General features: G+C 32.0%; 2 protein-coding genes across 2 annotated transcripts; one reads left to right on the forward strand and one right to left on the reverse strand.

Moving 5' to 3' along the window:
* Positions 1–3856: 3856 nt before the first annotated feature.
* On the reverse strand, positions 3857–4150 carry Smp_091070 (hypothetical protein; the record flags this gene model as incomplete). The annotated part of the gene is made up of 1 exon (XM_018788756.1): positions 3857–4150. The coding sequence occupies one exon, from the start codon at positions 4148–4150 to the stop codon at positions 3857–3859; it is 294 nt and encodes a 97-aa protein (XP_018654267.1).
* Positions 4151–6911: 2761 nt separating this feature from the next.
* Positions 6912–42386, forward strand: Smp_171860 (kh-domain rna binding protein-related; the record flags this gene model as incomplete). The annotated part of the gene is made up of 8 exons (XM_018788757.1): positions 6912–7089; positions 7735–7871; positions 7913–8029; positions 9413–9565; positions 26679–26736; positions 39268–39801; positions 40611–40841; positions 42313–42386. The coding sequence occupies 8 exons, from the start codon at positions 6912–6914 to the stop codon at positions 42384–42386; spliced, it is 1482 nt and encodes a 493-aa protein (XP_018654268.1).
* Positions 42387–69349: the final 26963 nt, after the last annotated feature.

Raw genomic sequence — 69349 nt, forward strand, 5'->3', positions numbered from 1 at the left:
CCGTAGCATAATATTCAGACTACTACTTTTTTTGGTAAAATTTTAACAAAGTAAAATTGGTGAATCGGCACAAAAACTTTTTGGCGAGACTACAAATTATGGAGGCACCAATAGGATTTAGGATAAACGGTCTTGGATTTTGGCGCGAGATTCACTCACCCATTTGGCCAACTTGCGCCATGGCATTTTAGCTGACGCCAGCTGGTGATGAAAAACCGCAAATCCAATTTCGAACTATAACCATCAGCTGTGAATCATAAACGTCATTCTTCAAACTACTCTATAACACTCATTTTACCCTAGAAAGTAGGTAAACACTTTCGAAATCACTGTCGTCGCTCAAAAGTCGTCTCATCAACGTATTTTTAATAATAATAAAAATAATAATAATATATTTCTGCAAGGGCAGGTACACGCCATTTTTACAGGCATTTTCTACAAGTTACAACATATACTGGTTCACAGTATGCATCCCAAGCATGGTTGTTTAGTAAACGTAATCTATAAAAGTTGATAGCAGTTCACTCGTTCAGATACAATGTTTTTTCATCAAAATATTTTTCAAAGGGGCATCGCGTCCATGTTACACACCAGATCCAATCTCGTCAAAATTGTGTTAGAATTTTGGTCATGCTAAGTATTAATGCAATGCAAATTTTAAGTTTATAGTTGTTATAAAGTAGACTTGTGGAGCGCCTGGTGTGTACTATGACCTTGAGGAAGCGCGTTCGTCGAGCTTGCTCCAGATGCCAGAAGTTACATAGCTTCACCCTCAGAGCAAGATTCTGAAGAGAGCAGAAAAAGAAAAAAACCGAGGAGCAGCAAGGCATTTGGATATGAACGATAACCAATGCCTACCGTCTAGCAGTGGAACAGACGGAGGTATGATAAATTATTAGATCAAATTGATACTAGCTCATGTTGCTAGAGTGAAATGTGATCAGGGGCTCCAGATGAGAGAATGCAGTAATAAAGAACAATGAGTTGTGTCATTTATCAAGGTGAAGTAGGTTCGAATGAAGGAAAGGAAGTTAATATTGGAATGAGAAAGACTGTTTATTAGAACAGAGAGTGCAAGTAGAGAGTAGAGTGTTAAGCAAAATAGCAACCATATCCTTTACAGTCTGTTTTTCATCATCCGATGCCTGCCACGTAGTTTTCATGTAAAAGTCCGAGTTAGCTTATTATGGGTTGTCTTAGTAGAATAGTTAATCCAGCATAGAAATTAGAAAAATGAGTCTGAATGGTGAGTGAAGGAGAACAACCTCAATATCACAGATTGATTGACTTGTTCTCATTCATAAAGAGCCTGATACAGACAAAATGTTCTGCCCCACAAACAAGGGAGGATTGAAGTCATCGCCCTCACCGTCAATGTTTGCTGGTCAGTAACTCCACAAGATTTTAGTAGATAAATGGTTACACTTCAGACTGCAGCCGAAACTGTGGATATTCTTTACTGAATAATCGGTTGTGTTCATTTAACCTTTTCAGTCACTTCTACAAAATCCTTGTCCCAACTTTTCGATTCCGAGATTATTTTGTCAGGCGAACGGTGTAACAACAGGTATGGTTGTTTATGATATAGATAAAACAGTTTCAGCCTATCAATACCTACGGAGTCGATGTTTTCTTCTTTTTGTATCACGAAATATTTGAATTACCTTGAGGCCACTTTCAAAGGACCCTCGAATGAAGGGCTAAACGGTGCTTTTATTTTTTCACACCCTATCCAGACGTGTGTGCAATTGCTTAGATCCTCAGGCACATATGTCATTCGTGATTGTTCATGTGTTGATTGGCTAACGTTTGCATATATGGTCTGGTAGTTGCTCTACGCAACTTTCTAAATCAAGCTTCTGGCTTTCAGTATGAGGGTTACTGAAGTCAGTCGGCAGTCTCAGAGTTGTTCTGAAAACTAGTTCCGCTGCTGAATACTGTGAGTCAGTTTTGACAGATCTTCGTATTCCCAATATAACTAATGGCAGGAATTCTGTCCACTGATTGAGGTTTAAGTGTGATAGAAGGATAGCCTTTAGTTGACGGTGAAAACGTTCTAACATCCCATTAGCCTGAGGATGATATGCAGTGCAACGTGTCCTATTGGAACCTAGAAGTTAAACTGAGTTGTCAAATAGCTCAGATTAAAATTGTGCTCCTCCAGCCGTCGTTATTGTAATAGGTGTACCCAAAATGGTCATCTGGTTCCGAATAAAAGCTTTGCCCACTGTTAGCGGTTAGCGGTTTATGATTTGTACAAACTATGAAGTCCCCGCCTTCCAAGATGTGTCGGAAATGTTTAATAGTTAGTTAGACTGCCAGAATTTTTCGTCCGAAAGTAGAATTTCTCACCTCTGCTGTAGCGAGTCTTTTTGAGAAAAATGTAAACGGTTTTCATGCGTTTATAATCAATTGATTCGGGATACTGCCAACTGCTTTGTCCGAAGTATCCACCACCAAAGCGAATGGGAAAAGGGGATTCGGATGTGTCAACGTAGATACTTCAGCTAGTTTGTCTTTTAGCTGTTTAATTACCTCAACAACCTCAGAAGTCAAACTAAAATCTTTTAGTCTTCTTTCAAGCGAACGTGTCAAAGGTTGCATCAATTGTGCATAACCGGGTATGGATCCTCGAGAAAAGTTAATTAGACCTATAACACTTCTAAGTTACGTTAGAGAACTTGGTATGGGGTATTGTCTGATGGCGTTCACTTATTCTTTGATCGGTGTAATCATCTCTGAGCTTATTGTGTGTTCGGAAAATTATGGAGTTTGAACACCGAAAACAAACTTACTTTGATGTATGTTAATTCTATTTTCATTTAACCGTTTTAGTACCTCTCTTAGATGCTGTTCGCGTGATTTTAAATCCAGACTAGCAATTAACAAATCGTTCATATAGCCCTGTGCAAATGGAATATCCCGAAATAGGTTGCTTAAGGATCTTCAAAATGTTTATCCCGCATTCCCCAAGCCGAATGGCATGCGTATAAACTCGAACAGTTCAAAATGTGTTGTAAAAGTTGTCTTAAGTATACCTCCCTCAGCTATTGGGATGTTACGATATCCGCTGACCAAGTCAATCTTAGTAAATATGTTTGTAGTCTGCAAGCCGTGTGTAAAATCTTGGATCTGAGGTATTGAGTACTCGTCTGACACGGTTTGACGGTTGAAGGATCTGTTATCCCCACACGGTCTCCAATCGCCTTCATTTTTCTTCGGGACCATATGCAAACGGGTTTCCCATTGACTATGAGATGGACGGATGATGCCCAGCTGAAGAATGTGGTCCAATTCGGCTCCAACGATTTGAAGCTAACCTGCAGTCAGTCTCCTGGGTCTAGCAAACAGGTGCACATTCGGTTTTGATCATATGACTTACATTTAGTTTACTTTTGGGAGGCTGAGGGTTCGGTTTGTTTAGGTTTTAAAATTCTGCCAGTATATTGTGAAGTTTTTTAATTATTACTGATGAGGTTTGTATCAAATTTATAGAAGTGGTGTGGCCTTCTTTGCCACTGAATATCATATCTTTCTAAGAAGTTCATTCCCAGCACTTCCATATCTAAATAGGCCACAGTGAACACTCAAAGGAATAGCCTCCTAAACCCCAAATCTAGAGTCAAACTTTTCTACCCGAACGTCTCGATTTTAGTTTTGTTATTAGCTTGAAGTGTGACTGTGAAAGTTTTTCGACCCACCTAGTTTGTTCTGAGGAGTGATACTAAGAGCAGCACTAGTATCCTCCGAAACATTTAATCCTGAATTTCTGTTCTGAACATAAAACAAGCTGCTTTTTAGACACTCCTCATAAGTCGTCGCGACCTGTGGAGGAATTATTCGTTTCTCATATTCTTCAGAGCCTGTTTATGCCGGCTGCATGGTTGCCTGCACTTAGTTGATCTGACATCAAACTTCTAGCGGTACCAACAAAATTCCCAGATTGTCTGAACATTTGTGACCTGTTTCGTGTCTTCGATCTTGGTCTTTGTGGTAACCTGCTCCTGTTTCTGTGACCCATTTGCATCTTGGTGACAGCCTCAATGAGACTATTACCGCTGGCGATGGGTCCTTCTATGACCGGGTATTTTGATGGTTCTTTTTGTCCACGATTTATCGTGAGTGATCTAGTTAAGGGACCTCTTTCCATACGCGCTAAATGAGATAAGGAGGTGCCAGGGTGTTGTGCATCCAAAAAGTGTTGGACGTAGTATGAGATAGCATGTATTCATCTTTGTTTTAGTACTGCATCAACCACTGTGTTGTCGCCCACTAAGACTTAGAGGGGGCTCAAAAACAGTGATGACGACTTTTCAACCAAATGTTTTTCTTTGGAAAAGCCTTTGGATTTTTTGGCCATCTGATAACGGTGGACAGTTCATTATCTGTCGTCTTACGATGGTGTATGGTTGTGATGATGTTGGACTTAAAATCAAGTCACGAATTTTTTTGGCGACTGAAGGAGGTAGGACAGAACATAAGTCTCTATGGCGAATTCCTTACACATTAATATTGTCTCGTGAAGTAATGCATAATAGTTGAGCAAACCACAACTCGAAGTAACTATAATCAAATTCTGGGAGTCGGACATTCGTAATCATAAGCGTCTGTCTCTACTGGTGACGAACCCTCCAGGCTTTTGGTTTGTATTGAGTCCGACATGTATAAGACCACTATAACAATATAGTGAGAAAGGGGTAAAATAATGACCACAGCACGATTACACTGCGACAAAAGCTGTGTGTAAATATATATACCAAACTTTAGTTAAGGATAATAAAGTTTACTTTTAAGACTGAGTAAAAAAATAGTAGTAGTGAAAACAGAAATTAAGTTTGTGTTCAATGTGGGGCTCAACACTTCCGTGCCTGTATATATCCCTCATTCTCATGATAGAAGAAACCAGATTAATAGCGTTTAAGTCCTTATTTAGCTCGTGGGTGGAACACAATCGAGTGCCTTTCAACATTTACCATTAGATAACCGGAAATATAATCCCTATACAAAATTGAGAAAAGAATGAATACTTGAGCTCTATTGTTTGGGCATATATTTGGGTGTTTGAGATCAACTCTCAACTAATAGACTTACGTTGTCACAGTCTTACAACGACAGGTAAACAGCATCTGGTAATCTTTAACACACTTATTGAGATGATAGCAAGACATGGAATCGAGGTATAGCACTTTCGATGGGGAACTCCTAATCATGTATTGTGCTGTACGGCTGTACTTCATTTTCTTCAATTACTATGGATGTAAACTCTCTCGTGAGCAGGCTCAGAAACGCGATGCGTTCAGTTAAACCTGCTTCTAGTCGACCTCATTCAACTGATGTTTTCGTTCAGACTGCCTTACGACATAGTTCATACGTTTTTGTACGTCGCGATTCATTACGGCGACCTCTGTAAATGGTATACGAAGGACTCTTCAAAATTCATCATCATAAACCTAAATACTGTATCGACGCCAAGAAACTTCGCTGGTGTCTGTCAACCCGCTTAAAACAATGTGCTCTGAAAGAAGGGTAACGTTTCCTGAACACTTATAAGACCACTGCACATAGGACACAACATGACATTTTGTTTTACCCCGATTTTTCCAGTATTATTGTGTCAGGAAATGGTAAAAGACAAACATCAATTTTCCTAATATGCCTATATATATGTGCAGATATTTTTTTGCCTGAAAAATTCGAAACGATCACTGAAAGTTGTTACGCTAACCCACGTCTGTAATACACATGTATACCAGTTTATTTTTCTTTTTACGCACGTTTTGTGCCCTTACGCTCGTACGAGTGTATATTGACAGATAACTACAAGACTGACAAAAAAATACGATGAATCGAAATTTTCATTCGTGCTACGCATTCCTTTTAACTTTTAGCCAGCCTATATCAAGTGCTTAAATATGCCACGGATATTCGGAGTTTGATAACGCCTTCACACATAGCACTTTTATATTGGAGGTATGCCAACTCAGGCAAGTCAAAAGTCATTAATGAGTGGGTTCGAAGATATATTTGAAAGGGTGTTGATATGTTGAGAAGGGTTTTGTCTAAGCTGGTTAACAGTTGGAAGGGATGTGTAGCACGGCGTACCTACTCGTGATCTGGTGTGAATGGATGGCCGGGCGCCTTCAGCTACTGATGTCCATTAAATCCAACGGGGTCAGCTAATAATTTCGGCGATTTATTTACCCTTACATGCGCCTCATTTCAGTCTTTTATATAGACCACGACGTTCATCCCCTTTGTTTCGGTCTTCCAAAGTTTCGTACATGTTTCAATAGGTCAGTGGTTGTTAGTAATACTACATGTCGTAGGTCAGATCCCCAACTCCTATCTATCTTCAATGACAAGCACTGTTCAAGAACCGATTCCCAAATATGAGTTGTTCTGTACTCTTTACAAGCACTTACTTGCCAGAAGACTCTAAACAAAAGCATAGAATCCATAAGTTTCTGGCAATGTCAAATGTTTACACCAATATTTAAATACTGCACGCTCAGTGAATCGAACTTCAGATACGTAGATCTCCGAAAGCTTGTATATGGTACAGTATCTGATTTTTCAGAAGGATATGTAGCGCCATTATTCGCAGTATTTTAAGGAAAACAATTTATTGAAGTTCTGTGTCAGATGTACCCAAGTATATAATTAGGCGACTTATCTAAGCTATTGTCAATGTTTAGTTCAAATAGTAAATGCAAATATGATATTCATTTTGTACTAGTAAAATAACGAAATGATCTTCTGACATATCAAACAAGATCACTGAATATTTTAAAATTTGTTTTTATATACCAATATTTCATTTCGTTTTATAGCAAAATCTTGAATATTATTTTTCAGTATGTATTAGCGCTGTTAATATCTGCATCACTAGCGTCCACTGAAAAATTTCGCAAATGGGAGAAAATTTACATTCAAAGTCTGACTTAGAAGTTGAAAATGAAAACGTCGTCGTTGACTCCGTATTGATGCATAAAGCTACACCAGATTATCTCCAAGAATTGCTAAAAGATAAGAGGCAGCTCCAGAATTTTCCAAACATCTTCTTGCACTTAGAATTCATTTTGGAGAAAGGTAAATATTTTGTTAATATATTTCTTATGTTTATCTTGAAGTTATCAGATTGTATCTTGTTTTAGGTGGTGCAGAGGTAATGTCAGACCTAACAGACTTACAGTATAGATTATAAAGCCGTATCTGCATCCTAACGTTTATGAATTTATATTTCTTTCCAGCCCCTCTGTATATGAAACGCTCATTCAACTGGCCTTATCTTCACACTTTGTTAATAAAACCACATGTTTCTTTAGCTTTGTCGTTAATGTTTAGTGAATTGTACTAATTTTGTTAAAATCTTAAAATTGACATGTAAAATGTGTTGCTCAAATCAACAATAATACATCATTTGTGCTTCTAATTGGGATCTAATGTGGTCTTTAACGTTACATTGTGTATGTCTAAACTTTTGTTCAGTACCATTTGTTTAAGACTATTGAAATACTAATCTAAAACCAAGCTTGATTTATGATAATGCACTTATTCTAATACATTTTGAGAGTATCACAGTAACATAATTATTATAGTTTTGATTTTCTTCAATCGGTAGTGAGGGTTATCTCACCATAATAAAGATTTATTTGAGTGTTTATCCAATACCATCATATATTATAAATGACTTTATGTCACTTAAGATTATCGTTATGTATTTTTCTATTGCAGAAATTACCCGTGTAAGGCAAAAGCTATTTCATTTAAACGAATCAGTAAAGAAAACTGAGAACGAGCTTCCAGTACCTTCCGGAAATATTGTGTCATTGCAAGAGAAGGTTTTTGTTCCTGTGAAGGAAAATCCCAATGTTGGTTAATTTAATTTACCTAGTTAATCCTAATGTTCTAGTATAACTTTGTTGGACGCCTTCTTGGTCCAAGAGGATTGACTGCAAAACAGCTTGAACAAGATTTGGAGTGTAAAATCATGGTGAGAGGTAAAGGATCACTTAGAGACAAAAGAAAGGTAAAACCTGACGGAATAAAAATAATATATCGAGATTTCGTTGTCAGTTATACATCGTATAATATAAATTGTGCAGGCTTGATAGATTTTCATTTTAAACACTCGAAGCATTTTATCATACTGATTATAATTTCCTCTTTTGGTAAAATGGATGGTTTTATATGATTCTTTTTAACTAATAATTGACCAACCTAGAGGTGCATTTTTAAACATGTTGCTGTAGTCAATAATTGCTAGATATTTTAGTAATAAACTAAGTTTCTATGGATAGGTAAATAATATTTTGGCATCCTGACCTAATGTATTTTTGTCGTTTGTACGTTCATGTACATGGTAAAACTACTGATGTTTATGTGTACGTAAAATGTCTCTGTGGAAGAAATGTTACCGGAACGTAGTGATCACTTCATAGTAGAACCTAAATAAAATGCCACGGTAAGTAATATCACCCAGGTCGATAGGATACAAATAAATCACTCGGCTAATCGAACAGAGGTCAGATAAAAAACGTTGCTTCTTTTTGCAAGCGACGTTGCAATGTGTTTTGATGACTGAAACCAGTTATCTGTGGTTGAAATTTAAAACGTTTAAAAAATGTCAGGAGGTTTGGCGTTTTGCTCTTAACTGATGAAAAATTGTCGAGTAAATATCGACAATAACAAACTACACCAATATTCCTATAGATCAATTACATTTTTGATCTAAGTTCATTCTTTTTGATAATTCACCAATCACATGTCATGGCAGTTTAAATCATAAACCACGTGTACAGTTGTTGATTTCCGAGGAAACAAAAATGGCTCATGTCGGACTAAAATTTCCTTGAGGACTTAAAGTGCCATAATGAGGAGTTATATTACGTGCTTGACCATATGGTACATCTATTTGTTTTTATATTGCTGTGTCAACCTATAAAGTAGATCACAACAGAATTCTAGACATATTGTGTCAGAACTATTTGTTATGTTTGATGTATTTTCCGCGTTCGCTAAATTACCTTCATACATATCACCAACCATCACTTTATCAGTATGGTCTCTTTGAAAAACAAAGCTAATTCACAAGACTGTCCATTAATAGTCTTCAGTTTGACTGTAGACCTGTATTTTGTCCACACAGATTATTTTGCATACACAGCCATTTTAGCAGCGAAGTTTTTTTAGATTTCAATGTAATGGTATTGATGTTTACTTAATGAAGATATCGATTTCGTAATGAATCAGTTGTTTAACCAGATTTCAAAATTATCGACATTTTTATTTTACTTTTACTAAACAGAATCCTTTTAGAATTTATAACCTGAGTAGCATGTTCCAAATAACAATTCAATAGATGTTTTATATTCTCTACATGTAAATATATCAATACAAAATATTCCTATAGGAGGATTCAAACAAAGGAAAACCAAACTGGGAACACCTGGATGAAGAGTTGCATGTTCTGGTGAGCGTCGAAGATTTTGAAAGTCGTGCGGCTATTAAGCTGAGAAGAGCGTCCGAAACCATTCGTGCATTTCTTGAGCAAGGAGTGCGAACGGTAAGTGGAGCTTTTTGAAGTAATGCATAAAATCATACATGAATTGTTTTATTTAAGTTCCAGCTCTATAGAAACTAAAGCGTTCCGTAAAGAGTTGCTTTTAAAGATAACTTTGAATATGAAAACAATGGTATGTCGTAACCCTGTCAGAATTCAGTTGATGAAAATGATCTACTAGATTACAAACTAATACCTTTGTCACTATCATAACAATTTAATCTCCCTGAAAAACTAGGCAGAGACGTTTTTTCATCTTTGTGCATAATTACAATAAGTTTTGAAATGAAGATGGGTTTTGGAACACAAAAAGACCTTTGTTATAGCAAAAATAAGCATGCATAATTTGCAAACATCTGAACTTACTAATTTTTAGTATTCATACTGAGGGCAGGTTACACAATAGCTACTAGACGTTCTTAGTGAATTCACTTCACTCTTTTGAGGAACGGGAATGACGACAGTTGTGTAATGGAAAAATCTATTAGTCTTCTCGGTATTTTCTGATAATGTATTTCATATCAGATGCGTATAAAGTAACTATGAAGGTTTCAGTATTGCACTGTAATCTGTTGAATATAACCCTTAGTTATTACGTAATCGATTAAATAAAGTACTTAAGTGGAAAATACCACTTCAGTTTGCCTAGATGAAATCAATAAATGTACTGTGCTTCATAAATATCTCAAAAACAATCTATCATAAATAGTCAGTTAATACTACGGACAATTCTGTGTACTGTGCATGCATATTATTAAAAATAGTCAGACTGATTTTAAGCATATCTAGCTGCAAAAATTCTAATTCTAATAGTAACAGATGTTTATAATACATTACTATACTTGATTTCACAGTTTTCTTGCACTTTTTGAAAATGCAGCCGTAATAACTTGAAATTCTCGATAGTTTGTTAACTATGGAGAGTAAATTTAAAACCTCAACATGGGTTAGTATCTTTACCATAAAAAGGATATCAACAACATTTAATTGATTGATATTCTTTCATATGAAGTGTCCGGGATGGATTTTGAATGATAGAAATTAAACTTGGGCAAACCATGGTTTATTGAGGCGGTGGATTATTATTAGGAAAGCAATTTTAGATTTTTAATAAGATCGTTCTGTTTCGTACTTTTAGCTGCAATTAAGTAACTAACTGTATTTGACCTTATGATGTCACAAACCATACTTTTATTTACATCCTATCATTTAGAACCAAATTTGATTGTTTTTGAGTTAGCAATGAGCCATTAATCCTTATAAAGTTTTATTCGTATGAGTTTTAAGGTTTATTAACTGTCTGGTATAGAATGATACAATTTTATAAACTTAAAGTTGCTTTAATTCAAGTGATTTTTAGGAATAAATATGATATGATAGGTATCATTATCAAGGTTGTACTTGATAATTTCAAATAAAATTTAACATTGGGTAGAGAGCTAATAATAAACATTTTTTTATGTTCTAATAAGTAGAAAATTGTATTTCTGACGTTTTGGGACTTATTGTGAGCCACTTCTTGACAATAAATAACGTAAATTCATTCTGAAGAGGTGGCTTACATTGGGTATCTAAACGTCAGAAGCATAATTTTTGTTTAGTTTCTGAAGTATTTTATGTTGTCAGTTACTCATAAAGTTGGAAAGTATTGAGTCCCATCATTACATACTTATGGAATATAGAATAAAATTGGTTATGTTAGCGTGTTTTTGTTCATCGTCAATCTTCTTCTAGGTCCCCAGTTAAGTGTCATTCCGTAAAGTTCATACCTTGATCTTATTCATTCTTTCTGAAATACATTTCTTAGGCTTAGGTTTCCGATAAAAGTAAATTTATTATTTTTGTCGTATAAAACTATTTAAAAATGTCTTTGGTTCTTTTTCGAGATCTGAAAGATCCATTTCAGTAATAATTAGTAAGCGAAACAACTTTCAAGTGTTTTTTAGTTATTTACTAAAACACATTGTTTGAAATGCATACAATATAGTTTCGAGTTGAAAGAATAATGGGTTATATTAGGTATTGAATAAATGTTCTAATGTTAGGTATAGTATTGATGGTAGAGATAAACATCATTAGAAATGTATTATTTCTTTACATTATCTTGGTTAACATCTAAACGAAAGTTGTTTCCAGTTAAAAAAATAATCACATTCATAACCCATTTTCTATCTTTATCTTAACATGTTTAAACTGATTTCTCGGTATCCTTTTATTGTACTTGTTTTTGTGTACACGAAAGTTTTGTTTGGTGCGACAAGTTAGTGGTCTACTTGTTTTGGCTTTATTATCAAACCTGAAAGTTTAAAGAAGTTTAGATTCTTAGTGGTAAAGAAATAATAAATATAATGCATTAGGAATAAACCTAACTTGTTCGTAATTATTTCCAGTTAATTATGCTGTTTATATTCAAGTCAAGGAGTATTATGATAATGTCTTAAATTCCACGCTTTTGAGTTATATTTCTCTTCAAGGTTCTTCCTGTTAGGACCTAAAAATTCTAACTCTTTTCACCTGGACAATGTCTTCATTTATGATGACTGTCAGTTTATGAACTTTTTGTGTTCTGCTGAACATTGTACCGTTAGCTTCTTGTTTTATGTGAAACTAGAAGAATACTGGACTCTCCTAAGTCATGTCAACAACAAGTATTGTTTTAATGTGTGAGTTTTGTTTGTTACTATTTAACCAGCTACATTGTAGATAAATATCTATTAGAAGCTGTCTCGAGATTTAATAACAATAATATGCGGATAATGATCGGGATTTTCAAACGTACTAGCTTTCGTATCGTCCGGGGCTCAGATCAAGGTTTTCTGTTATTTGACAGTAATAATCATGGTTGATCTTCAACCGTGGTAGATATAATATGATAACGGGGATTCAGATCAGTGTTAATTGCTGCTTCACTTATTGAAATGAAACATATCCTTAAAATGTAAACATATACTTGGTTGGTCAACGCCTATGACTAAAATTACTCAGATCCACTTCATCTTAAGAATAACTGCCGACCATCAAAGAAATACCGCCATAATGATGAGTTAAGTAGCCAAGTGACCGCATTGTGAAAGATGATCAATAGAATTCGACCAACACCTATATAACATTGCCCAGAACTAAGCGTCAGATAGTATCTATATCCCGGCGCTAATCTACTAGAATAGCTTTACAATATACTGATTACCTTCATTGACCCTTAAAACTAACATATTAAAAAAATTTCACCTGTTTCCAACGACTGATTTATAAATACCGTGAATGGATTCATTGCCAGGGTAACTCATTTTTGTAACTGATTAGTTTTGTTCCATCTCTTTTTTTTAAGAAACTGATTACTTCCAGTTATTTCATGTCATTCACTCATAAATGTTGTCTGCTAATTTAAGTCAACACTGGTTTTCTTCATTGTTGCTACCGCTAATGCTGCCGTCGTTTTTTGAAGTTTTGTAAAGTATCACCATGAATAAGCTATTCACTAGATTTTCTTAATAACAACTCATTGTACACAATGGATTAATATAAGTTGTAACTATAATTGAAGTTAATTATTGTTTGTTGGATAATAATTCACCATCAATTAATAAATCTAAGTTAATTTTTCATAATGAGACAAACTTTCTCATTAAACCCAATTGTTAATCATCAAATTTAAAGGGTTTTTCAAAACTTGTTATTTATTAATCTATTAAAAAAAAAACAACAACAGTTAACTGACACTAGAAACAAAACATTTACTGCTATTACGATTAATAGCATATAATCAGTCAGTATAATAATACATTGTACATCGATTTTCATAATTTCTTCTTAAACACAATACTCATATTTCTCAGTGTGTTTTTTTTCTTTTTTTTTGAGTTCACTATTTCTATATTTCTCATTTGTTTATTATTATTCATTAATTTATACACTAACAATCGATAAATCAACAACTGTGAAATGAAGAAGATACAGTGTGTATATATATGTGTATAAATATATATATCAATAAATTATTGATTTAAATCTAGTTTATTCAATAAAAGTGGCATTGATTTTGAGCGTGATAAGCTTATTGTTGGTATTTTGTTTTATTAATAAGCTAATAATAATGACAATAAAAATTAATTATTTCTTAAACTAATAATCACTAAGTAGGGAACTTTAAAAATATAAACTAAAAAAGGACTTTTCTTTTTCAATTGATTATCTGGTGTACATAAGTTCATAATTGAACTAAGATTGTGATAGATATGCCAAATCTATTGAAATTAGAAGAGTAACCCTTGGATGATATAAGTTAAGAATATGAATATTAGCTGTTTTAAAGATCACCAAAAAAAACGGGGATTTATCTGTATAATTTTATTTTGTTAGATGTGATGGATTCCTGGAATAATTAATTGCTTATTGTTATCAACTTCTTTCCATACATTCTAGTAGATGTATTGATTTCTCATATCAAATGAGTACTAAGGATTATTATGTGAACTTTCTTAGAAATAAAAAAGTATTTGTCCTATCAAAAGGTATATTTTATTTATGTGTGGATTAAAGTTGATACATATTTCGTCCACACAGAAGATTTTTGAAGTATCCTTAAGCAAGTTAAACTGTGACGTTCAAGCTATTCCATTGATTTCTTTGCAATTTCTCGGTAACAAGTTATCTGCTCATCTAAGTTTACATGTCTAAAGTATAAGATTTCACTTTCATGTAAACAAAAGCAATGAAATAATGAAACTATAACAGAACAAAACATGACACTGGAAATTCATTTGAACTTTACCAATACTTTCTGACACTCATACCGTTTAGACTAAATTAATACTATACACCTGAAATATTTAGAATTAGCTTCTGTAATAACTTATTAGTTGTACACTTTCAACAATTCATACATGTTTAAAAAACAAGATTTACAATTTTAGTCGATGTATGTTTAATTACTGTGTTCAGATTATAAGCTTTGTTGTCAGGCAATAAACCTAAATTAATTGGTTTGTACAAGAATTTTCATTCTCACATTATCTGGACTACAAACTCGTGACCACTTTAAAAAAGTATAGAATACTCTATGACCTAGTTTGCGTTTATCATAAATAATGAATGCACTTTGGTCCAATTCATACATATTCATACAGTATCCATTATCTCATGATTTTTAAGGTGATTACAAATTGCTGCTTTTATCTTTATTTATTGGTTAATCGACTACGAAACATGTATCATTAGTTATAATTTGTTACTCATTGTAAATCTTCACTTTTTATTCATTTTTTGCTTACCCATTTTAGCGCAAAAATCAAGACAGTAGTCACAGAAACAAAAATAAAATAAAACATGCTTAATTTATTGAAGTTTAATAAAAAGTACATTGATAGCTCAGAACTATTTACTATGCTTTTGTGCACATATGCTTACGCATATATTTGTATTAAGACCAGGATAGGGGTTCAGATAACAGAGGTTAAATTGTTTTTCTATACTTTTTAAACAGTGATTTTTAGAGTCATGGTTATTTAAGGTCATTTTGAAAAGAAGTGAATACTAGAGAGTTTGATGGCTTGATGGTCTCTAGTAGTTGTATGCTCTTTATTTATTTTTATTAGTAAAATCAAGCTGTTCAGACCTCCTAGAGAAAAATTGTTAATATTCTGCAGTCCAGTGATTATGAATTCCGAATGTTGAGCTGTTTGATGTTTTTCTTTTCAATTCAGTGAATTTCTGTCTTCCTTTGGTAAAGTTACCTAACAACTGTTATTTTATGAACATTATAATACGTTATAGAGAATATCTGTGAATATTCATAAACCCTCAGATTATCTAATAAAGTTAAATGCAAAATTTACATAATATGAATAATCTAACTTTTATTAAGTGTAGATTTTGGAAATGTACAGTTTCATGCTCATATGAAGGCTTGTTTTAATTTTTGTTAAGTGTCTAAACTAGCTAATCATTCGATTTCTTGTTATTCACAAAGAAATGTTAGCATCCTAATATGGTTTCCATAAAGCATTGAAATATGCATATTTTACGGTTAGTTTTAAGAAGGTTAACTTTCAGAACTCTATTATTAATGCTCATATAAATAATGAATCAATATTCTAATCGTTGATCAATGAATTAAGTATTAGTTTGTTGTCTTAAAATAAGTGAATATAAATTAGCAGTGTTTGTTGTCTTATTTTAAGGAAATTTTAAAATTTACGTATGTAGGGTTACAAGGTTTATTAGAAATAAATAACTCCAACATTACGCCCAACGGTCCCGTCCGAGGTTCTCTAAAAAAATCATCAAAAGTGTTTAACTAAATTTGAGTTAGAATGTCGAGATACCTATTACAATGTAGCCCATGAACAACTTAGAAAATGTATCCTGTAATTATTAGCTTAGAGTAAATACTGATTATATATCAATGACGAGCTAGGAAGGAAGTAAAAATAGTGTGTTACTATGTTGTACATAACCTTTATTCTGATAGTGCTAAAGTGGTAACAGTGATCCAAAGTAGACTGAATTATTTCATTCAATATAAAGTTCCTAATAGTCTTAAAATTATCAAACAGTGTGTGAAGCATACCTTCATAGATAACCGGCGTAATACTATGAGAAATAGGATAAAATGAATGAGCCAACAGATAAATTAAGGTATCGGAAATCGAACCTACCAGTGCTAATAATTATTAAGATTGAGGAAGACCTAACTCATTTATAACTCTTATTATAAAGGCTGCTGATCTAGGTAAAGATTAGGCTAAGTAATTTTCATGGTTGTAACTTGTATATCTGTATTGCACAAACTTATATAGGTGCTAACTACGGACTTATCTCACATAAATTAATACAACTTCAAAGACAGTTTTCATCATCGACTGAGATCTTCTCTATAGCCATTAAAGACAGTGAAGTAATAAATACCTATTTGTTCTAGTTTAGAACTTCTGAATTAGTTAGTTAGGCTTTCCTAGGAAATAAGGATCAGAGATCGTACTTAAATAGGTCCGAGGGAGAATTTCTTATTTCCGTTGTTTGACCTCCTCTTATTTTACATGTTTATATATGATATCATTTTCTTCTCTATGTGCTAAGAATAAGTTTTGCAACCTAAACTGTTACATGGTTTCATTTGATCCGAAACCGTGGCAGTAATATATAGAACTAATTAACAGAAGGTTTAGAAGTGTGAAGATAAAATTCTCTTGAGTATGGTAAACAAAAGCATTATAAAGTCAGGATATTTACCCTTTGGAGTGGTCTGAGAACATACGTTAAACATTTTAGAATAATTAAAAGGTTGGTGATAGATAATTTTTAGGAATACAGTTAGCGTGTACTTGGAGAGGGAAAAGTATATTAACTACTTCGGATAGACTTCTTTATAAAGTTAAAAAATAATATCATATTCCTATTGATAAATCACTTCACACAATTTACTTCTTACAGAGGAAGTCCATTTAAAGGAAATTCTTGAAAATATGTTGAGTGTAAATAGAAGTCCATATAAACGTGTGTTTGCATCTTCATGAAAATATATTGATATTAAAAATATAGTAGTCCAAATAAAGTTACCTTATAAATAGAATGTTTGTTGGTCGACCACTCATTACCACTCAGCATAACTATTGCAACATCATTGGGACCATTTCAATGTTTAACTTGCTATTATTAAATTTTCAAAGAAAAGTAATTTACCTTAAGCCATTATATATAGAACTTGAGTCGGACTTATAATGTCAGATGACTTAATGCCGTATAAAAGAAACAATTCGGTCCATAAATCCTTCACATTTTAGGTTTATCGATGAAAATTAACTTGCTTATGTCAACATTCTTTGAGAAAACAAGACATTTGATGATTGTATTACGTCATAAAAAATACTTTTATATTTATTCTCACTATTGGAAATTAAAAAGAAATACCAACGTTATTAAGTTTCAATTTTAACTGTGTGAAATGTCAACAATATAAATGGCTTTTCTCATTTCATGTATCTCATACTCCTTCTACCTCTCTCTCTGCCTATCTGTCTGTCTGTCTCTCTTTATGACTCCAGATATGCAAGTGTCCTTTTCAGTGATCACATTATATCTTTTGGGAAGTATTGTGTTCTTTGATCTGAATCGTTTGTGCAGTCTTCATTGTCTTTCTAGATAACATTGTCAGGATATACTTCGAAAAGAAGTGAACTATTGAAATTTTTGAACAATCGATTAAAAACCTGTTCTATTGGCATGAAATTCGACTAGTTGTTGTTCATAAATTCATTTTCAACGTTTTTACATTTATCTTGATTGTTTTCTTCTCTAGTTTGATATTTGGTTTGTCGCCCAATGATAAAAATGATATACAACTGTAACGTCAGAGATCATACTAGAGATGACAATCCAGATAAATAAATAAAATGATAAAAATGAATTTATGAACAATAAATAATCGAATTTCATGTCAACAGAACAAATTTTTAAACGGTTGTGCAAGAATTCTAATAGAATCTTCTGATAATGTTATCTAGAAAGACGGTGAGGCCTACACGAATAGACCATCCAACCCATAGGTCGCAACATACAAAATCCTACATGTGCGATACAAATTTCCTTCATTATCTCTACTATTTGTTTCGTTAACATATATTAGGTACAGAAAAACAGGATTTACTGTAAAGATTACAATGGTTACTTTGGTGTATTACTCGAAGTTATCCTTCAGTATCTTTCTCGTAATCAGTCTTATCAAGATGTCTAATTCTCTGAGTATTACTTTGATGTACATATCCTTAGTTCCACGTAGCAGCTTTAACATTTTTTAAAGGTACACGATCAATTGGTTACAAATATAAGATACTCTTTGACAAAAATATTTTGAAAAAGTGGGTAAAACTGGCCTTGAAAACCAGCTAACTGAAAAAGGCGAACCACTCCGAAAATTTACTTTGTGAGTTGAAATAAAACTTGTGTTTATTTTCAGAATCCATTTTTGTACCATTTCTGGGTTGCCATAAGCCTTAAGAAATCACTGAAATAAAAGTGAACCGTATAGTTTGGATCTGTTTATTTAGAAAAAAAATTAAAATTTACAATATCTAAGCTCATTTTATCCATTTCCAATAAAACTTTTATTTATATTCTGATTATATCTAATACTGAAAGGATTTAAAAGCTAACATGATTTATTTTACTTGCAAAAAAGCTTATGTTATTTTAGTGACTTATTAGCTTGATTGATAACTATATGTACATAAGCTATAATTGAAGGTATTCCATTTAATTGAAGAATTAGAAGAAAGAACTATTGTTTTATTAGTAACTCGTTTCAGATTTTATTTTATTTTAAATGCATTACTCACCGACGAAAGACACTTTTCCATTATAAAAATGACCTAGAACTAATCATTCTGAGCGACCATATTTAGACTTTTCCTGCTAAATGAACAGACGGTACTTCATCTAATAACAGTTAATGAATCACAATTCATCTGGAAATGAGGACAAGGAGTTTCTTATTCTGGATTTCCTGATACTTAATGGTTAACGCAACTCACTAACCATACTTTTTGTTTAATGTTTTAAATGTTCTGCCTGAAAAGCCAGATCATAATAGGTCAAACGATGTATTCGAATGTACTACCCAATATGTACATAAAACTCTTCGCGCACCGACCTCATTTCAGGCACCGCTGAAAACTAAGGAGCACTGAATAGTTGTTTTGATTTAGTGAGATTTGTCAAAAGCGCGCATTCATGACTTTTTTAAGGATCAAACCTACAGCCTTCACGTTCCTCTATGAGCTATTAAACATTACAGCACCGGGTTGACATTTGATGATACTTGTTTCCAACTTCAATTAACGAACAAGAGTATTTCCAAATATCCCAGTTACTATTATTTTAAGATGAAAAGTGTAAAAGCTTGATATTACTGAAGAAACTAACTAGAATTTCAGGAACTCGCCTCGAAGAAAACCACTCATGCTTACTGATTTTTAATAGTATCCTAAATGAGATCAACCAATGATGAATATCATCGAAAAATTAAACTAATGTCCTCAAAACTTATGTACTCAGTTGCTACCCAATGTCTACAAATCGAATACTCAAAGTAGTGAACCGTCATCCATAACCATAATCATGGTGTACATATATCCAGCGGTAATCCAATAGTTGAACCTAGATGCCGAATAAACAAACCTGCATTAAGTTACTAAATTAGTTCGAAAATAGAATTTTTATTTGTCAACAGTACTATTTGAACATTTCTCTCAAGTGTTTTTGTCGAGTTGGGAGATTTATTTCAGAAGTAAGAAAATTTTGAAGTAATTTTCTTTGTTCTAGAATAAACATTTGAAATATACATTTCTTCTAGTTTGGGAAATATGTGTTTACAATTTTTCGCAAATATATCACATAGTTGTGATAACCTTCGTCTTCTTATTACACTATCGAAATTTTTCGAAAATCTGTTTGTTTTCATTTGGTGACTGTAAGATTTTCGCGAAGTGCTTTTGTATTCGAAGGTATTTTCTTTTTACTTTTTAAGAAAGTTCTTTAATTTTGTCCCTTTCCTCTGCATTTGATCTAACAGATACGAATTTTAATATGTTATGAATTATAATGATAGTATCTGAGTGATTAATTGCTTAGTCTTTCAATATTTCGTAAAATGATCTGAGTCAAACTCTTCGTTTTTTAAGAGCACATGCACTATTAATATGGTTACAGATAATAAAGATTAATAGAAATGAGAATTTGACCATGGCAATGATTGAATTAGTCAGGAGCATTACTGAAGATGTTTTAAACTAACTTGTGCTTCGTCTTTTTAGGGATCATAGATGATGCGCGCCTCTAACCTTGCAAACAGTCATTTTCTGTCTTCCTGAGTTTAGATGTTATGCCTTCTATTGTTTGTCTTTATTTCATAACAGATGTGGTATATCTTACTGGCATGTTAATTAGCTTAGTAAACATCAAAATTAAGCAAGTGACATGAAGAGGAATTCGAAATTTATAGTTTTTCCATATGGTAAGTATCCTCTTTTCTCTCATTATTCTACTCACATCAGATGTATTTGAATACTGTAGTGTTCTTAATGCTGCATAACAATTTGGGAAGTTTTATCTTTTCTATGTTTATACATTTTCTCTCGTCAGTTTGAGGATAAAGAATTTTCAAATGTTCGAATGTATAAGTAATTAGGCATTATTCAGAATGAAGTCGTGTTAGTTAGTGCATCAATGTATGGTTAGGTTAGAATTAACTCTTATTTGTTTTTATAACCAGTCGGTTTTATAATGTTGGGATGAATAAATAAATGTATTGATGCGAAAGATATTCACGTCAAACTGTCCATTTATTTCATAATTTTTGTAAAGTCCAATGAAGTGTTATTTTATCAATTATACTTAACCACTGATCACTTCAACCCTTATAAAAAAAATACTTGGAGACTTTACTCAAACTTCAGTGTTACGAAATCTATTCCAGACCGATCAACATAATTTCGAATTACATTGTCGTCTTGGTGTACTCTAGAACTGATGATAAGATAAGTGACTTCACCCTCTCATTTGTACATCTTGGTAAATTTGTGGAGATATAGTTTTTACTAAGATGCAGACTATCGGTTTTATTTATCTTCTAGGTTGACTCATATTATCTTTACATTGTGTCGAATACCAGTCATTGTGTGTAAAGGGCTTTTTCAAATCAAAATGTCATATGTTTGATACATATTAAGAAAACCTAGTGTTTCTATACCTTTTAAGTGAGATTTATTACCTTTAAAAATAATTCATAAAATAAATGGAATGTTGCACGTATGTTAAGTATACTGTGGTCTGCTGACAGTAGGCTTTACTGTGTCATTATATATACATATATTTGTCCCAGATTGTGATGTACAGTGTATATAGTACGGCGTCGTTTGTTTTGTGATAAATGAATGACACAATTTTTTATTGATAAAAGTAGTAAATTTCTGTAGACCTTTTTTTATTCATAATTCACAAAAGAATAAGTTTCTTCTTAAATAAACTAATAACGTAAATGTGACTGTATGTACCTATAAAGAAGGAAACCCAGAAGTTCTCGAAGAATAAATGAATTACTTAAAGCAAAGCTGGAAGTAAAAGAAGTTTATTCTGCAACTGAATGAAAAAAGACTGGTAATATCACATTCAGAATAATATTTGACTTACTACAGTGTAATGATTTATTAACACGGAAAAATGACCTCAGTTTTCTAAAGGATAACCACTTACCTAACTCATTGCTAGTTAAATTATTGTTCAAATTCTCAGCATAGAGGTCTCTAGAAACTGGTGGGTGTTACTGAGATCACAAACATACTGAACTTAAAAAACACTTTGAATACCTGGAAGCACTGAAAAGCTGCTTCATCTCACTGTGGTATTTTTCAGCAAGGCGCATCTATATTCTCACTCGGGCTCGAATTCAAGAACTTAACATTTAGATCACCGAGCCAGCATACTGTGATGTACATATCTGACTCAAATCAACCTTTGGTACGGCACAATCATCTTGAATTGTCTGCTGAGGAGTCCTGTACTAGGATGATACTGATATTTGGTGCTTCGCGATTTTCAGCGGTTTTCTAAATTGGGTAGTTTAGTAATCTCAATAAACTCTCAGTGATACAAGGCAGAATTAGACACTTCCAATGAATAATTTAAAATCTTGGTACGAAATGTTAAATGATAAGTTCATGTTCTTAGAATAGCTTAAAATTGCATGACTCGTAATAATAACAATACATTAATATTATAATTGTTGTACATTCTTTTATTCCAAAAAACACTTTTTAACAAAAAGTTGACTGTTTCTATCAATTCTAGGATAATTCCCAACTTGTAAACATCGATCGTCAAAGATACTTTTAGTATACTTTCGGAGCACTACAATAACATGGATTTGCTATAATTATAAAAAAAAAACTGATTAAAATAATGAAAAGTGTCTAGTATTTTATGTTTATTTTATAGTTAGGCTAAAACTATTCAAGTTGGTTATTAGTTAAATGAATTATTATATCAGAATAAGGGATGAAATAGCTAGACAGGTGTTATGTCTCGTAGATGAACGCTTTATTCGGATCCTAGCTATTCGGATAACCCCAGGCTAGCACTACTCAGCGACTTGAAAGACCAGAGAGAAGACACGAGTATCAGAGCACTTTACTACAAGGTTCAATTATGTACAGAAAAACAGGGGTTTTATAGTAACTAAAAGACCTTGAGATCCCATAGTAACAGTATGTTAACAGCCAATCAGGACCTTGTTACTTTAGTAGCATTTTAGTAGCATAGCTTCTAACTAATCGCTGATTGGTTGGGCTCTTTATGAGCCTCTCTGGAGGCTCTGATAGAGTTTATTGTAAGCCGACTCAACACCCCCCCTTTTTTTTTGAAGATTCGAAGATTAGATTCTGATTTTAAAAAAATTATCTGTAGGTTGAAATTCTCCAACATTTCCTCCCCCACGAAATAATGTTGGATCTTCATATCTCCAATTTACAATTAATATGACTTTATTTAGAACACATTTCTCGTATTGAATGCAGAATCCACTAGAAATGAATAGATGATGATGAACGATATTTGATTTTAGGTCATCGGAATTTGGCTTTCCTGAAACATCTCCATCAAATTCATTAAGATTTTCACAGGAGGATATTTGATAGCTGGGGGAATCATCATCTAATGAAATTGCCTTAGGTTTTTGGTCAGCATTTGATTCAACCGACTTAGTTTCCTCATCTTCATAAGAATTTTCATCAAAATCATGTGCACCATTCCAGCTTTCTTGGCCGATATCATGTAACCCGTAGTTTAATTCTGACTGAAGTTTGTCTTCAGAAATCGGCGGATCGAGTGGTGCTTCATTAGACTCTGGGCTCAGGGCTTTGTCTACGGAACCTTGTTTTTCTTTGACATCTGATACTGTCACAGTTTCATGTGCATTTAGCAAGATATTGTCTTGCTCTGAACCGGCCAACTTACCCATTTTGCCTTTTCCATCAGATGTGAAGGGAAATGAACCCTCAACTGGGCGTTCTTCTGGGACGGCCATTTTAGCACCATTATTGAAAAACTTGTCCAAGACTGTTTCAAATAGTTGCTGCTGGAAGGCTAGCATCTGTTGTTGCCAGTGCTCTAAGATTATCAGCGCCTGTTCTAAAGAAATCGTCATTTTTTTCTGCTGATAATAATAATAACTCCGAAAATTCACCGGCAATTATTACAGCTTGTTTGATCACCAAATCACGTCTCAGTTGCTGTATTTCTTTTTGCCAGAATCCTCGACAACAGTTGTTGTATTTTTTTGTGTACCAAAAACCCCGACAACAATTGTTTTTTTTTTTTGCCGAAATCCCCGTCGCCACTTTGTTATGGCTCGTAGATGAACGCTTTATTCGGATCCTAGCTATTCGGATAACCCCAGGCTAGCACTACTCAGCGACTTGAAAGACTAGAGAGAAGACACGAGTATCAGAGAAATCGCTTTACTACAAGGTTCAATTATGTACAGAAAAACAGGGGTTTTATAGTAACTAAAAGACCTTGAGATCCCATAGTAACAGTATGTTAACAGCCAATCAGGACCTTGTTATTTTAGTAGCATTTTAGTAGCATAGCTTCTAACTAATCGCTGATTGGTTGGGCTCTTTATGAGCCTCTCTGGAGGCTCTGATAGAGTTTATTGTAAGCCGACTCAACAACAGGGATTTTCTGCCAATAATGTGGTGATATGATGCAATAAAAATTATCAATAAATGTTTCCATCATAGAAATTGCTACCAGGTTATCTCTTGTTTAGTGGTATCCAGTGATAAAAACCACTGTTCAATTTATCATACTGAGCATTAACTAAATGGCTGTAATTGAGTTCCGGTGACTGGTGTTCTCAACAAAATTTAAACCCGTAAACGCTCAAATAAGAAAGTTATAATTTCAAGATGGGAAACGTTCTAGCGCTCTATCCGTTATTGTTAGTAGGAATGATAAGTAAATGTGAAAAGATCCCTAGTAAGCATTCTAATATCATCATTAGGTTTATGGTGTTCACATTTATTCTATAATTTAACCTTTCTATTAGTTATTGTACTAACATTAAAATTGACAGTAGCTGTCAGTGTAAACTGAGAAAATCATTGTTAACTCTGGTTGATTTTAAAGTGTTTTGTACACCCAGAGCAATCTTTTCCTTTCCGCTAAATTAAGAGTACATATTGTTCGAGTTCACGGTAACTGTTTAGATCCACTTTCTACATGGTAGGAGCCGGTTATTCATACAAGTAGTCGATAACCGAAATTTCCGTATCAAACATTAGAAAATTTCATCAAGGTAGTGATTCTCCTAATATTTTAATAGTTACATCACTACTTACTGCCTTTTCCATTTTATCATTCTCTTTTACAGTAGGTCTTGACGATGGTTTTATCTGTCATTATACTTAAGATAAATCCTAGTTTTATAAACAAATGTTAACTTACAGCTTTTATTCTCAACGGTATTCTGAACTGATCGACTACTATATATTTCTTTTGCTTCGCCGTTAATGTACACTTTACCGGACTGGCATTCGAAATAAAAACATTTACCGCTCGGAATCATTGCATTTCAAAAATGAAAATAACTGGATCTCTCTTAATTTTATGGCCGTACAAATGATCGATAAAAATCATAAAAAACGAGTCACTGCCTATCTTTTATTGGTAAATTTTGTGTATGATCGTAACGACACCATGATATATAGTGGAAATATGTGATAATCCTATTGGATCAGAAGGACTATGGGGCGTATTCGATGAAAAGTTATACTATCTCTACAAATTTCATTTCAAGTGTATGCCTAAAAGATAATAAGCTGTTCGCCTTTACTATCAGAAATGAGCAGCAAAAAGGATAACCTATTCATTTTAGTTTTAGGGTTAGGGAATGTCTCATGAAATCATAATAGACGGAAAAAAAATTACCGTTGCTCGCTGTACCGAACTTGCAAGAAAGAAGGCTTTCAATTGGATAACATTTGACTTACAATATTTATTATATATACTGATGTTTTCTAGTCACTAATATCTTTAAACTTGTCCAAATTGTCAAATATAACAGCAGCGCGATTGGAGTGAATGCCAAATTCGACCATATACATTGTTCTGATACCTAATTATTAAAGCATTTATTGTTCAGTTATTGCTATTCTTTCGTAAATCTTCCTTGTTCGTAACTATAGTAGGACCAATTTCAGCTCCGATTCATTAAATATGTTTATAACACACTACTCAAAAGCTACTGTCGTCATATTTCTGATGAACTAACAGAACACACAGAAAGAAATATTCCTTGATGATAGAATTAAGGAATAATGCAGAAGTTTGATCATATGAAAATCTGTTTCAAATTTTCAAATGGTTTATGCTTTTTATTATAATACGACCAATTGTTTTATCGATGATTGGGTTTCAGTTCATGCTGTGTAACGTCACGTACATAACGCTGTTTAGTATGGTAACATTGCGAAAATGCTTATGTCGGACCCATGAATGAAGTAAAATTTGACGAATAAATGTGAATCAGAAATTATTAAAGTTGATGTTTATTTAACTATGCGAAGTGGAAAGTAAATAATACAATATTTCTCACTTTGATTAACCACTGAATATGAAATTGTTTGTTATGTTCTACAGTCACAACTTTCAAGTCATCCATAAAGTCCAGAAAAGTATTCTGAAATCAGTTCACTTAAGCAGTGACATGTTATCTTTCCATCTGTCTGACATTGGATGCTCATTGTAAGTGACTTTTCCTATCTTTGTTATAATAAGGATTGTAAAAAGAAAGTAGAAACTAATGGTGAATGATTTGATTTCAAAAGAATCAAGGGGATGATAAAAGAATGCTGAATTATAAATAAATATCTAACTACTTTTAACTCCTGTTTGTCTAATTAATAAATGAGAATAGCGATGAAAATACAAACGTGAGAAAATGGATTTATTATTCAATCTCTTCTCCATTAAATATCTGTTTATAAGACAATTACATAGATAAATTATTTGAAAAGTGGTAGGATTATTTAACTTGCTTTCTCATTTTTCATCATTATTATAGCCAGAAAATGAGGACAGACTGAAACAATTACAGTTAATGGAATTGGCTGTTCTAAATGGTATGACATGGTTTGTTGTGTAATCTTTCTACTTTTGTGTGTTAATCTGTGTCGGTATGCTTCTACTCCGCCGATAAAACATTTACCAATAATTAGTAATTGAACTAACTGCCTATGATTATTTAAATCTAATCAAAAGTTATAACAAACTAATTATATTGCTATCCTAACATTAGCTAGTTAATTGATTAGTTGAGTTGTGTTTTTGTAATGTATGTATGTTTGGTGGTTATACTCATATAATGAGATCATGTTTATCTATGTGCATTAAACAAAGAAAACACATTTTGGTGCTTCATTTTTTAGTAAGTTTACTATCTTGCTAATATTGTTTGGAAGAAGACTGAGATACCATTTCCATTGCTAATACAACCATTGTCCATTTCTTTGTATATTTGTATTCGTTTGTTTGTGTAATAGTCTCAACTAGTTCTGTTTTCATCACGCAGTCATTTATTACTGCGTCTGTCTCTGTTTAAATGTGTATGCGTGTAAATCAGCTTGCGTGAGTAGTTAGAGCAGAGTTTATTGTTTCTTACTGTTTCTTTTGATGCATTGATAACTATTGTGGTATGATTGATGAAGAATTTAACGCTATAAATGTGTAACTTCATGCGTTTGTGTCAGCGCATAGTGCTTCGCTTATCCTTTTAATAATAATACAAATGCTTATATGTGCTCTTATGTGTGTGGGTATTATGTATTTATAAATGAATAGATGATACTTCAAATATTTTGTTTGAATTTCACCTACCATTCATGTATACATGTGAGCAATCCTTATATATATATATATATATATATATATATTAGTGGTTTTCGGTGCACACTGTCATTTTATTGCTTTACCTGAAAATTCATGTGCTTAAAAACAGTTTGTTTTTATTCTTTGCATTTTACTAACCTATACTTGTACTGTAACTGTATAACAGTATGTGTTTTCACCACATTCATTAACGTTCACAATTCTCCTTTTGTCATCAGTTTCATCTAGAAGCAGCTAGTTTTATCAAAGCATATTTATATTGGACTACTTTTTTGTGATTGCGTCATAGCTGTATAGTAATACTAAAATTCCTAATTAACGTGCACTTATTCAACATTTAAAACAATTTCTACCACTACGATACTTTTGTTTAGTCTACTGGAAATACAACAGAATTTAAAACGAGTGAGGAAAGGAAAATGATAATGATGGTTACCAACTTACCAAAACCCCAAAGGGTATAATTAGGATAATGAGTTTTATTTTGTTTAAGAACCCAAGAATTTGTGTATAATAAAGTCAGTAAAATTCTTATTGAAAAATAGACTATAGTAAGTTTTGCACACAGTTATTAAAGTCAATTTCATCCAACGTGGATGACAGTTTAGTGTTAAGACCATTATCGCTCAGCGAAACATTAAATTACTAATATAGATCAGTAGTATTTATAACTGTCGTTCGTTGTATGTGTTTTTCAGAATACTTTTATGTACAGAATGTTTGGATAAATTAAATCTATGATCTACCAATTGTCTCACATGATGACCATTTGCTTCAGAACATTAACAATTTTCTAGTGAAAATTGCTATCACCTATTCCTGTTCACTTCAATAGTTTACCAACACTTTTATTTGACATTCCCGGACATTTTTGGTTTGGTTATTACCAGTTTATTGTTTGAAGCGCTTCCTACGAGTAATTCTAAATTTGGTTACTCGGAATTATGAAAGTTGAATTGCTTGAGTTTATCTTTTGAATATTTCACATACATATTCACACGTGAAGAACAAATTATGATAACATGTGATCCGACCAAAGAAATGTAATTTCTATTTTGAGTTTACTAACATTGAGACATGAATGTGTTATTACCAGTAAATCAATCAGAATTATAAGGTATCTCTTTGCATCAACTCTTTTCCATATTTTATGCTCTCGGATACAAACATACCAAATGTTCTCATCATTTTAGGAAAACATGTGACTTGGTTGGTACACATTTAATCTATTGTTACCACCTTTAAAGTTTAAATAAATACTATGAGATTTTGTTTAACTGTTTTCTATTAGTCTCTCTGTTAAGCAATTAGAAGGCTTAGAGTAATGTTCCATTTTATTGTCTGTTATAAACTATGGATGTCATGAAAATATTGGGTCTTTTCTACATTTCATAATTTCTAAACTCCATTTCCTACCGTTTAGCTCAGAGAAGTTAAAGCGGCTTTATCTAGTTATATTTAACTCGGACTGATGGTGGGTCGTACATCAAAACGGCTTCAAGATAACACCTGATAATGTGATAGAAAGGTCTTAGTTATCTATAAGACTGCAGCTTCATGTTGGTGAATATATGGTCAATGATTTATAGATAACTTACTGACATTGCTAAGTTTAGCCAGGATTTTAACCAGACAATTAAATGTTTATGCTACTTCACAAACTGTGGCTTTTGTGACCAAAGTGGTTACAGCTTGTTAGCCGTAGTTGCAGACACCTTTTATGATTTATATCTAACTGGGGATATATGGAATGAATTTCTAAACTTCATCTTCCAAAGTCTAGCTTCAGTGGTTTCACTACTCTGTCAGTCGGTATCTTCATCAAGTTACTGGAAAGAACCTAGATATGTCATTGGCATTGGTGAATCGGAATTCAGTAAAGCCCAAAAAAACTACTATTTGTGTAAAAAATCTAGTACCACATGATAAATATTCACGTGCTAAGTTTATCGATTTATTTAATTCCTACTACAACAGTTATAAAGAACAGAAAAAATGTAAAATAACTGTGCTATCATGAGGCACAACTTGAAATACGAGAAAAATAGAACATTGAAACAATGACCAGTCCCAGTTATTAGATATTGTCATATGTTCTGTTTATCATTTCATCCGTTATTTGTGTAAGTATGCATTAATCGAATTATGGAGTTTTCTGGAATTTTTCTCAATTACACTGAAGCATTTTATTTTGCAACATCTATTGAAATAAAAGCGATTACACTGATCAGGTTAGTTACTTAAAAAACGGTAAACAGTATTTTGTATATATATATATATACCCGTAAACGTTGGTTATCCATATTAGGTTCTTCAAAGTCTTCTGTATAGAAATTGACTTGTGTTTTACTTGTGTTATTTGGTTGCTTTAAAACATAAAAATTAACAATAATTGATGACTGCATGATAAATAATGTAATCCGCTTTTCCGGTTTCTATGAGTGAGTTTTATTTCTGCCTAAAATAGTTAATATATGCACTCTTGAAAGCAATGAAATGCTGGGTGCTGTCTTTACTTGGGATTTAATGATATTTCTTCTTTCTCACATGTAGTAAGAACAACACTATATTCAGTAATACCTTTAAACATTTGAGGATGCTAGTCTGCATCATTTGCATCATCATTGAGCACCACTTTAGTTATTCCTCCTTTTTTAAAAGATACTATTCTTTTGCTAAAAGTGTATGCTGAATAATTCTTATTATTATTCTATTTGGTCGGTTTCAACAAATAATATTCATGGTTACTAACATTTAATCACAAATTCTTTGATAGCAAAATGCTGTTCGCTGTGGACAAATGATTTTTCCTGGTGACAAAAATACAAAATATGGTTTTATTTTATGGTGGTGCCAAAATCCGATTAATATTATTCATATTTTATCTTTCATTTTCCATTTGAATAAAATAAAAGATCAGTGTATTTTGAAATCGTAATGAGTCTGAAAATATGTCAATTGTATTCTCAAACGTCAAATAATTGGTAATTACTTTTATCCCAGGAGCTTCATCGTTTCTTCATAATGTTTTCATAATTATATAGGATAATCTTTCACGTAAAGTTTTGTGTTAGTTTCTACTTACTCTTAAAGGATTGTACCACATATTTTGTACACATTGAATATATATTATGAACTGTTTAGACTTTGACTATATATATAACTTGCAATCATAGAGCTGAAATGCCGTTTCCTTATCTAGAATGATGAACCTGATTAAGATCACTTCATATTTCGATTTATAAACTTACACTTTCACATAAAATCATTCAATAAGACTGGGAAAATAGTTTAATTCTGAATGGATTAAACTATGAGTCTATAGCTTATGTATTTCTGGAGTGATGATGCTCAAACATAAAATAGCTAAAGTGCTCTTATTTCAGATGGCACTACTAACCATTAGATAATAAATCATTAATTTAACAATAATTACAATAAATTCACATGACTTAATTCTGCCAGTCAGTTTTATGATACAAATTCATCAAGTACCAACGAATGATATTTAGAAATAATAAAAAAAATAAGCTAATTTTAAGCGTCAATAGACCTTAATGCTAAATTAGGAAACATTGAAAAGTTTTGATAATACATTAGTATATCCGTCAGTCATCAGGTGAATGGCTCATATTATCTCCCTCTCATTTTTATTTCACCCCGCACAAATAAATAACTCAGTGATATATCTCATTTTGTTTCCGTTGACCTGAGTTTATAATTCACTTATTAATGACAAACGTCTTAATTGTTTAATTTTGAACTTCATTTCTTTATTACTGACAAGAATATAAGCCTGCTTATTTACTCGTTTATGCATAACTGGACTTATATAGACACAGAAATATGTTATCTGCTATTTTGTTTACTGACAGGCAAAAGCAAAAGCTTATAGATGATATTGAATTGATGCATTTTAATTAAAATGTAGAGGTCAAGAATTTGATTTTGTTAGTTTTGATGCTTTTCATGTTATTGGTTATTTTTCTTTTTCATTGTTTTCATTTGGTATTTCTCTTGCTTTCTACTTCAATTGTTCTAATTGATTTATTTTTATAAGTTTACTCTTGGACATTTTTTGTCGTATTCTTAGTTGTTCAATTATTTCACAAACGTCTAAACATTGTTTAGAAAGTTTGTTAATGAAGTCTTAGATCTATTAGAGTAGAATTGATTATAGGTAGTAGTGCATCTGAAATAATTTTATAAGTAAACTGTTACTCAATGTTAAATTTTCAGTATATTTGTTCAAATGTATTTACACTGATCAAAATGAACACATTCTTCAGTGGTTATACTTCCTGTTTGTTAGGAAATAATAATAATATTCTAGATTTTGTGAGCTGTGGGTTAGTGGTTAAGGCAATTAACTTTCAGCTACTAAGTCTCGGGTCTAAACCTTGCTCAGTCTGTTTCAGTTTGGGCAACCGGATAATACCGTTAGTCTTCATACTTAGAGTATATGACTCATATCCAAGTATCTGGTGAATAAGTTAACTACTTTATTACTTTCGTGAATGAAAATTATGTTTAATAGCATATTGCTCCTTTACAATTATATGGTTAAAATAATATACGGAACCATTTTTTAGACAGAATCGAACCAAGTTTGTCATGCCATTGTATGTGACACTAAATAAGAGTGTCAAAACAGATTGTGTTTTAAATTGATTTTTTGAAGCGGACTATGCAAATTTATGATTACTGAATCAAAGATTAGGTGTTAAACTTAGTTTTAAACTGAATTAAGAATAAAATTGCAAGTGGAACACAAATAAAGATGTCCAAACATTGGATGAAATTGATTCCGTGGATAAAAATATCCCAGCTAGACTAAATTACCAAAAGTCTATATAAAACATTAATATATACATTTATTAGTTTGTTGGGGTTTTTTATTACAGCAACTTTTTATTTACCGCCTATTCTATGGTGAAATTTATGATTTAGAAATAAGGTGCATATTAACTTTCCGTGCTACAACTGCTATTTAGAGAGCTATTACAGTGTATCGATAAAAGACTGATAATTTGATATCTGATATTCAATGTGATGAATTATAAAAAACACGCCTTGTAGATTTACACGTATTGTGGGCTGGGTTACTTATATTCATATAAGTAGTATATTGTGATGGTCAGGCATAGAATGTATTTTACTAGGAGATCGATAAGGAAAGAACGGAAACGAAATGCGATTGGTATGAAAATGCATGAACAATAATAATCGAAGACTATGGACTGATATTTGCAGAAGGAACGGTCAAAATTGAGACAATTGATTGATAGTTTTCAAATTAACATTGAGGAAACTACAACTAGCAATCCTCTTTGAACATATGCAACTATAAGATATAATCATCTGTTTCATACATGTGTCTGTCTTGTTTCTGTAAGACGTATTTCTCAAAGTTTTTCAAGCTTTCTAAACAATATTGGTTTAATTACCATTAAGATGAAGGAAAACTCGTTTTTTCTCTACACTATTTTCATGTAAAACACGTTTAATTGTTTTTCCGTGAAACGTATCAGTGAATACGTTAGTTGGAAATAAAACAGAAAACTATTTATAAGTTACATATGACAGTTACATGACTTTTGTCTCATCTAAGTATACTGGTATTGTAATAGTTTTGAATGGGCTCCACAATTATTTTGATTTTGGTCAATGATTTCATGAATTATTTTAATGAACTGTTCTACGAAGACAATTTTAGCTACAACAGTGGATGAATCCTATTCTCATTCAGGGCCTTCGTCCTCCCTTCTGTGATGCTTCGTGAAGTCCATTCAGAAAGATAGGTCTTTGAATTTCGAGGAAATTCCTTCTATATTGTGAAATTGATCGTATCCGTATTATAAGTGAAAACAACAAACATATTGAAATTTGTATTTACTTACTCGAATCGGTTGCATTTTCAGTCAGTATTTAATTCTAGTTATCAGAGAGACTTTTAAAACTTTCCATTGATAATATTTCTGGTTTTTTCTTTATTCCAAAAATTATATAAGCCTGATGGGGAAGATCAGGTGAAGAAACGCCAGCTTATGGAATTAGCAATTATCAATGGTACATATCGAGCTGTGAATCAACGTTCCATTTTCTTCCCTTCAACAAATTTAGCAAGTGAATTACCTTTGAGAGATGAGGATTTACACCAACAATATATAAATGGACATGTGATAAGGTGTTCTCACAGTCCGATCGATAATTCAGACATAGCGTCCAATCGTGAGTGATAAAGTGCATGCGTTGGATAATATCTGTGCCATCGTTTGTTGTTCGTGTTGTTATTTTTTGTGTAGGACCGGAGAGATTTATCTCGTAGTTGGTGTTGGTTAAGGGTGCATGCGTCACTATAGTAATTTTGTACACCTTGAGTTGTTTGTCATCATTTCGGTAATTGGTTTTCATTTAATGTTTTTAACTCAATTGCATGATTTGGAATGTTTGACATACCTACTTAATAATATCAAAACGTTTCTTCCTTAATGATTAGGTACGGGTTATTGATCAAACTTGATTTCAGTAGAGTATTCAGTTTCCAAAGACAGAATGATTAAATAGTCGTAAGTATCTCAGATTTCATAGGGCTTCTTAGTGATTTAAAGGTGATCCCTGAAGTCCGATAAAATTATAGTTTGCTAACGGACTGTTGAGATTGATTCAGGTTTTGATTCATAATTTCGTCGGTATTTTTCTTAGACTTTTTATCAGATTGGAGTGCTTTCATTCTCGTGATTCAAAAATTGATTCTCATTGTGTGATTTACAAATTTCATTCAAGCACAAGCTGGTTATTCAAAGCTAATGTATTATCAAGCCCTACAATCTAACAGATTTCCTTTCTACTCTTATTCCTAATAATAATGTGCTGAGTATCCCATTGGTAGTTCGAATAAGAATGCATAATAAAGTCGAAATTCATAGAAACTAGAATATGAAAATGTGAAAATTTACATTCAGAGATTTTCAGTTTTGTATTAATTAGTATGAATCAGTTTTCATTTCCCTCATTTTATTCTTGTTCCGATCTTTGAAATCCTGCTATCACTGTTTGATAAACATTAATATTTCATAGTTTAGACACGAATAGATCTTAGTTAGACCAATACTAGAAATCTAGAATTACCAAAAGGGAAACTTTTCTTAGTGTGGGATTCCTCAGTAGTGCACATTCATAACTCTGCATCCGAGAATCCATCCTAGGACTGACTGAAGTTAGACAATAACACCGTTGGGTACTAGCTCAAAGGTCTAGAGGTTGAGCGTTCGCATGCAAGACCGAAGGTCCTGGGTTTGACTCTCACACACAAAGTAATGCATGTCCACTGCTAAGGAGTCACATTGTAAGGCTAAAATGCCATCCAGTGACTCTAGATAGTGGTCTAACTAGTATCAGTTCGTTATTTGAACTATGAAAATATCCATAGGCTTATCAGACCAAACGACACACCTTGATTCTAACTAACGAAAAATGAAGAGAGTGATTTTTTTTAACTTCCTCTTTCCGACAAAAAAATAATAATGACTTAATACCGGTAGTATCGAGCTAACACTTTTGAAATCTCAATTTTAATAGTTCAACTGTTCAGAAATATTTTAATCACACTTATATAAATTCGGAGAAACTGAACTCATTGCTGTATTTGTGAATATGGTAAATATGATATTGATCCACTTATACACTTTAAAATGTTCACGGTTCGTTGTACAAAAAATTATTTCATTTCAAAAAGTTTACAAAATTGATCCAAATGAAGAAAAAACTGTAAGAAGTACTTAAAATACAATAAAACTAAGAACACTATTAACATGAAGTTGGTAATTTTCTTCAAATAACGCAAGTTCATATTTTAGTGATTGTAGAACTAACCAACTTATCATCTATGATCATGAGTCAATTGAAGCTAGACCACCATGGAAAACCTGGAAGCACTGGACGACCTCATGATCTTAACTATAAAATACTAAATTCTCCACGAAACCCCTCTCTGATAATTATCATCTATGAGGTAAACATATATTGGATATTTTTATAGTTGGTTTGAATCACTATAAAATTCGAGTCAGTCATTTGAGTAGTGAAAACAATTTGTAAACATCATTCATGATTGTGTTTATCAACATATTCAGCTCGAAATTATACTATTTATCCTTAGAAGTGATCTGACTAGTCAACTGATGAATACTAACTTTTGATGTGTTTATAAATTAAAATGAAGTGTGCAGCCCATAAGATGAGCAGTAAAGCGTTGGTTTACAAAAACATTTTCATTTGTTCAGTTTATACATTCATTAGGCGACATATTTTCACAGTTCAAAAGGCTTCAGAAAAAGTTTTCTTCTAAATATAATAATGGAGTGTATTTTCATTTATGACAGTTATCCATACGTTTTCTTGCAGATAAACACGGAATAACTTTTTAATCTTTTTATTGTATTGCCTTGAATAATATTTGATATCTGATGATTTAGTATTCTACTAGTCACTATGAATCACAGATCATTTTCCTTTCATCTGTATTTTTGATTTCAAAAGATGTAAATATATTCGGAAAGTAGGTTTTTATATTGTCTCAAAGAATGGTTTGTACGGTAGTATTGTGATTCCATTTCATGTTTTATTTGGTTTTGTCTAACTGGTGGTAAAATTGAGATAAGCTGGAGGACGACTGAGGAACAAAAACCATATTTTGAGATTATCTAGCAGTGGCCACTCATGATTATACAAAGAACTGAATTAGAAATCTTCACGTTAAAGGATAAGGTTATTCTCTAGTATCAAGTAGTTATCGTGTTTCAACATCAGTCACTTAACAAAATATGATAACCACTTAAAGCTTATGGTGACTAATCAAATCATTTGTAAATGAAACTTCTCATCGAAACTTCAAGGCATCTATATGGAAGCTGGGTACCAGGAAGGTATTGATTAGTGTTTGTTTGTGCAGTTTTTGAAGATTTCTGTTGTTTGACGATAACGTTCATCCCGTACTGGTATAAGCTTGAAAAGTATTAGAAAAATCCTCTTTAGAAGAATGTTTTGCAGCTGACCCACGTAGCCACTGCTCAGTTATAATCCTGATAATTAGTGAACGATCCTTTCAATTTGTTTAAAGTGTATAAGCGCTTGTTTTTAACAGTGTAGTCGAGATGACAATGTCCATGATTAAAAGTTTTGCTTATTGTTTGTAATAGAATATCTAATTACGGGGTTTGTTCTATTGACGCTTAAAGCTTTAGGTTACTTTACATCGTCGATGTATAGACTGGTGAAACTTTTGAAATGAGGATTCGAACTAAAAAGGCTGATTAACTATTGTTCCCACTTTAAAACTTATATAAATGTACTTATATTGAACTTAAATTCAGGTTATAATGTTTTGTGGGAAAGTTTTAATTTATTCTCTGCATCAAAATGCACATACCATCAACTGTTTATAAGTGGGTGATCGTTATTAGTACTTGGGTCACATTGTTTATACTAATATTCATCAAAACTGGCTATCTAGTCCGAACTTCACAGAAAATGAACGATAATGGGAATTGTTTGGATTTTAGTCGCTGAGATTATTCAAATTTAATTCCAACATTTACTATATGATATTAGTTTTGGCAAGGATGTTAAACAAATGTGCAACTAATTTTATTTCTCCTACAATTTATATATATATTTAATGCACGTTTAAATAAATCATGTTTTTGGATAAGTCTAAGGAGATTTTGAAATTTTACATAACAACACATCATTCTGATATTGATATCTGGCCCGAAATTAACTATTAAAAATGATTCCAGTAAAACTGAATAATTTTCACATTGAACATAAATGTACTGCATTAGTCAACGAACTTAACTACGAGGCCATAATCATAATGGTAATAGGCTTTGGATTATATTTCAGTGAACAAGTTTGAGACCATTGATAGTTTAGAAAGATGTTCTGGGTAAAAGTCTATGATTCTGTAGGTAAAGATCTATTTCTAGTTAAGTACTTTGTTTAAGTTTTGAATGATTAAAAGAAATATGGGATACAGTCTTGTTAGAAATGATATGAAGAACGACACCGCATAACATTCACTCTACTATAATATCGCACAAACTGTTTAGTGCTTGATATTTATAAAAAAGGCAAAATTGCTTGAAGAAAGTATCTAGTAAATGACTTGTTCAGTAAAAACTTAATGGAATTTCGAAAATTGTCCAAAAAGTGAACTTATTGAAAACAAACTAGTATATTATCACTAGTAAAATAGAACGCTTAGTCAAGAAAATGAAGTTGAAACTATGATTAAACCCTAGGGTTCCTGTCATTGGAAAAAAAGGAAATGAAATAAACCATTTTCTAGGTTTGTAGTTAACAGCTGTAGTAATTAGCTAATTTGGTAAATTAGTTGAATTTTCATTTCACTTTCGAAAGTTTGGTTGAAACGAATGATATAATGTTGGAATTATTGTAACAACTTATCTATGTGTGTAAGTGATAGAACAAAATACATTTTCACAAACATTTTGTGAATATTTGGATTGAGTAGTTAACGATGTAAAAAATGATATTATGTTAATGTGGAATAAGTCATGAAGTTGTGTAGTATTTCCAAGTGTGAGCTTGTCAATATAACCATTATGCACTAATATCTAAAGTTTATTCATCTTGATTTATGTTTTTATCTGTGATCTAAGATAATGAAATGAACAGAGATGAACATTATTGTACAATGAGATAATTGACTAACTTGTCATTAACAAGTGACACTGAATACTTGCAGCTGGATATTTCGTTTTGTTTGTATCATTGATATATGTTTCAGTATAATTTTAACTTTATTTAGTAGCTGCTGAAAATGGCGAGGTACATCTCCATGTTTATAAACTGTAATTTATTTTTACTCTTTACTGTCTGATCGAATCATGTGAACATTGAAAAGATGTGTTGTGTAACCAGATGATAATCCGTAATATTGGTTTCTTATAATTTTAGATCATTTGTTAAAATAGTTTCCCTATTTGATGATAATACTAGCTAAGATTTATTCACAACTTTTTTTCAATTAATTAAGCCATGGCTAGTTCTAGTAGTAATTATTATGCTAATGAACGTCGGCAACATCAGTTAATCAACTTGTATGTTATTGATTCTTTGAAATACTATTAAAGGGTATAAAAAATACTTTGTTACCTGCTCATTCTTTCTTCCTGTAATTTCAGCACTAATAAAATTTATTACTGAAGGCTTTCATTTAAAAAGTGTACTATTTCATAGCTAACTAAAACGGTTACGCTTTCTCATTATTATTTATGGAAACCAATGGTATTTTATTGTTTTAAAAAAAACACCTATAATAATGCGCTGCATTTTTAAGAATAATTAAAACGAGATAAAAATGCATAAATTATAATCACAAGTGAAGAATATATAGACGCAGAATACAGCCGTTTTTAATCGAATTAAACATTCATCAATATCATTTTCACAATGGTGTTATGTATTGTAACTTAGTTGATAAAGGTGTCTAAAACTAGCCTGATGATTGGAGGATTTCGCATGTGTTTAACGTTTTCAAACCGCTACCTAACCTTTCTACACTGATGCTTATTATGCAATTGTTTCTTCTTTTCTGACGTTTTTCATTGCTGTCGTAAAAACACGATTTCTGTGAAGTCATTTTGTGTGTATAATTTAATAGGTTTGATTAATTGAATTAAGTATATGTATGCTTAGAGTGACAGCTTTAATGGATAATATTTTGCCTTTAACTTCAGATAAAGATCGTCAGCAAGCACATATTCAACAAGTTCAACAACATCAACAGCTCATATTACAACATCAGTCACTTACTGTATTAAATCATCAAGCGGCTGCAGCAGCGGCAGCTGCAGCAGCTGCAGCCCAAATATTACCATCAAATAAATATTCTTCAAGTAATATTTTACCTCAGATTCAGTCTCAGGTACTTCCTGGATCACTGACAACAAACTGTTTACTTCCTGGAACAGTGAATTCTGCATTATCTCAAGCTAATTCAATACATTCCATTCCGAATGATCAATTGTCTCATTCTATCCCATCTCTTAGCTCAGCGAATTTATCTACGTATTTACCAAATAATAATATATCCGGACTTTTATATCCTTTGACGGCAAATGCAGCTTTATCTGCAGCCGTCAGTACAGGATCAGCTACAAATAATGGACAACTTAATCTAACTCTTCCTTTAAGCCAAATCGCTGGCGGTATTACTGGGAATGGACTTTCTGGTTTATCCTTGCCAATTGGTTCTACGTTGCATGCAGCCAGTAAGTTGTTGGAAAAATGAATCTATTTTGTCTGTTAATCTAAGTTTAGTGATGGTCAGATCACCATACAGTATTTCTAGACCGTGAAACTCAAACTTAATAATCTCGATTCTTGATAACATCTGGGATCTGGACTGTTCAAATAAATCACAACTACATGTAAACAGCATTTTAGTACATCTTGATAGTTAATAACGTTGCAAAAAAGAGGATTACAATCTGAGCGAATGTTAGCCTATTAGTGTCGTTTGGTCAAGATGAGAAAGTGTTGTGATATACTTCACTCAAATTACGCAGATTTATTTTCTCCATTCGGTTTTTAATAGTAAAATGTGAGAGCTCACTTTTTGGCTTTTGTAAGCTATCCGAACAATACAATTTTGTATTGTTTCGCTTTTCCAACTGTAAATTTGATATTTAAGATCAACTTCGTTGAACCGAATCATACTTATTTTCCATAAAATAATTCACATTATGCTACAGTTGCTTACTTTTGCAAAGTATAAAGACGTCAGATAATATATGGGTATAGCCACTACTGACGACATCATAACGTTTTTATTAATGGTCTTTTAGAAGCAATAAGTAAAGGTTTGGTTTCAGTGGTTTAAAACATCGTACAAAACAATAAACACTTCGTCCTCACTAATATGTAAAAGTGAATAAATTATACATTCTTTCGGTAAAATAGTTGATTGTATTTCCGATTCACAATTATGAATATAGTAATTTGAAATTTATATTTCTTACCGATATGAGTACAAGTAATGTTACAATCTTTTTCGACGTATGATTCTGTTCATTTAAAGGCCATGACCAGTTAGCTGCTGTTGCAGCTGCTCTCCTTAGTGGAAGTGGAGCAGGAGGTATTGGTGCAAGCAATTCAAATTTACAGTTATGCAATGGTAACGTGAATAATCCTGTATCTAATATAAACTCAGGTGCTCATAGTTACCCTATCACTTCACATACATCACTTGCAAATGCTGTAAATATTCTGGAATTCAACAGCGCATCGAATACACAAGACACTGGTTCAGGTAGTTTTAAGAGTAAACTTACTTCCTCAAAGATAACATTATCTATTAAAATATATGTTTTTAAATTTATTTAAAGCTTTTACAAATGCACTTGGTCAACTTTGAGATTCTTAGTATTTGTCTCAGTTCAATCTTGAACTTTGCAGATATAAGTAAAGTCGTTGAGGATGTGAATAAGTCAAATGTACTAATCCGCAATTATTTCGTAGGTTATTACCGTAGTTTAGTATAGGAATAGGATTATAGCCACTTACATATGACAGGTTAATCCCTGAAGTAACTTCTGGTCTTTTCAGTAAGTTCAAATGCACAGTAATGTTAACAGAAAAAATGTTTACAGAACTTGTATAATAGAGTCAGGAACAAAATTAGTGAAAATAAAACACCTACTATTAGTGTTAACAAATTTGAATCATCTATTAAGGAAACGCCGAATTCATTTAGTAATAGAAATAATACTACAACAAAGAAAATTACGTTTTTGACTATATAATTTTTTGAAGCTCCATAATTGTATTTATAATTATTATAAACAGATCACAGTCTATTATTGAACAATGGATTAGGATTGGGTTATTGTCTAAGTGTTCAAGTATCATAACGAGCAGAAAACAGACCAAATTTGAAGTGCTAAAGCTATTGGATGTTCAGTGGCCTTCGGGTATGATTCCATGCCAATAAGTCATACTGTATGTAATTGTTTATTTTGCCCTATACTTTGATGTACAAGTGTGTTATCTAAGTAGGAACAAGTTTAAGCTGGTCAGTTGATCTTTGTAAAATACGTTCATCATAGAGTTTTGCTTGAATAATTTAATTTTTTACGTACATTCATTCAAATACTTCAAATTTCATCGCGCATTCATTAACTCATAATTAAACGCCAGTTATATCTGATGATTAAGTCAAGAAGCGGTTGTTAGAATTTCAGTTGGAATAGATGAAATTTTCTTCCGACCAATTGTTACTGTTACAGTTAAAACTAGAGAAGAAACTTTATTATACAAAATTGAATTTGTTTATACAATGGATTATAAGTTAAGATCATCAATTCAAAAATTACGTTGTCTAAGGAACTGGAAGTTGTTTCCAGATGCGTAATATCATAGTAAATATCAACATGATAGAATTAAAAACGACGATATAAGAAATATTTCTACGTCGAAACCATTATCAGTAATTGTAAAACTGTTAGAAATAGAGGTTAAATTTCTGGAAATTAAGTGGTCAGAGATGTACTATGTACATAAATTACCGGATTTAATTCACGCGTCACTGTTATATGCATGCTACTGGCTAGGATCTTTTTATTTGACTTTGTAACCTACTGTAAAGGGTACTTATTGAGCTTTATGCAAATAACATTATTGATAAGTACAGGGAACTATACTTTTGAAGTAATTTTCCAAATTATTTATATACACCTGTTACTGCATATTATTTAAAAATGTCAACCCACCATGTTTTGTAGGACCACTTAAATTACGTTCCTTGCAAGCCACATCATCCACAGTTTCTAGAATGCATCCATACCTAAGACAATAATCAATGAGTAAGTTGTTTATTAATTTTTTGGCCTTGTTTGAGAATTTTTCTCATAGGATTTAGTGAATTCTATTTTTCCTTCTCCAGACGCAACCTATTTTCACGTGCTCAAAAAGATGCATTGACGGCCTTTTTTTATATTCATGGGTCTACGTATAAATAGCGTGAAACTTTTGTAGTAGGAAATAAGTAAATTAAGAGTAAAAAGAAAATGCAGTGAATCACTACATCAAGTTAACTTGTTTCAGTTATTTCGTTCATCGACCTTGATTACTGCTGTCGGTTCTACGTTATTGTTACGATGATAATTAATATAACTTATTCTTAGTCAAACAGTGTAAATTAGCAATAAGGTTTGTCTGGACCGTTGATATAAATTGGTTTACATGGTAAAAGAACTGTTTTCAATCATTAGAAAAATATCTTATTAACAAGTATTTGGTAGATTTAGGCAAAACGTCTCTACATAGAAAAGTGTTTTAGCGATTCGCCATATTTCAGGCACAAAACGAATAAGATGAGTGCGTTCGTAGAATTATGCTGGTTTGTGCCATGTGATACTGTTGGTGTTGTTTAATGATAAACTATTCAATGTTTAAGCACGAAACTAGTGAAATAAACTCCTTATTATTGTCCTGATTATCAATCGTAGGTGAACTAATACCGATTATTTGTATTTTTTATTGTTTTTGAATTCACAGAATTGATTAAAACTGTCAATCGTGGAAACAGTTAATATATAACTAATATATAGCTATTTGTTATCATAAATATTCTGCTTTATTTTGCTTTTTCGATAAATAGATGACGTCACCGCTGCAAATAACACAAAATTTGCTTGTATCCATGACAAATAGCAGCTGTTAATTATTGTGATTTTTAATTTACCAGCAGGCTTTCACTAAAGAATCAAAAACAGTTTAAGTGCTTTCGTATCACAAATGCAAATGCTTAATATCTAGACTGTTCATTTGTCTTCTTTTGGTGTACTACATGTAAATTAAATTGACTTACTCAAACATCCCTTATAACTACTTGTTATGCTTTTATTTTCTACTAAACTTTGCTCAGAACTTGTACTATTATTGTTATTAATACTACTATATTGAATAGGGAAAGTAAAGACTGCTATGTTAAAAAAATATTTTGATATGGTTTTTTTCATAGACACTATCCATGACACAAGAGTACATTGTCAGAGTTATTAAAGGTGAGAATTTCTGACCGTGCTATTGACTGGAATCTATAAAATGCATATATTGAAGATGGTTTACTCACTAAAATCTTTGTTATTCTCAATTGCATCAGTAATTTTCATTACGAATAACAATGACAGCTGTTCAATGTTCAATATATATACATAATGAAACTTTTAATTTTGTTTTTGTTTATTTTAAATAATACAAATTTGTGTGAATTAACTTAAAACAAGTTTAAAAATCTTCCTTTCTACTATTACAGTAGACTTATTTTAAACTCATTGACTATGTGTATATTTGATATTACTGTACTAAACTTTTCCGTTATTGTCAAATTGTCGTTTTGTGATTCTTCTCCCTGTTTTTCTTTTCATTCTATTTTCTATAATTCATATCATACTACAAAATATTTGACAACCATGACAGAAAATCTAGTTGGGAGACTGTTTTTTTTATTTTCCCGTTTTTAGCACTGCCTAAGAGTAAATTTTTATCTTCCAACCCATATTACCTTGTTAATTTTTATACAGTATTTTATGCCTACATATTTTGGTTTGACGCGAATTCCTCTTCACCTTTTATTTGAATGATTATGTAATCACCTAACTATATTAAGTTCAAAATAAGACTTGTTTTTGAAAATTTGTTTAGATCCTTTTCTATGATTACTACTTTTTTTAAAAAAAACAATTAAGGCTCTTCATTCTCATTACTTTATTTCTTGTATGACCTATTGAAATAATATGTTCATGGGATTATTTGTGGTCAGAGTGATATTGTCTTCCTTATGACCTTACCTCCCCCCAACCGTTGATTTTTGTCTTTTATCTGAATTGTTTATTTTTAAGTTCCGTTTTATCTTCGGTTGCTTTTTCCTTATATATGACTTCAAAAATAGCCATTGCTACGTTTCCAGTATTTTTGATCTGTCTACTCAGCTATTGAGTGTAATTTACCTGTCAGTATATTTACAGGATGAAAACACGTTGAAAGATGTGGCGGAAAAGAAATCATAGATAAATAGGGAAAAAGTGTTACAAAAGCCAGAAGTAAAACAAAGAACAAAGCTGATTCGCAATAATAAAAGTGAAGAGACATCAAAACAGATAAACAAAGACGAGTATTACTTATTTTTTGTTGAAAAACATCTACTTTTTTAAAATGTTCTTGTTTTTTTTCTTCGTTAATACATGTATTTGATTAGCGGACCGGACGATTGACAGGTTAAGGATTCTTGTCAATACTCCTAATAGGACACATTTTAAAGAAACACTAAAACTGAATAACTAAGCAAATGGCTAACAAACTGTTGATAGGATAAACATCAGGTTATTTATATTTTCAGAAAATCCGTAAATTAAATAAAAGAGTTATAGGGTTCCTAACTTATATATTTGGCATACTATTTCACGTACAGATTTCTAAAACTTACACTATTTTATATTATGTAAAGTAAAGAACCACTTTTATTTATCGAAAATTGGTAAGATTCTATGCTTTTTCTAAGATAATTCCCCTTTATGTATGGATGCTAATTATGTCAGAAGTCCATGTGGATTCAATTTATATGATCCAGTGCCTAAATGGATACAGTTTTTAATTTGGAAGCTGTTATCTTTCGGAATCAAATCTAGGGTTCTACTGCTTTTTTCAGTACAACTTGTTATGAAAGTTAATGTACTGTTTTGCCTTACTTATGGAAGTACTGAAAATTTTAAATATTAAAGTTTGAAATTAGCTACGTTTTTACATTACCCAACGAGTGTACCTAATTTGTGATTTTTAGCTGCTCCGTTTGGTATTTAAGACTTTTAAAGATGTATCTGAATTTTGTCGCAATTAATTGTGCTAGAGTTGTGAAAAATCTTACGAAACTGGAAAAACAAGACAGTTGATTATTATTTCGGATTTATATTAAAAGCTATTTTTTAGTTAAACAGATTTTTCCATTGGAAAGACTGTAACGTGATAACACGTGAATCGTTTTTAGGTACTTTTGCCTATAAAAACGAACTCTTGGAAAAGCCGTTCTGTGCAATATCGTTCAGAGTTCTTCTGATGATACAAATACTCTCGACAAATGTAGCATCCATTTGCGTTTTAAGCTGTCCACAAGCCTAGAAATTTACACATTTTTATCACTTCTATTTATTTTTGGCTTCCCGTAGCAGACATATTCAATGATACCAAAAGTGACGAGTTTATTCATAGAATTCGGTAATAGGTTAATCGGATCCGAAGAAGGAAAATCTTATTCCTGAGGTGTTGTTTGTTTGCTGGATTACGTAAACGGATAAAACAACACGGTAGCTGTCTAAATTACTGTGATGTAAATATGGCTATTTTAAGTGTTTATTAACTAAAGGACAGAATTATTTCTGTCATTATTACGCAGAAATAAAGGACATAAGTATATGATTTAGCAACCTGCCTAATATAATAAAACTCATCGAACATTTTTTAGCAGTTAGCTGCAGGTATGAATTACCTGAAAAAGGAAGTGCCTATGCAATTACTTTTTGGTGATTAAATATTTACACATTTTTATGTTTTCAAAACTAATAAAAAGGCGAGTGGATTTATCCGAGCATCTCTTACTGGAGTAGATGAAATGTCTCAATCTGCTGTTGTACACCAACAGACAAATTATAAACGGACTCATAAATCATAACATAGTTTACCGTTAGGTATACTGTTGAGCTTTATCGAAATAAGTATCTAATCTAAGTTAGACCACCATGGAAAACCTGGGAACACTGGACGGCCGTTTCGTCCTATTATGGGACTCCTCAGCAGTGTGCCTCCACGAACCCGCACTCGCGGGATTCGAACCCAAGACCTACCAGTCTCGAGCCAGAGCCCTTAACCGATAGACAACTGAGCTGGCATCCAACGGTGTTAATGTCTAACTTCAACTGATCCACGAAGTTGAGCAACCATTCACCAATTGTCTTCAGTGAGTTCCTATCTCACGACAGACGTGGTTTGAACTCCACTTGTCACTGCTTCTCACTAGAGCTCCTGGATGTACTTCTCGAAGTCACTAGTGAGCATATGATTATATTAATTATCAGAAGGGGTTTTGTGGAGATTTAACGTTTTTCATAGTTGAAAACGTGAGTCAATTGAAGTTAGCACTTATCTCGTTCAAATATTTCGCTAACCAATTTAAATAAATTTATTGGATAACTGAATTATTCTCATATTCTGTAGAATGGAAACTTGTAAAATTCTGATATTTAAGAGATAAAGATGGAGAGTTAAACCGATTTTAATGTAAAACTAAAATGAACTCTGTTTCCATTTCTTACTTTATCATTTTTTTTCTTTTTGAAAATAAGAGCAATAAAAATATATAACTTGACAATTAAAGAACATTTACTAATGGTTCTTCAGACAATTGATGAAAGAAACATACAAACATGCTTAGTAATAGATAAACCATAATAACTAACAATAAGTATGCACTAAATCATTACCTATTGTGTATTCATTTTGTTTTGTTTTAAAGAGTAGTCAAGATAGAAATCTGAAAAAGACAAAATCAATGAAGTGTTTCTCTTCTGTCCACTGCTTATACTTGCAATAAACTACATGATTGAACATGTTAAATGTTTTTTATACATGTGTACATTTATGTTGAAAAGGTATGTATGTTGAATAGCCTAAAGGTGTGGTGTGGATATGATGATGATTTTGATGAAAGGCGTGTATATGCAATTTAAATACGAGGCTCTTATATCGTTTTAATACAATAAAAAAAAGAAAGTGGAAGCGAAATGTTCATATTACTCACAGCAATAGTTAGTCAGTTACTTGGTTACTAGTGAAGAGTCATCATAAGTACTAAATTTTCAAGAAAGGCAATACAATGTATAAATTTAAGTTTTTTCCGCTTACATGAGTACGGGTTGATGAAACATGAGACAGTTATTTTATGCAATCAATAAAATTGAACTAGTGATTTTTATATTAAAATGTGGTGTTGCAGGCACTAGAAATCAGTGGGTTTAGGCAATGACTGACGTAACATTGACCACGGTTCGAGGCGCTTTTATTATTGAATTTGCTCGGAAAGTTTAATTTATGTAAATCATGAGACCACCGACTGGCTGACTGCAATAAACATTAAGCAAAAGCTCATAAATATCTTCGACATTAATTTGTTAGCGAATTATTATTTTGCCGGAAATACGTAACAATGTATGTCGAGGAAAAATTCAACAAAACTAATTTTAATCACGCATTCTTAGAAATAGTTTGAATACTAACCGTGTTCAGTTATGTATTCTGCAATTTAAAACTGTTTCTTGTATTTGAGAAGTGGAAATGAATGAAGGTTTGAATTCATCGCGTTTTAGTAAATAAGATAATTTTTATACAGTCCGAAGAATCAGTGACACTGGTGTCAAGGCATACATGACGTGGGGAATGAAGCATCATGTAGCGATTTGGGTAGAACTCAACACAAATGTTTATTGTTTGGAAAAGGAGCCAATAAAGTCATGAATTTCTGTGAAGATATTGAAAAATCTCAAATCATAAAAGATATCCGTCTCATGTTGCATGATGAATAACAAAATTCTGTGTCGATATTTTCTTTTTCTGTCAAAACTCATGTCATCAAATGAATAGCATTAAAGTGTTGAAGAAGACATTGAGATTGTATAGTATTTACTAAGCAATTTAGATTATCTGTTTTCACTGATGGTTTCAGTAGCAACAGTGTTCCTTGACTTTGCCACATATACTATTTATCTATGTTAACTGATTCTTGTTAGTGATTATTTAAATTTTTCAAGTCCAAAATATTACTTTCAACTGGCGGAAATTTCGAATAGACATGTTTGGTGAACATATAACCTTATCAATAGCATTTTCTGCATAAAAACTATAAGCTATCATTATTAGGATATGAAAGTCCTTTTTTGATTATTGTAAACTATTACACACATTATCGCCCAAGTGCAGGTCCTGAAAAATAGGTTTTGCAGAATACCTGCCTGATCTGTGCATATGATTCTTAAGAGCGCCATTGTGTGTACTTTTTAATGTAGTATATTTATTGTTCAAGTGATCAGTTGAAAACCTTATTCTGTTTCCCGGCTTGCCCCTGTAAATAAACCAAGAAATTGTCGAGTATATAGGTGATAAGATACAGGTGGGCTAATAACGAGATTCTGATTCTGTGGCTAAAACGTATATTACGAACATTTAGCGATGGCCTATTCAGGAGATTATTGGTTTCTAACATATGATTAGGTTAGATGAAAGGCACTGACAGTCAAATGAACACATGGAATTAGTACAGAAAGTTGACGGAACAATTGCGACCGATGACTGATTATGTTGAGAGATATGTTCAGAAATCTGTTTAAGAGGTACAACTGTGTTCATTCTTTATTATTCTTTAAATTTTACTGTCATTCTTTACTATTCATGCTCTGATTTTAGTCGTTTCTTTTGGTCCATATTCTTATATTGAGTTTTCGGTCAGAGTTCATACATATTTTTGTTTGTAATCCGAATTTCATACTATTAATTTTCTCCCATGTTGATAAGAGGGATGGTCAGTTGAAACAATGCACAACCTCACCGTCTTAAGTTGTCTATGAACAGATGATTAAGAAACTTTTTAACATGAAGATTTTATCATTTTTAACTATGATAATTATAATTTTCTAAGGATAAATGTACAAGTGTAAATTCACTTAGTATTGTTTGTTTGAATCTTCCCATTGATGTTTAGGACTGCAACTGGTCAGTCCCTAATGGGCATATATGCATACTGTGCTTATTGCCTCGATATAGTCCCAGAGTGAACATCAACTCTGAGATGCAGGTACATCTAGCTGACGAGTCCGAATAGGACGAAACGCGCTTCCTGGATTCCACTGCTAGCCACTATCCATCTTTGCTTAGATGTACAAGTGGTTTAATAACTATTTCATGAATTAGTTCCATTATTATATTTTAAAAAGTTAGATAAATTGTTATCGCTATCCCAACAACTGCCTAGTTAACAGGACAATGAAATCTTGGTAAGTATAATGAAATAATAATATAAGTGAATAGTATTGTTGACTTTGTCAAAATTCAGGAACCGTCTAGTGATGTGTATTAAAGTTTATTGTGTTGATTTATTCTTTTTTTTCTTTATTTTCGAAGTGATTCCAAATAAAAAGTATGAATATTAATTGCTTCTTACTGTTTAAGACATTTTACAAAATAGTAAATCGGTTCCAGTTAGAAGCACAAAACAAACATTAATTGGTTGATCTCTCTGTTTATCGACTTTTTCTCTCCATTAGTTCTAAAGGAAAAAAATAAAATTGATTAGAACAGGTGGTCGGTGGAGAGAATATCCTTTCTACTTTTATATTCAATATCACTTATCCAATTTATTTTTATATTCCTAATAATTTTCAGTTTTTTTTAGTAGATTAACAACAATCCACTTAGATGATTTGCTCATGCTCTCAATTTCAGACGAATTAAATCATTTTTATCATTTAAATAGTTATTTCTTAATTACAAATATGTTTATTAATACATTAATAAATCCATCTTACATAAGGGTATAACAAACCTGAATCTAATCTTATAATGGTTGAGTGTTCTTATAGAGGATTCGGCGAAACAAAATTTATGTATGAACCAATCAGATTTAAGACAACAGGTCTCGGATTTTAGCGCGGAATTCATTCACTCATTTGTCTGAATGATATTGCGTCATTATAGTTCGAGATGAAAACCCTCAATCTGGTTCCTAACACCAACCATCAACTGTAAATTATAATTTCAATTCCTCACACTGGTTTATTAACATCATTTAGTTCTAGTAAGCAGATGGATATTATTAAGATCATATTTGTTTTAGTTATATGACAAATTAGTACGAAATTCAGAAACCAGTTCAAAGTAACTAAGTGAATCCATTCGTGTATTACCATGACTACATAATTTAACGTGTGGTGGATAACTCGTATATATATATATATAATAGTACAGCTATCGGTCTTTCTCCAGTTTACTCAATCCAGATAACCTTAGGCGATAAGATAGGCAGATACCTGACATTCACAAATGATTTTTTACAATACTTAGGAGATACATAAGCGAGGTCGCTGATAAAACTGCTACTGGTCCGTTAAGGTTTTCAACCTAGTTATGGGTCAAAAATGAAAACATAAAGTGTTTTTCAACTTACCTAAAGCTGATGAAGAATACGGCCACTATGTATATACGATTTCCGGTTAGTGTTTAAGTAAAAGTAGCTTTTCGAATGACGAACACTTGGTATTTTTTTGTATTAAAACTGCTTTTATCAATGCTAGTCGGTAAAACGTATTTCAGTGAGATCATCACATCGAACAATAAATTAATAGTATCTTTAGAAGTACGCTATACGAATATTCATTCGAGTGATTTACCTTGCTTTCTTGCTTTGATATGATGAGATCTAGTAGTGGAATCCCGGACACGCGTTTTGTCCTATTTGGGGCTCGTCAGTTGGATTTACTTGGATGCCTTAGAATGAACATCAACTCTGCGATGCACGTACATCCAGGTAACGAGTCACAAATAAAACAAAACGCTCATCCTGGATTCCACTCTTAGTAATCATCCATCTTTGCTCATAATGCTTGTGACTTAAGGCAATACCAAGACGATCCTCATAAAATGCACATACGCCAATAAGAGACTTGTTTTTATTATTTAAGATTAACTTGTTGCAACGTGAATATACGCAACAAATCAGCAAGTAAAATAACTTGGACCAATTTCACTTTCAAAACTGTTGAGTCGTAATAGCACAATTGTTCTACTTACAATTAATATCATAGTTAAGTGCATACAACGCTAAAAATACATTTCTTTTCATCTTCAGAACATTCCAATATTCTCTGTCTAAGCCTATTCTGTTCGGTTCCCAATTTTTATTGAGTAACTCATTTACATGATTTGTGGTAAGAGGATATGGGTAGAGTAATTGGACAAATAAATTTTAACACTTATGTAAACAACAAACACTTCTGAAATGGAAATTAGGACTAAGAGCTTTCAGTTTTTCTTTGTAAGAAACAACATAATAGAAATTATATAAATTAATTAGTATAAGTGAAGTTAACCATTAGGCAATTAAGTGATTTGGTGATTCAATTTGTTTTTCTTTTTACTTTGAGAAGATTCATCTTCAAATGTTTTGAGTTTCTGTGATGCAAAAAGTAAGAAATGAAGGGCTAGAGAAATTTAACAAAAGGCTAATAGTTTAATCTAATTACAAATCCATCATTTGGTTTTATAATTTATAATCATAATGATTAACACAATTCGTTAATATAATTTAAAACATTCCGTTAACCAACAGAAACTGTGGCTTCTTATGAGTTATGAGTAATTTTTCTTGTACAACTTCATAACTGTTTACATTTTTCATAATACAAATCAATAAACTGTTGTATAATGTATAACTTCTTTGATTATGCGGTGTTTCATCGAGATATACTTGACTGTGTACATCATAAATATAAGGGTCAGAAATTTAAGATTTAAAGTAGCCATCGCTAAACAGTCGTCGTATTTTTGGGGCATGTGACCGAGTGTTTTGCTAAGCGATTATCCCAGTACTTGAACTGCGGTACTTGATTTCCAAAGGAGATTTTAAAATACTTTCCAACCATTTCCTCATGAATAATGTTGACATTTTAAGGTGAAATGAGGGTTGACTAGTAGATCTGATACAATGACGAAGTTTTCAGCTGTTCAAACAAACTTCGCTCAACTTGTGAGTTCAGCTGATGGAAAACTTTAAGGTTAACATTCAATAATCTTAATCACATACGTATAAAACTGAGACTGACTTCTATTTTGTGCTTTTATTTGCTGACATAATACTGTAAATAAATAAATCTTGGAACATGTATTGGATCTACCCAAATCGTGATTTTTCTTTCTTTCTAGCAGCTCGAATTATTGATGGATGTTGCAAAAGATATCCTATTTGATACATGCGGATAATAAGTACTGACATTTTTCAGTTTTTTTAAATTTAAAATAATGTAGATAGTTTTGGATAGCTATCTAAACAGCTTTAGTTTCTTGAGTGGGTATACTGATGAGTTATTTTAGTAAACAGAACAGTGATCAACCTACCATACAACTTTATTCAACTTGATGAAAGTGGAACATTGAGAATACAAAATATGCGGGTAATTGGCAAATCTAAAGTCAAACGAAGTATTAAGAGACTGATCAATTGCAGTCCTAAACAACAACGGGAAGATACAGGCAAACAATACCAAGTGAATTTGAAGCATCAATTCGTTTGAAAAAGATGTTTCGTTTTATACATTAAAAAATAAGTATCCCTTTAATCATCTTATATCGTACTAATAATTATAACGAACGATTGTGACCTACCTATCTATTTCAGTGTTGAACTTATTTTTTTTATATTTCCGCCATTCTACTTCTAAATCACTAGGAAACTTCGAATTGGACTAAAATACTATACTAATGTACTACTTAGCCTGAAGATTTCATCGACTCAGTTTATTTCTCATCTCCCGGTTATGTTAGACAGGTTTCGTGCTATCAGTAATACTTTTTATTTGTTGCCAAATGTTAAATAACATACTGAAGCTTATTTATTCATTTTGAAATACTACATTTCCAATATGTCCTAGTGCGACGTTATGTATCAACAGTTAGTTGCTAAACGGGTGTTAATTTTAAAGTTCATGTTCGTTTCATTTCGAAATAATCACAGCTAGTTTATACAGTCAAATATTTCTTGTTTATGTGAGTTTCAATATATCTTTTGTCTAGTTGAAGCTTGAATAATGAGGTGTACATCCTACAGCGTTTGCAAATAAAACAAATAGCATTTTCATTTACAATTTCCAGGCTTTAATCTAAATAAAACACCTGAAATTTGTACTGTAATGGGACAGCATGGAAATGTTATTAAACAATAACCGATTATGCACTACTATGAAGTGTAATATCCAATATAACTGATTTTGTGGAAGTTCGATTAGCAAGCAACTGACTACTTATAAGTAGTAATACAGTGATTTATACACTTTCAGGGATTTTGTTTTACTTGATATGCTCACCTCATGGTGAATAAATGTTTCCTCATATATTTACTGAAACTTTGAATACATTGTTATACAATGACAGCAGCGAAGCTTCATCTGGTCTTCTTAGGTTATATATCTCTGAGAAAATACTATCAGGATGTGGAACTTTTACTTTGGTGATAGTATTCTGGTCTTTCATAACTCGTAAGATTTTAATGGCGTTTAAAGCGTTGTTTAATAAATCCCGTCTGCACAGTTTACTCCTTTAATATGAGAAATCAAATTCCATTCATGTATAAACTAATAAATACCAGTCAACCAAATGTATAAATACTTTGTTCCTAGAGTCAGTAACTCTCTTATCAGAAATGTCGACTAGATGTCTAGAAATTAGTAGACAGTAAAGAACCTAGTTAAAGATTTTTTAAAGTGGCTAAAGAGACAAAATCTTCATCTGCTGCAGTGATTTAATTTTAAGTTTTAGTATCCAAAAGTAATTACGTCTAGTAAACAGTCAATATGTTATGTATTGTTTAGGTAATTATACCATCGACATTAAAGTAGTTAATCCGATCATATTTTAATGTCCCTTATCTATTCCGGACAGTTTGTTTCTAGTTCCATAAGATATCCATTTTTCAAGGACTTGTAATTGACTTAACTGGGCGATGTTTGATGGTTAAACAACATAAACATAATCAGGGTCTAGTGGTCTATAAGTGAGACAATGACCAGACATGTGAACTGAGTTACCAAATTTAGTGAAAAACGATTCGATCTTATATCAAAAGCCAATACGATTGACTTGCTAAATTTCAAATGGCGATGAGGGTTTGGTCACGAATCAGGAAAGATATTGACCTAGAAATACTGAAAAGTGATATCTTGTTTACATAGAATTTATTGATGTAAAGACACTTGGTTTACATGTACCAAAATTAACTGGTCATTAATTAGTTATTGTTCAAATAATTTAAGAAAACAATTATAGTTTACTTCCGTAAAAATATTAAAATTACCTGGCTGTCGACACGTGGTGTCACTGTCTTGGGCTGAAAGTCAAGTTAATTAATTCCGATATTCATTCACATATTTGAAACATGATTTGTCTTTTAAGTTACTGATATGCGAACGAATGATATATATGTCGTGGATTAGTTGACATATTTCATCTAGTGACGGTTTCAGATTAAGTAAGTTGTCCTTATATAGCCTGTCGGTCAGCTAATCAAAACTTGAAGAGTTATTCGCTACCAGTAAACCCAGTAAGTTTTAAAACTACTGTACAATAATCTTTTTCAACGTGATCAACTATACTCACCAAATATTCAATGACGATATATTTTAATTATTGTATTCGAGATTTGGTCAACTTATTCTGCAGATATTTCCGAGTTAAGTAATATACCCGTGGAAAGTATTTATTACTTAAGTGGTAGACGATTGAACGTCACTTAACTACATCCATGATCATACTGTTACTATTGAATAATACAACAGTTAAGTTCATTTTCTTTATTCAAAAAATGAATCATATGTTTTGGAGTAAGTTTAAATGTCTGTTAACCCGAAGTCTTTAATGAGAGGTTTTTCTATTATTTCAGTTATAGCTTTAACCAAAACTTAAATGTGTAACATAAGAAAGCTTCCATATAGAAAAGTACTCAGGTAAAATTACATCTCTTTTTTCTGTTAAATCAAGAGCGTGATTCTTAATAATAACTACTCCTAATATGAACTATAAATTCTCACGTTGAACACCAAAACCCATCATTACTCATCGTACCTCCTTTTAGCTGCAAAATCAATAACTTCAATTAACGTTTCCAAAGTAGTTATTAAGATAAAATGCTTCATGTGCTTCAAAAAGAAACTTGTTACCAAGTTTAGGCTGAAAGTTATCTGAAGGGCCTTCAAGTTGGTACGTATTTTTATTTTAAATAAAAGAAATATTTAATAATGAAGTTGGAAGCATTTTGTTTGTTTTGTACTTAAATATTTTAGGTATTATACGTGTCCTAGTGTGAAATGGTTTAACCTAAAAACATGTTCTTTATAGACATGGTTCCTATAAAAGCTAGGGAACTATGAAAATACTACGTTAGATGAAGTCAGAACGAGATTAATGCATTTGCATACATTTTTGTATGTTATTCATTGCTTTTATTTCATGTGACTGTGATCTAGATAAATCTAATCCATAGGATATCAAAATCTTAGTCTGAAACAATCGGTACTGATACACATTTAGGTGATACATGCATGGTCGAATAAATTACAATCCATTAAAACTAAGCTATCAGTGAAATTTTTCCATACCAAGCTTCACTGTTTCCTAAAACTGTCATCAATTTTTAAACATATAACTTATTTTATCTCTCCACTCCATGTTTAATCAGAGATACAGCAAATCCAAATAATTATAAGTTTAATTCTGTGATTGTAAAGTTAATGTTACGTAATCAAATACAGAACTTTACCAATAACAGCTAGTTATTCGGATCTTACATTTGGAAATCTGACCAAATTTTTCTATACTGAAGCTATAATCGCTGTTCACACATGTATTGTGTTCTGCAGAAGTAAATAAGTTGGCCATCGCCAAATGTGAGAATGAGTATGTAAAACTAAGTCAAATAGTCACATATTACCATTAGTTTGTTTTCCATTTAGCTTGGAATGAGTGCTGCTCCGGTTTACAAGGTCTAATTTATTTTAAAACTACGTTCTGCTTCTTTTGTAATGAATTTTGTTTAGCAACTTATTGTAGAATTCGTGACAGTGCTGTCAAGGTGAACAAACCATACAATTATGATCAAATATTAATGTATAATGCTTTCTTAAAAATACTCTATAGTGAAAAACAGAGACATTTTATGTATTTATTTGTCTCACAGTCGTGACAATTAGTTGATAAAATATCAGACGATGTGTGGAAATCGATTTCGAGAAGCCGGTGACTTCTTAAAAGCTTCATCTTCTAAAGAACTGCGTAAATTATGTAGACCACCTATCATAAATGATTGAACATTCTATCCCGATAGTACTAGTAAATGTGTTACTTTTTAATATGATTGCGAAGTAAAGCTATGTGTATTTATAAAATACTAATATTTCTGAATGATTTATGTGGTCTGCTTTTATGCTGCCTTATTTACGTACATCTTTTATCTTCAGAATCCAGATGTTACACAGAGTCAGTTTTAAATAACTGCTGAACAGAAAGTGAGTGGGTCATCATTATTATCTTAGACTAACCCATAGTGGATATGCCCTGAATAAATTAAATTAATGTATATCTCTTATGTTTTTGCTTATGGCTACTATATGATTGTGTCGCTAAGTTCAGTCGTGAAGCTTTCATCGAGGGATAATCAGTTTTATTCTTAAATGCTCAAACTGCTTGAATGTAGATGCTCTTCAAATTTGACATAGAATATCCTCTTTATAGTTTACAACAACGTTACTAACAAAACAATGTACTTTAAATCCAAACGGATCGGTTTAATTTGTGGTAATTGAACATGATTATTCATGAACTCAACATTGGTATTTTCATTGTAGTTCACATTTGAGCTAGTATTTTATGCTATTTCACTTTCTCATTTTCCCGTAACTTTTAAGACAATCTACACTGGTTTGTTGACAAGACATAAAATCTAGCTTAAGGTGTTCCCGTGGATTTTTATGTGTTATAGTGGTATTTATTAAAATCATTGAACATAAACACTGGAGTTAGTGATCTCATACAAACCTTTATTTTTAAGGCGTAAGTGCTTGTTTACATGTTTTCTATGGTAAACTACTACACTAAAAGATAAAAATACAGCAATATCAGATAGATGATTAATGCATAAACACGAATCAGGATATTTGTATTTTACGGACATTTTAGGGTAGAAACGCGTCATTGTCAGTAACATTATTCTATGTAAATAAGCTATTTGAAGTTATATTATCCTTTTCCGTAATACACAGAGTAATGAGAAAGTTAACGGATAATAAATAGTCGGTGACAAAGACGACTGGATATTTTTGTTCGTAACCATAGTTTCCACGCTAATAACTGGTATTGGACCAGTTGACTCCACTGTTCATCGCTTCAACTTACAGTCAAAATTGAAAACAATGATATCAGCCTACATATAGGTTATATTCTGGAAGCTACATTAGAAAAAAAAACAAGAATTCCATCATCAGTTCTTAAGTTGTAACAGTTGTTTTTGAAATTTAAGATGAAGAAATTGTTAGAAATCATTCGGAAGTCTGCGAACGTTTATTTAGCTTGCTTGTTGAACCCAGAAATGGGTATCATTTATGCCTTACTTGGAGCTAAACGCAAAAATAGGTATAAGTAACTAACAATCCTACAAAACGATTCTCAGTAAGTAAAGGTTACAGTCAGCAGGTTTTTCTGGATTATTCTATATTGATGGTTCCAAAGTACGACGTGTCCCAAAAACGCAATTGCACAAACGATGGATTTTGCAAGTCAGGCTTTGTTGCATGAGGCAAGAGAAAATAAATCAGAGTGGATGGCGATCCTGAGAAAGTTAAGCTTCATGGGTATTCGTTTGTTTAATATAAGCATGAAAACCGTTTATGATATTATGTTTTGTACATAGAAGACTAACTTCTGTTTGTAGAACACTGTTAACGAAATTTTGACATTGGCACAACAAACAAACCACAATTAAAAATAATATGAGGACACGAGTTATTGCTGAAAACGTATGTACACTTCCTTATATTTTGATATGCAACTCTATCTATGGTCTTTTCTTAACAAATATTGATCAGAATTTTGTAAGTCGATGTCAGTAGTGTGACCTCTGTTTCGGCGATTAGAATGAATGTGCTGTTTTTTAATGCTTTTATTATCCCTTCGGATGAGGTCGTGTATTTTCCTGTCTAATGAAGGCGTTAATAGACCATTATTGAGTTATCCTAGCCAGATCACTGTATTTTGATTTACTTTATTACTATGAATGTTTTATATGTACTTCATACTGAAAGACAAATCCAATTAATATTTGTCAAGCATGAAAGTAATTTAATTAGTGCTATGGTAAATAGTTGAGAAATATTTTGATGAATATGATTTTTCATCTTTTGTTTATTTCATTTTATAGTTGGACGTCCAACTTTTTCATTCATTAATCGCATATCCTGTCGTTTGGAGGTTAACTAGTGTCAGACAAATATATGCCCTATTCGAAAGCGTGCTTGTTAGCATTAGAACCCAGATATTTTTCTATGGTAAATTAGGAAACATTTTGTCAATATCAAAAAAAGTTTGAACGATACTTATGTTTGATTGATCCATTTTTTCTAACTAGACAAAATCGTCACAAATTTAACTTATAATATTAGGAGATACATATTTGCTATACAAGAAACTGTGACTCCATCTAATAAGTTAACAAAATACAATTAACAAGCTAATTCAATCCACTTTGACAAATATCAATCTTCTGATATGAGGAAAACCTCTGAACTTGACCTCTTTGAAACGTATAATCCATCCCATCTTTTTGTACAGCACTTATCAAGCTGGTTAATCCGAAATTACTAATTGTTGTTTGACTTTCCAGTGTGCAATTAAGTCGCTTTGATAAACCTAAATGTATAAAATGTTATTTTGGTCAGATAACTAATTAACATAGTAGTTTGAAAATTGAATGCCAGCAATATAAACCGAGTTTTTCGAAACACTAATTTTTTCTTCACTAAACCGTAAAACTTATGACTGCTACCCGATAAGCAACCACATTTTAACATGTACATCATGAAATTTTTCCGCGTACGATTTTATTTCTAACCATCCGAAATGATGTTTATGAGACTTCATAACGTAGTAAACAATATTTTGTCAGCTTAGATATATTTCGATAGTGTAATAAGAAGACGAAGATTATCAGAACTATATGATATATTAGCGCAATACATTTCGAACAATCTGATCACACATATACTTGTTAAGAACATTTATATATAAAAATAAATGGTCAACTAGACTGGAATTGGGGGGGAGTTATAATAGACAAGGATAATAATAATAATGTGAAAATAATTTGAAACCTAATCACTCTGGGTAATAAGCTAATATTACCAGGTAGGGTTAAAGGTGAGAACAAACTGTTTTGGAAGGGCTTTTGAATTTTCTTACAGCTATGGCTTCAATAAACCACTTTTATACAACACCACATAAGCCGAGTTTAGATTAATCTTATGGCCTGTTTCGATTTTATGTTTGGCAATAGAGGATGATGGATGTTTATCCTCTACTGTTATCGGGTCATTTGATTCTATTTGTTTCTGCAACCATTTTGGTACATGTTCACACACCTTAATTTTCAGATCACGATTGCTCCTCCTTATGTATGTGTGACCACACACATTTAAATTGGTAAACACATTGGATGTGACACAATCGTTTTCATGGACCTCATTCTTTCTTTGATAATGACCTTCGCTGCACAATACGTTTTGTTGATAACAGATTTAAGCCTTTGTTTCAATAAAAGGCTATTTGAATCGCCTCTAAATGGTAAAGTGATGTAGACGGGCTTTTTTCCGCCATGGTTACAGCAGGTCTGATTGTACCATGAACTTTACATCTATTTATGAGTTTAAGTGGATAACCAATCCCCTATTAATGTCTCGTTTAACAACTTAACATCATCATCAATAGCGTCGTTTGTGCAAATACGATGAAGCCCGTTAAATAAGCACCTTATCAAATCCCGTTTGTATTACACAGGGTAATAACTATAATAGCTAAGGTATTGGCCTGTCCACTTTAGTTTTCGAAAAATGGATCTTTTGATTGAGCCATCTTTTCGTCTACTTAAAAGTATATTCAGATATAGTCTGTTGATACTTCAATGCACCAAATACAGTTTGAAGATCAAGACCATTATATAATTAAAGGCATTTGAAAGTTCTTATCCCGCTTATTTACGAAATAAGATTAAGAGTAACATTTTTTCCATCATATCAGTTAAGTTTATTAGTGGTGGTGTAATCGATAATTATTAATTCTTCGTTTCAATTGGTTATTATTAGATACTTAAGTTAACTGACGTACTATGTTTCATTACTTAGACTTTATAAAACGTTTATTTAAAAATTAGATTCATCTCCTTAATACAGGACACAGGCCGAAAAGTTTAACAGAATTGCTTATGGATTCATTCAGATGAAAGTAATGTTAAGTCAAGGATTTTTACCATCCACATACTGTTCTAACAATTATGTATTCATTTTCTCTCTTTTTTTGTCTCAGTAAATGAAAGTATTTGTGGTGTTTAATATTATTACTTTAATACACTGAATGCTCTTATAGTAGTAGTTAACGACCACTGTTGGAACAATATCTGGATTGATGTATACAGTTTATTTTGTAACATCCTCTTAAAACTGAGTTGATATTTTTTAAAATGTAACTAACAACTAGATAAATGTAAGCAAGTAATTTTGTTTAATTTACTGAATGTAGATATATATTTAAAAACATGTGAATAGTAGCATAACGACCAGGTAATTGCAAAGCAACAGTATTCACTGGTGAACATTGTCTAATCAAATGTTTAAACGTTTGATCTATGAGATACATCTTATTTTTGCATCAAGGAAACTGGATTCTTAGTTTCGCCAAATAAACATAATAAATAGGACTAAGTAGGTATTAATTAATCACACACACACACAAAAGCAACTAGAAACTTACATTATGTGTACCATAAATATACATTTCACTGTAATGCCTTTTTTCTCCAATCGCTCCATCATATAAAAAAGTTGTTGATTTAATGTTAAACAGTCTCTAACACTTAAATTAAACTTCTTTCAAATGCACCTTAATATAAACAAAGCGATTATTATTTTCATTAATAGTTTCACCATTTACAATTAACCTATAAAATGAAACTTAACTTCTGTAATACTGAGGATTCATATATCATTTACATATGCGTAAATTGTTTCTAATCTATCTTCATCCATTTTACGGGGAAGCGCTAAACAAAATTTACCGAAAAGTTATTGAAGGAAAAATACATGACAACAATAAAATTTAGTTAGAAAGTAGGGACCGATACACTTGATGACTATTTTAGAGAACTGAGTATGTATCTTTGAAAACACGTATGTTTGTGTGAACATAGAATGTTGGTAAAATTACCTTCACATTTGTAATTATAGCATAATCTATTACTGTGTGAAATTATTACTAATGTCTTATAAAAACAAACCACTAAATAGCCATGATCTGTTGAAAAACAACCGTAAAAATAACTATAACTAAGTATTTTGAGTTTTGTTTTGGTATTCGTTGTAAAAACATCAACAAAACGTTGAAACAAATACTGAGATAAAATTAGATAACAGTACCCCGTGATATTATCTTTTCATGAACAGATTTTGAACTGTATTTCATGTATAGAAATAAGCTTTCTGCGGATGTAAGAACATTCTGATACAAATGGTAACCGTCTCTGCATTAAAATGGTGCGTAATAGTTAAGTTACATAGCAAAGCTTCATTTTGCAAAACTGTATTATTCTATATTAAATATGGTTAAACAACACTGAATTCAGACAGAAAGAACTAATTCGTTAATAAAAATGTCTAGATGCTGTCTTATTTGATAGATGAATAGAATCCAAAGAAATCCGATTATAAACACAATACTAGGTTATTCTCCAATAAGCTTAGTAAAATAACAAACATTTGTGAACTTTTCTGTCATGAACGAACAACTATGGGGGATTTCTTTGTCAGCTATTTGTTAATGTTAGTTTAACACTAATGAATAACAAAACCGGAAGAAAAGAACTTTAAGTCAAGAAACGTTGTGTTGTTTTGACAACTTTTTCTATTCACTGTTCATTCAAATTTTAATTGTTTCCTGTTGTTGAAATAATAAAGTCCAAATATAAATAACCTGGCTGTCGGATAACTATTCTTGTCTGACAGTGTTCTCCAGTGAAAACCGTTATATCAATCATCTCAAAGGTCGATTAAAACTGTAGTTACTAATTCGTTAAAAAACATTGAATAATATATTAGTAATCGTATCACATATGTATTCCCAATTGGGGGTAAAAACATTGTAAGCACTTTATAACAAATCCAATAAATAGTTACATTTGATGTTTACCAAAATCAATTTCTTAAATGATATGACATTTTAGCACATGTGAAGTATCTCTTCGTTAAATTCTAACCCTAAATAAATAAGTAGTCAGTCTACCTTGGCATAAAAAATGTCCTAACATTACCTAAACAAAGAGGCGATAATGCAACAGATAATAGACTATGCGTTTTTCAAATTTATGTGCTAAATGAAAGTTTAAATGAAAGCCATATATATATATATATATATATATATATATATATATAATATGGTCATCAGTCTGTACTTCGCCAACTAAAAAACAGTTCATGATTTGTGATTTTTGGCAAAATCATTTCTTTTTCATTTATTCAAACCAGAAATTTTCCTTTAATCACACAGACTTATTCAGTAATATGGTTTACATTCATCCCCTAACATCCAGCCGATTGAAGTATTAATTTTAGGTTTTCAACTACAGAGCCTGTAGTTATTTAGAACAGTTGTTCTAATGGAGATAACTATTCTTATTTTTAAGTTAAACTAGATTTAAATCTTAACTTAAACATTGAAATGTGGATAAAATGTTATTCAAATGTGTTTAAAACATTTGATTCTTAAAAATTCTCTATTGCTTGATTCAAAAAGTATTAGCAAATAAACTTAGTACTCCTGAGCTTTTAGTGGGGCCACTTAAATGTGGGAATATTAGTTACTTCAGTTCCTAGAAATTAAGATAAATCTTTAATAGTAGTATTATGAAGTGTCTTTAATGTACACACAACAATAGTCTTGCATTTTGTCTGTTTTCTTCGAATACAACACTTTTTTAAAACGACATTTGAATGATAAATAAATCGAAGCTTAATCGTTGTGAACACGACGTCATAACATCGAGACGCCATCTAGATTGTATTTTTCCGATACTCATTTATAAATCTTTCAGTGAATATTACTAACAAACTTTCATTAGACTGGTATATTATATATTATTCGACAGCTATTTCTCTTACAATGTTGAAACATTTTGTATTTGGCATTACATATCTGTCTGATGAGATAAGAAAGAAATCGACTATTAAGTATAGATTATGAAAACAAAACGTTTATTACATGTGAATATGTTACATATATAGACAAGATTTCATTGACAGGCAAAGCTTATGGACATAGATTTTGTTTAAATTTTGTGTTCAACAAACAAATTATTTTCAAATGGTTTTGTGTAGTTACGTTTTCTCATGAACAGTACATGTATCATCATCAATGAACTGATCCTAATGAGAAAAAAAACTATCATGATAGATAAAAATGTCAAAGTCAGGAAAACTTGTGAATTAATCAACTTTATTATGAATCTAAAACATTATAGCTATTTGTAATAAAGAAAAATCAAGTAATAACAGTCAAATAAACGTGATAAATTATGTTTATCGGAAACTCAACATATTTGATCACATGATGTCAATTGTATAATAAGAGTTTGATCCACTGTGAAATAAAATATTTAAGATTTCACTTCTTTGCTAACCAACAGCTACCAGATTGTCTGCCTTTGAAAAATCGAAGCTTGTTTGACATCCTTAGCGACGGTTATTAAATGTAATATTACTTACTTACTTACACCTGTTACCAACAATGAATCATAGGCCGCCTACCAGCCTCCTCCAATCTACTCTGTCCTGGGCCTTCCTTTCTAATTCTATCCAACTATTGTTCATTCTTCTCATGTCTGTCACCATTTCTCGGCGTAATGTGTTCTTTGGTCTTCCTCTTTTCCTTTGGCCTTCAGGATTTCATGTGATGGCTTGCTTTGTGACGCAATTGGGTGATTTCTTCAATGTATGTATTATCCACTTCCAGCGCATCTTCCTGATTTCTTCCTCCGCTGAAATCTGGTTTATTCTCTCCCACCATAGGTTGTTACAGATACTGCCTGGCCATCGGATCCGAATTATTTTGTGTAGATAACTGTTAATAAACACTTGTATCTTCTGGATGATGACTTTCGTAGTTCTCTCGAAGAAAAGTCGTATTAAACTTTTATGATATTGTCCACCCCGTTTTCCAGTGCTTCTTCAGTTTCAATTTCATCTGGGCGACCAGCAAGTGATGATCTGATGTTATATCAGCTTCTCTCCTGGTTCTCATATCTTTCATCGTCCTCTTGAACTCTTTGTTGATGCATATATGGTCAATTTGGTTCTGCGTAGAGTGATCCGTCGAAGTTCATGTAGTTTTGTGAATGTGTTTATGTGGGAATATGGAGCCACCTATGATAAGTTTATTGAGGGCATATAGGTTTGCAAATCTCTCACCATTTTCGTTCCTTTCTCCCGGTTCATGTCATCCCATGATGTCTTCGTATCCAGTGTTGTCCATTCCATTTAGGTCTCCCATCAGAATGGTCAAGTCCTTTGTTGTACACTTCTCGGTGATTGACTGCAGCCTATCGTAGAATTGATCTTTAACGTCTTCATTGTAATCGTTGGTAGGCGCATGGCATTGGATGTCGTCCATCGTCATACCCTATTTCTTTGTTTTGAAGAAGGCTTTAATGATCTCAGGTCCATGAGATTCCCATCCTATAAGTGCTTTATGTGTTCGTTTGGATAGCATCAGTGCAACACCTTGTGTATGTGGAGCATTTTCTTCTTCATGAATGAAGTACAACATCATCATCCCTGAAGCTATTCTTTGTTGTCCAACCTGCGTACAATGTATTTCACTGATTCCAAGCAACTTCAGGTTGTATCTTTTCATTTCTGCCACAATCTGGATAGTTCTCCTAGTACCCTACATTGTACGAACATACCATGTACCTAAATTAATGATTGCTTTGGTTGTTAGAAGTGGCACCTGCCTCGTAACTTCTGGAGGAACTCGGCTTTGACCATGAGACGTCATAACTCTTCTAAATGAAGACTTTCTGACTCTCAGGGCATAGTTTAAATGGTTTGAATTATTTTTTCTGGTTAGCGTTTTTTTAGAGAGTCAGTTTTCTACGGGATGTGGTCGCTAACTCCATGCCCAACCCTCCTCCTTTATCTGGGCTTGGGACCGGCAGTAACCCCTAAGGGGCTGTAGTCAGAGTTTTTATTGTAATATTTTAGTTCAAGTCTAAAATCAGTTAGCAAATTTATAAGCTGCGATAGCTGTTTTATTTCATTTTAATAGACATACTTCCTTTTTTATAAATTTTCACAAGTGATTGAACGACGAACATGTAATATTTCCATATTCTAATTAATTCTGTTTGCTTCGAAGCTACTTCTAGTTAACGAATCGACTGAGTCACTATAAATTACTCATAAAAGAAGTTGTCATATTTACGGTTTAAAGTATCCTTTAATTCATGTCTTTAAAAAAGTAACCTGTTTACTTTCTATATCAACTTTCAGTCGTGTTTGATGTTATAAAAAACGGTTCAGTATCCCATGTAAATATACGCTTTATTCTGCCACTGATCAATAAGACATAACTATCGATCGATCAGAAAGCTACGATTTTTATGGGTTATTTTACTAATATAAAAATTCAAACTCATTTTACTTTTACCATTCAAATACTCTCATTGATTAAACAGCATTTGATAATCATATCCCATTGGGATTTTTTATGTTTATCGAGCAATGACACTCTAAATAAACAGAGGAGACAGAGTTTTGTAGTTGACCAAAATTCATAGCAAAGTATGATTTACCTTGTAAAGCTGTTTCACATGAATGGACACTTTTAGTTAATGTTGTTCTAATTCAGCTGGCTCATGTAATAGAGGTCCTATTGTTTAGGGATTTAATAAGTAAATCATCTTTATTTTCTAGTAGTTATTACGCTTGCAAGGTTTGTAACTGGGTGTTTAATTATTTCATTATTGCTTTTCTATACTGCACCTGACAATTAAGTCAACTTATGATTGGTAGACTTATTTGAATGGTTTCACTTCAAATGATCATATTTCAAGTTTTACTAACCATTTACTAACCACCATTTCTTACTTACGACCCTAGACGTTTGTATTCATAATAGCTAGAAGTACGTGTGAAACTAAACAACTTTATTTTTAGGGAAAATCACAGATTCTCTAATAGCTAGGTAATTAGAAACAAACCATCCGAACAGTAAATTATTCCACTACATTTAAGTATAAAGATTACTTAAATGGCTCCTTTTTTTAAAAATCTTCTAATGTGTTTTGTTGTCTTCGTGTAATATAAATGTTACTTAGTCCTCTAAACTCGGATTTATCTATGTTCACGTTTTCCCGTTTACAGTTTTGCCGAAGTTTATACTTTGAATGAAGACATTTTTAATTATCAGTTTCATATGACCGATTTATTAAAATGAAGTTTTGAAACGATTTGATATCCTTTTACCTAGTAATTATGAGGAATATAAGTGCAGAAGAATTTTCCATCGCCACATAAAGTCAATCTCTGCAACCGTGAACTACTATATAACTTTTTATCAATTAAACTAAATAAGTCCTCCAAATTTTAAATAATAATCTAGTTTCAGCGCAAATATCAAGAAACGCAAGAACCGTTTCGTAAAAAAATTATCGCACTTGTTCGTGGATTTAAACGAAGCAAACAAATCAACCAACGTAACTAGGTGATTGAAGTAAATTCAAACTGTACAAAAATCGATTTATATAACCTAACATTTAACTAAAAGTTTTCATAAAACATTGTGAAAAGGGAAGGATAGAATGCGGAATACAACTTTATCATTAGAATGTTTTAAATACTAAATATTTTACATTTTTATTTATCTTCAATGAATGTGGACTACTGAAAACATTGCAAATGGTCTAAGGATAAACAAATATGTGCTTTTGTATGTTTATGTGAGTTATATAATGGGTTCACAAATAGATTAGATGAACAGTATGTGTATCACGTATACAGTTATAAGAAAAAATACATAATTAAGAAATTTATATACCTACGTATGTATTTATATAGTTTGCACAGAAACTTCTAGTATAGATTTAATGTATTAGAATAAATAGGAATGTATTTTGTAGGTAATGTCTTTAAACCAGTTTCAGCTTAGTAGATGAATTTGGAGTAAGATTTAGTAGAATAATGTTAATTAGGCAATTACGAAAATGTGTAGAAGGCAATTGTTGCATCTATACTATAAACGTTAATTTTTTCTAACTCGAAAATAACATTAATTTATCTTTAGTCTTTATTATGCCAACAAAAAACTTACTTTTTCCTTGGTAATTCAGTTCTGGCTGCTCATGTTATTGGTTTAAGCTATCATGTCAAAAAGCGAATATTATTATCAATGGCTTTATTCAATATTATATTTTTGGTACAATATGGAATTCTGAGCACAAGGTATTTCAGCAAGTTTCCTTTTCTTATTTCTTGATCAATCCTGAAGATAATTATTAAGTGATCATCAGTTAGATGTTAACAGTTCAGGAATATAAAGCAATTAGTCCCTTTTATAAATTTCGATAGAACAATGAGAAGACGTAGTTGATCTGAAAAATGTGATGTATTTGCGCTATACATTTCGAACAATCTGGTCACACATATACTTGTCAAGGCATTTTTATATGAAAATTAATAAAGGTCAAACAAACAAATAAATAAAAGTACAACTAAAATAACTAAGGGGGGAGAAAGAATAAGAAATTGTCGCGTTATTCTAGGCCATAGAATGACTTAAGGATTACCAAGGTAAATTCAAGGTTACGACAAATTGTTTTTGTACACATAAGGGGGGTTTAAATTTACGAATAGCTAAGGCTTCAATAAACTTAAGAATTCGACCTTGACAATTTCTATACAACATTCTAAATGCTGTATTAATGTTAATTTTGTGCCCCGTCTCAATAATGTGTTTTGCTATCGATGAACATGGTTTTCTACCGCCTACATTGATCGGATCATTTGACACACACTGATTTTGAAGCCATCTGGGTACATGTTCATTGACCCTTGATTGCATTGTTCGATTACTCCTCCCTATGTATGTGTGTCCACACAAACATGTAAATTGGTAAATACAATGGGATGTGACGTAATCATTAGTGCATTGTTTGGGTCTATTATGAATCATGGCCTTAGACTTTTCAATCACTACCAACTGAGCAGCATAATACGTATTCTCAATGGCTGCTTTCAATCTCTGCCTTAAAACTATACTGTTTGATTCGCCTCTATATGGTAGATTGATGTAAACCTTTTTCTTTGGCACTGAATAAATTAGAGGTCTTGGCATTAATTGACTTTTAGTGAGACGTAATAAGGAGGGATCAATGCGATGTGAATGAATCATGTATAGGGGGGATTAATAATGATATTTAACCAATAATAATAAAAAGATTTGTGAATAAAGATAAGAGAGACAATTACATTTGACTACGAAAGGTCGTAAGTACATAGTCAAATTAGGTCATACAATAGCTAAGATGATTGTTCATTAATTGGCCTTGTGGTTGGCCAAGGGAGGAGTAGAGGCACCATTTCCGTTTTAGATTAATAAGTGAGCATATAACCATTCAAAGTAGTTACGTTTAAATTTCTTGATGGTGGA

The sequence above is a fragment of the Schistosoma mansoni genome, chromosome W (assembly GCF_000237925.1).
Source record: "Schistosoma mansoni strain Puerto Rico chromosome W, complete genome".
Lineage (NCBI taxonomy): Eukaryota > Metazoa > Platyhelminthes > Trematoda > Strigeidida > Schistosomatidae > Schistosoma > Schistosoma mansoni.